The 72,089-nt window shown below is 45.3% G+C and overlaps 1 protein-coding gene across 1 annotated transcript; it reads left to right on the top strand.

Annotated features, from left to right (window-relative positions):
- Nucleotides 1–25,770: 25,770 nt before the first annotated feature.
- On the top strand, nucleotides 25,771–47,742 carry LOC309564170 (C-type lectin domain family 2 member F-like; the record flags this gene model as incomplete). The annotated part of the gene is made up of 4 exons (XM_082268797.1): nucleotides 25,771–25,792; nucleotides 26,565–26,746; nucleotides 45,478–45,584; nucleotides 47,529–47,742. 4 exons carry the CDS (start codon nucleotides 25,771–25,773, stop codon nucleotides 47,740–47,742), a joined length of 525 nt encoding a protein of 174 aa, XP_082124923.1.
- Nucleotides 47,743–72,089: the final 24,347 nt, after the last annotated feature.

The raw sequence follows: 72,089 nt of genomic DNA, 5'->3' as shown, positions 1-72,089 counted from the left end.
AGGTGGACCTTGGCACAGATGGCGTTGCGCAGTGCACACCTGATTTTTTCCCCCACTTGGTTGTGCAGGGAAGGGATGGCTTGCCTGGAAAAGTAGTGGCGGCTGGGCACGACGTACTGTGGGACAGCCACCGACATAAGGTTTTTAAAACTGTGCGTCTCCACCAGACGGAATGACAGCCTTTCAAAGGCCAATAATTTTGAAATGCTGGCATTCAGGGCCAGGGATCGCGGGTGGGTAGGGGGGTACTTCCTCTTCCTCTCAAGTGTTTGGGAGATGGAAAGCTGAACGCTTCCACGGGACATTGTGGAGATGGTTGTTGGTGACCCAGGTGGTGGTGTTGCTGACAGATCGTCTGTTTGTGGGGTGGCAGGTGCCGGTATCACTACAGATGTGGCTGGAGCGGCCAAGACTGCAGCAGAAGAGGAAGCAGGATGAGCCAGAGACGTTTCTTGGTTTTGAAGGTGTGTACTCCACTGCAGCTCGTGCTTTGCACTTAGATGCCTGATCATGCAGGTTGTGCTCAGGTTGAGAAGGTTTATGCCTCGCTTCAGGCTCTGATTGCACAGGGTGCAAACCACTCGTGACCTGTCATCAGCACATTTTCTAAAGAACTTCCACGCTAGAGAACTCCTTTGAGCTGACTTTGGTGCGCTCGTTCCCTTGCTGCGTTGGGCAGTAGCAGGCGTAGTGTCTAGGGCACGGCCGCTCCGCTTCTGCACCCTGCTCCCTCTTCTGCTGTGCTGGTGGCACTGTGCGACCACCGCCTCTTCCTCCAAACCACTCAGGTCACCTGCATGACGTTCATTCCATGTGGGGTCGAGGACCTCATCGTCCTCCACATCATCTTCCACCCAGTCTTCACCCCTGCCCTCCTTGTCGGTCTCCACAATGCTGAACGCCGCAGCAGTTGGCACCTGCATTTCGTCATCATCGGAGACGTGCTGCGATGGTCCTTGCATATACTCATCTTGAGAAATAAGTGGTTGGGCATCGCTGCACTCAATCTCTTCCACTTCTGGGGCAGGGCTAGGTGGATGGCCCTGGGAAACCCTGCTGACAGAGTCCTCAAAAAGAATAAGAGACTGCTGTATGGCTTGGGGCTCAGACTGCTTGCCTGATTTGCAAGGGGGTGAGGTGAAAGACGGTTGGACATCGGCTGCAGGTGCCAACTGTGACCTTTCTGCAGTAGACTGCAGATCGACCACATCCTCTCCTTGCAACAGGAGCTCTACCAGCAGCACCACGACCCAGGCCATGGCCCTTATTTGACGGTCTCCTCATATTTCTGTAATTTAAGATCTTGCCCTAGAAAGGTGTTTATTGAATAGCGGAACAGAACAACAACAGTATCGCACGGGTGTATCTCACAGTCAAATATGCAAACTATGCCGCAATTTAATGTTTTTTACACCAAAAGGGTGTATATTGAATAGCGGAATAGGATAAAAACTGTGTATCTCACACGTACAAACATAGACTAGGCCCGATTAAATTTTTTTCTACCCTAAAGGGAGGATGAGGAAGAGGAGTAGGAGGAGTTGGGAACAGGAGGCAAACTGAAGCGCCCTGCAATCCTTGGCGGGGGAAGGAGATGCGCCAAACTAATTTAAAAGGTGTATCTCACACGTACCGATACAGACTATGCCGTAATTTAATTTTTTACACTCCAAAAGGGTGTATATTGAATAGCGGAATAGGAAAAATTTTATAATACGGTGTATCTCACACGTACAAACACAGACTAGGCCCCGATTACAATTTTTTGTACCCTAAAGGCAGGATGAGGAAGAGGAATAGGAGGAGTTGGGAACAGGAGGCAAACTGAAGCGCCCTGCAATCCTTGGCGGGGGAAGGAGATGCGCCAAACAAATTTAAAAGGTGTATCTCACACGTACCGATACAGACTATGCCGTAATTTAATTTTTTACACTCCAAAAGGGTGTCTATTGAATAGCGGAATAGGAAAAATTTTATAATACGGTGTATCTCACACGTACAAACACAGACTAGGCCCCGCCGATTACAATTTTTTGTACCCTAAAGGCAGGATGAGGAAGAGGAGTAGGAGGAGCAGGCAGGAGGCAGACTGAAGCACCCTCAAAACCTCGGCAGTATGAGATGCGCCCCAAAAATTGGAAAGGTGTATCTCACACATACCGACACAGACTATCACGCAATTTAATTGTTTATACCCAAAGGTTTTGATTAAATAGCAGAATAGAAAATATGATCAAAAAAAAAGTGTATGTATATCACACGTACAGAAGCACACTAGGCCCCAATTACTACTGTTTGTACCCCTAAAGGCAGGATGAGGAGTAGGAGGAGTATGGAACAGGCAGCACCCTCAAATCTTCAGAGGTATGAGATGAACCTCAAAAACTTGGAAAGGTGGATCTCACACGTACCAACACAGATTATCCCGCAATTTAATTGATCCCCAAAGGTTTTTATTGAATAGCGGAATAGGAAATATGATCAAAAAAAAGTGTATGTATCTCACACGTACAGAAGCACACTAGGCCCCAATTACTACTGTTTGTACCCCTAAAGGCAGGATGAGGAGTAGGAGTATGGAACAGGTAGCACCCTCAAATCTTCAGAAGTATGAGATGAACCCCAAAAACTTGGAAAGGTGGATCTCACACGTACCGACACAGACTATCCCGCAATTTAATTGATCCCCAAAGGTTTTTATTGAATAGCGGAATAGGAAATATGATCCAAAAAAGTGTATGTATCTCACACGTACACAACCACACTAGGCCCCAATTACTATTGTTTGTACCCCTAAAAGGATGGATGAGGAGTAGGAGGAGTATGGAACAGGCAGCACCCTCAAATCTTCAGAAGTATGAGATGAACCTCAAAAACTTGGAAAGGTTGATCTCACATGTACCGACACAGACTATCCCGCAATTTAATTGATCCCCAAAGGTTTTTATTGAATAGCGGAATAGGAAATATGATCAAAAAAAGTGTATGTATCTCACACGTACAAAACCACACTAGGCCCCAATTACTATTGTTTGTACCCCTAAAAGGATGGATGAGGAGTAGGAGTATGTAACAGGCAGCACCCTCAAATCTTCAGAAGTATGAGATGAACCTCAAAAACTTAAAAAGGTGGATCTCACACGTAACGGCACAGACTATCCCGCAATTTAATTGATCCCCAAAGGTTTTTATTGAATAGCGGAATAGGAAATATGATCAAAAAAAGTGTATGTATCTCACACGTACACAACCACACTAGGCCCCAATTACTATTGTTTGTACCCCTAAACGGATGGATGAGGAGTAGGAGGAGTATGGAACAGGCAGCACCCTCACATCTTCAGAAGTATGAGATGAACCCCAAAAACTTGGAAAGGTGGATCTCACACGTACCGACACAGACTATCCCGCAATTTAATTGATCCCCAAAGGTTTTTATTGAATAGCGAAATAGGAAATATGCAGTGGTGGGATTCAGCCGGTTCTTACCGGTTCCACCGAACCTGTTACTAACATTTTACAAGTTCGTGGAACCGGTGGAAGCCGAGAGCAGCGGCAGAGACGGCTCTTTAAATAGGCAGTTGCTAATTAAAGAGCCGTCTCTGAGGGTGGACAGCAAAGCTTCCTGCTCACCTCCGCGCTGGCTGCTCCTTGTCTTGAGTCCCCCCCCTCCCCCTTCCTGCTTCACTAAGCACAGTCTCCTCTCCTCCCCAGCCAGAGTCCCGACCTCACTCCCCCTCTCCCTCCCCCCCAGTCGGCTCCCGCGCAATTCAAGTGAATGAACTGAAGCACACAGCCAGGTGCACTAAGAGAGCCGGAGGACACAGCAGGGATGTCTGCAAGGCTAGCCCCCCTCCTCCCCCCTGTCATACACAGGTCACCCTCGGAGCTGATTGCCCATCCATGCTGCTGCTGGAAGAAGCCCAGGTCGGTGACTGTGGATGAGTGTCCTGCAGCTTTGTAAAGGTGAGTGAGATGACCCCATCCCCCACACACCATCCCATACCCCACACTATCTCCCCTAGAGACAGGGACCCCTTCTCCCCTGGAGACAGGGACCCCTTCTCCCCTTGGAGTCAGGGACCCCTTCTCCCCTTGGAGTCAGGGACCCCTTCTCCCCTTGGAGTCAGGGACCCCTTCTCCCCTGGAGACAGGGACCCCTTCTCCCCTTGGAGTCAGGGACCCCTTCTCCCCTTGGAGTCAGGGACCCCTTCTCCCCTGGAGACATGGACCCCTTCTCCCCTTGGAGTCAGGGACCCCTTCTCCCCTTGGAGTCAGGGACCCCTTCTCCCCTGGAGACAGGGACCCCTTCTCCCCTTGGAGTCAGGGACCCCTTCTCCCCTTGGAGTCAGAGACCCCTTCTCCCCTGGAGACAGGGACCCCTTCTCCCCTTGGAGTCAGAGACCCCTTCTCCCCTGGAGACAGGGACCCCTTCTCCCCTTGGAGTCAGGGACCCCTTCTCCCCTGGAGACAGGGACCCCTTCTCCCCTTGGAGACAGGGACCCCTTCTCCCCTGGAGACAGGGACCCCTTCTCCCCTTGGAGACAGGGACCCCTTCTCCCCTTGGAGTCAGGGACCCCTTCTCCCCTGGAGACAGGGACCCCTTCTCCCCTTGGAGACAGGGACCCCTTCTCCCCTTGGAGTCAGGGACCCCTTCTCCCCTGGAGACAGGGCGCTGGACAGGGACCCCTTCTCGCCTTAAGGCTTCTCCGTGGCCATCTCTCACCAGGAGCTCCTTCCCTACAGGGGGTTCTGGGGGACCTACTGCTGCCCGACGGGGATGATGAGACCCCTGAGGTGAAACTCACACAAATCAATTTTTTTTATCATTTTTGGCCAATTTGTTTTCTGCTAAATCTTTTTGGTTAAAAAAAAAAATAGCAATAAGCGTATTTTGATTGGTTTGCGCAAAATTATCATGTCTACTAACTACGGGAAAGATTTATGTCTTTTTTTTTTTTTTTTTACTAGTAATGGCGGCGATCTGCGATTTTTTTTTTTTTTTTTTTAGCGGGACTGCGACATTTTCGGCGGACAGATCAGACCCCTTTACTGAAAGTCGGAACTGGTTACTAAAATTTTTGAATCCCACCACTGGAAATATGATCAAAAAAAGTGTATGTATCTCACACGTACACAACCACACTAGGCCCCAATTACTATTGTTTGTACCCCTAAAAGGATGGATGAGGAGTAGGAGGAGTATGGAACAGGCAGCACCCTCAAATCTTCAGAAGTATGAGATGAACCTCAAAAACTTGGAAAGGTTGATCTCACACGTACCGACACAGACTATCCCGCAATTTAATTGATCCCCAAAGGTTTTTATTGAATAGCGGAATAGGAAATATGATCAAAAAAAGTGTATGTATCTCACACGTACACAACCACACTAGGCCCCAATTACTATTGTTTGTACCCCTAAAAGGATGGATGAGGAGTAGGGGGAGTATGGAACAGGCAGCACCCTCAAATCTTCAGAAGTATGAGATGAACCCCAAAAACTTGGAAAGGTTGATCTCACACGTACCGACACAGACTATCCCGCAATTTAATTGATCCCCAAAGGTTTTAATTGAATAGCGGAATAGGAAATATGATCAAAAAAAGTGTATGTATCTCACACGTACACAACCACACTAGGCCCCAATTACTATTGTTTGTACCCCTAAAGGCAGGATGGGGAGTAGGGGGAGTATGGAACAGGCAGCACCCTCAAATCTTCAGAAGTATGAGATGAACCTCAAAAACTTGGAAAGGTGGATCTCACACGTACCAACACAGACTATCCCGCAATTTAATTGATCCCCAAAGGTTTTTATTGAATAGCGGAATAGGAAATATGATCAAAAAAAGTGTATGTATCTCACACGTACACAACCACAGTAGGCCCCAATTACTATTGTTTGTACCCCTAAAAGGATGGATGAGGAGTAGGAGTATGGAACACGCAGCACCCTCAAATCTTCAGAAGTATGAGATGAACCTCAAAAACTTGGAAAGGTTGATCTCACACGTACCGACACAGACTATCCCGCAATTTAATTGATCCCCAAAGGTTTTTATTGAATAGCGGAATAGGAAATATGATCAAAAAAAGTGTATGTATCTCACACGTACAAAACCACACTAGGCCCCAATTACTATTGTTTGTACCCATAAAAGGATGGATGAGGAGTAGGAGTATGGAACAGGCAGCACCCTCAAATCTTCAGAAGTATGAGATGAACCTCAAAAACTTGGAAAAGTTGATCTCACACGTACCGACACAGACTATCCCGCAATTTAATTGATCCCCAAAGGTTTTTATTGAATAGCGAAATAGGAAATATGATCAAAAAAAGTGTATGTATCTCACACGTACACAATCACACTAGGCCCCAATTACTATTGTTTGTACCCCTAAAAGGATGGATGAGGAGTAGGAGTATGGAACAGGCAGCACCCTCAAATCTTCAGAAGTATGAGATGAACCTCAAAAACTTGGAAAGGTGGATCTCACACGTACCAACACAGACTATCCCGCAATTTAATTGATCCTCAAAGGTTTTTATTGAATAGCGGAATAGGAAATATGATCAAAAAAAGTGTATGTATCTCACACGTACACAACCACACTAGGCCCCAATTACTATTGTTTGTACCCCTAAAAGGATGGATGAGGAGTAGGAGTATGGAACAGGCAGCACCCTCAAATCTTCAGAAGTATGAGATGAACCCCAAAAACTTGGAAAGGTGGATCTCACACGTACCGACACAGACTATCCCGCAATTTAATTGATCCCCAAAGGTTTTTATTGAATAGCGGAATAGGAAATATGATCCAAAAAAGTGTATGTATCTCACACGTACACAACCACACTAGGCCCCAATTACTATTGTTTGTACCCCTAAAAGGATGGATGAGGAGTAGGAGTATGGAACAGGCAGCACCCTCAAATCTTCAGAAGTATGAGATTGTGTTCACTGTACCCCACAAAGATTGTGTTCACTGCACCCCAAAAAGATTGTGTTCACTGCACCCCACAAAGATTGTGTTCACTGCACCCAACAAAGATTGTTTTCACTGTACCCCACAAAGATTGTGTTCACTGCACCCCAAAAAGATTGTGTTCACTGCACCCCACAAAGATTGTGTTCACTGTACCCCACAAAGATTGTGTTCACTGCACCCCAAAAAGATTGTGTTCACTGCACCCCACAAAGATTGTGTTCACTGTACCCCACAAAGATTGTGTTCACTGCACCCCAAAAAGATTGTGTTCACTTCACCCCACAAAGATTGTGTTCACTGCACCCCAAAAAGATTGTGTTCACTGCACCCAAAAGGATTTTGTTCACTGCACCCCAAAAAGATTGTGTTCACTGCACCCCACAAAGATTGTGTTCACTGCACCCCAAAAGGATTTTGTTCACTGCACCCCACAAAGATTGTGTTCACTGCACCCCACAAAGATTGTGTTCACTGCACCCCAAAAGGATTTTGTTCACTGCACCCCACAAAGATTGTGTTCACTGCACCCCACAAAGATTGTGTTCACTGCACCCCATAAGGATTTTGTTCACTGCACCCCAAAAAGATTGTGTTCACTGCACCCCACAAAGATTGTGTTCACTGCACCCCAAAAGGATTTTGTTCACTGCACCCCAAAAAGATTGTGTTCACTGCACCCCACAAAGATTGTGTTCACTGTACCTCAAAAAGATTGTGTTCACTGCACCCCACAAAGATTGTGTTCACTGCACCCCAAAAGGATTGTGTTCACTGCACCCCACAAAGATTGTGTTCACTGCACCCCAAAAAGATTGTGTTCACTGTACCCCAAAAAGATTGTGTTCACTGCACCCCAAAAAGATTGTGTTCACTGCAGCCCACACACAGCGAAATGGATGTGGATCACTGACACCTGCCTATCTCCTATCCCACACCACACAGCAATATCGATTGTAGTTTGTAGCACACACTTTCCCTAAAAATCAGCAGACTCTATCCCTAACAGGATTGATAAGAGATCGTAGATCGGGACCGAGTGCAGACCCCACCCCACACAGCAATATCGATTGTAGTTTGTAGAACACACTTTCCCTAAAAATCAGCAGACTCTATCCCTAACAGGATTGATAAGAGATCGTAGATTGGGACTAAGTGCAGACCCCACCCCACACAGCAATATCGATTGTAGTTTGTAGAACACACTTTCCCTAAAAATCAGCAGACTCTATCCCTAAAATGCCTACAACTCGCCCTGCCTAAAACACTCTGACCTGTCCCTCAATTCTATCCGGACACAAATGTTTTTTTCCTGCCTGTCTGTCCCTAATCAGCAGCCAGCACGTTGATGTGTGCTCTCTCCCTGATCTAAGCAGCAGAATGACGCCGCTGCGGCACTGCCTCGAACTTATAAAGACTTGGTCACATGCTTCAGACGGCCAATCACAGCTACTGATACATTTGCAGGCATGGCTGGGATGGCTTAGGCACACCAGTTAAACGCTTGTTGATTGGCTGTTGAAAGCCCGCCATGAAAAGCGCGCCAAAGCATGCAAAACCCGGAAATAAAACGACCGAACACGGATTTTTACCCGAATATACAGTAAAGTGTTCGTGTCCGTGTTCGGGTAACAAAAATCCAAATATTCGGTACGAACACGAATAATACAGTCCGTGTTCGCTCAACCCTATTCAAGAGTACATACGAAAATCGGGTCTCCCCAGCCTCCCACTGGACGCCTTGGAACAATTGGAGGAACCACTTCAACCTGATGAGCTCTCGAGAGCCTTGGCTGGGTCTCAGAAGGGCAAGGCACCGGGACCTGATGGATATTCTTTGACTTATTATAAATGTTTTGAGAGTATCCTTTCCCCACACTTTCTTGCCGCCTACAATGCGACGGGCTCTGGAGCGGAATTTCCGGTGGATTCGCTCCGCACACACATCACTGTGATAGCAAAGGAGTGCAAAGATCCCCTCATCTGCCAGAGTTACAGACCTATCTCGCTCCTCAATGTGGATTTGAAGCTTTTTACCAAAATCTTGGCCTCTCGCCTTGTCCCTTTGCTCCCGCAGTTGATCCATGATGATCAGGTGGGCTATGTACCTTCCCGAGAAGCGAGAGACAACACCACGAAGGCTCTGGATCTGCTGCATTTGGCATGTGCTCGAAAGACCCCTATGCTGCTTCTCTCGACGGAGGCCAAAAAGGCATTCGATCGGGTGAATTGGAACTTTCTCCTGGGGACTATGGAGCATATTGGCCTGGGCCAGCGCATGATGTCCTGGATCCGTGCGATTTACTCCCACCCGTCAGCTTGCGTCAAGATTAACGGTTTGCTTTCTGGCCCCTTGGAGATCTGCAATGGGACACATCAGGGGGTGCCCCTTGTCCCCCCTGATTTTCGTTCTGACCCTTGAGCCCTTTCTACGATCAATCAGGGCTAATGCCGACATAGCTGGAATGTCAGTATCTCCATCGCTCGCCCCAAAGGTAGCGGCTTACGCCGATGACCTCTTTTTCCTTTCCAAACCACTTGTCTCCTTGCCTAATCTTATGAGGGAATTTCGTACATACGAAACGTTGTCCTCTTATAAAATTAACTGCCTAAAGTCTGAAGCTTTACCTGTGGCGATGCCTTCGACTTTATTGAGTCTTCTCAAGACCGATTTCCCATTTAAATGGAGCTCCTCTCGTATAAAGTACCCAGGCATTTCCCTTCCCAATTGTCCCGACCGCATCTTTGAGTGCAACTTCCCTCCTCTTCTTTCCCGCATTCGGAAGGACTTGGAGGGGTGGCAGCAGGGGATGTTCTCTTGGTTTGGGCGCTGTAACATTATAAAAATGAATGTTATGCCTCGTCTGCTGTGTTGCAAGCCCTTCCAATCTCTGTCCCCCCGATCTTCCTTCGGAGGATAAACAAAACCTTCTGTAGGTTTCTTTGGGTGAGGGGCCCCCACCTCCTAGCGCTGAAAGTTCTCCGTATGCCCAAACTGAGTGGAGGCATGGCCTTTCCGGACGCAACAATGTACTACGCGGCCTGTCACCTTGCTAGGATTCTAGACTGGCATGTTCATGGACCCCTGAAACAGTGGGTATGGATTGAACGGAGTTATGGGGCTTCTCCCCCAGAATCACTCTTGTGGGGCGCCTCCGACTTGCCGAAACGTATGTCCGACCACCCGACCATAGGGGCCACTCTGTGGTTGGGACGTAGGATATGCAGTGAGGGATTGATTGCCTCTTTACCTTCTCCTTTGTTCCCAGTGATTGAGAACCAGGACTTCTCCCCAGGTCGGACGGACCGGGGCTTTCGCACCCTGAAGTCCAGAGGTCTCCATCAGGCCAGACACTTCATCGTTAGGGGACAATGGATCTCTCGGCAGACTCTCTTCTCTAGTAGCTCCTTTGCGGTTTTGTCCTTTTGGCAAAAAATACAGCTGGCTCACTTTCTGCGGTCCTTGCCACCGGCGGCCTCCTTCACTGGACGCCTCACACCCTTTGAAGAACTACGTGTGTCGGACTCTCCGTTATGCCATACCATGTCCTTGCTTTATCGCCTTCTGACGGAGCCTGACCCTTCCTTCCGACCCCTATATTTAACTTGCTGGGAACATGATCTGGACCTTTCCTTATCGGATCACCAGGTTGATCGTATATTCTTCTTCACTTATAAAACCTCCACTTGCTCCAAATATCAAGAGGCGGGATACAAGTTCTTGACTAGGTGGTACTACACCCCGGTTAGGTTGCACAAGATGTTCCCCACCTGCTCCGATCTCTGCTGGAGGAAGTGGGCTCCCTTCACCACATCTTCTGGTCCTGCAGCCGCCTGCAGCCCTTTTGGGCTGAGGTATTGCGCATTGCACAAAAGTTCAGACTATACCCTCACTTTGAGTCCTGCTCTATTCCTCCTCCACCACAACAGTTTTACGCGTTCGTCCTGCCGAAAATTGATACTGCCGCTACTTTTCACGGCGGCCAAAAGCTGTATCCCCCTTCTCTGGAAACAGTCACAACCTCCCACAGTAGCTTTGTGGTTACGGAAAGTGGCCAATATCAACGAAATGGAAGATCTCGTAGCTGCAGAACGGGGCACTAGGGAGAAGTTCCTCAAACGCTGGTACTACTGGCATGAGTTCAGTTTTCCCGCAGAATACAAAGACTTGGTTGCCTAGCCTGTTACAGGTAGATCAGTTGGCCATCTCCCCCCCCCTTTCTCCCCCCCTTCCTTTTTTTTACTTTTTCTCCTCTTCCTCTTACCTTTCCCCTTTCTTGCTCTACTCTCCTTCTTCCCTTTTATCCTGTTGGTTCTTCCCAACCTCTAAAAAACCTCCCGTTCCCCCTGGGCATACACACGCTTGTTACCTCTAGACGACTGCGGGGGGGGGGGGGGTCAGGCCGACCGGACTGCCCCTCTCTTTCTCCGTACCCCGGCCATGTGATAGATGCCGGTGGAGGGTGAGGCCTCTCCGGGGGTCTGACTTACCGTAGAGATCTCCTTTGGTATCTCCTATATTATTTACTACTGTTTGGTCATGTGTCCTATGGTTCGCTATTGTTTTTTGCAGTTGTTATCTGTCTATATCCTGTGTTTGGACCTGTACCGTTATTCTTACCTGTATGGTATGCCTACTCCTCTCTTTTAATAAACATTGAATTTATAAAAAAAAGAAAGTAAAAAAAAAAATATATATATTTTTTTTTTTTCAGAATTGTCGCTCTTTTCTTGTTTATAGCGTAAAAAATAAAAACCGCAGAGGTGATCAAATATCACCTAAAGAAAGCTCTATTTGTGAGGAAAAAAGGACATCAATTTTATTTGGGTACAGCATAACATGACCGTGCAATTTTCAGTTAAAGCAATGCAGCGCTGTATCAAAAAATAATGGCCTGGTCGGGAAGGGGGGTAAACCCTTCTGGGGCTGAAGTGGTTAATGAAAGCAATGAAAATACCTGAATATGACCTGGTATCAGCCTCTTGCAGTCCTGCACAGCAGAGGTCAGACTGTGAGAGTGAGATACAACACAAAAAGCCAATCAGTTGTTCTCATGTGTTGGTAGAAGCATGCTAATAGGAGGAGAGAACAAAGTGAGAGATCGGCTCACCAGTCTGCTGCTTCTCTTTCCATCGCAGACCTTAAAAGTAGGTGGCTCATTGGGTGTCCCCATACCTTAGGCTCTATATATAGCAGCGGCGTGGGTTGATTTTCTCCATGAACATACAAGAAGTGATCTCATTCACTCTGAGCTCTCCTATAAGAACCGTATGATGTGTTCATCTGTGACTCCATTATGTTCTGTCTCTCTGATTTCTACACCAATAATGATAAATAGCAGATTGATGTCCCTCTAATGTCTGATCTCTCTATTGTTTTTAGGAATTTGGCAGAAAATCAGGTCACTCAGAATTCCTTTGCTCTATGTTATAATTGGAGCCGCAATATCACTAACTGTGATCATCATCCTTATTGCTCTTCTGTATATAAGAAGTAAGTCTTGTTATGAACTCTACAGAATTTTCTCCAATAAGAACACAAGGCAGAATCTGACAAAAGAGAAATGAATGTTTCAAAGAACATTTCCAACCCTTACAAATTGCTATTACTAATAGTACCCTGTGTGTGTATCCTTGTATGTTTTATCCACTTCAATACCGGGCACTTTCACCCCTTCCTGCCCAGGCCAATTTTCAGCTTTCAGCTCTGTCACACTTGACAATTGCGCGGTCATGCTACACTGTACCCATAGAAAAGAAATTATAATTTTTTTTCAAACAAATAGAGCTTTCTTTTGGTGGTATTTAATCACCTCTGGGTTTTTTATTTCTTACAAAAAAAGACAGAAAATTTTGAAAAAAAAAAGTTTTTCTTATTTTCTGTGAGTAAATTTTGAAAATAAATATTTTTTCTCCTTCACTGATGTGCGCTGATGAGGCGGCACTGATGGGCACTGATAGACTGCACTGATGGGCACTGATGAGGTGGCACTTAGGGGCACTGATGAGGTGGCACTGATGAGGAGGAACCAATATGCCGCACTGATGGGCACTGATAGGTGGCACTGATGGGCAACGCTGATGGGCACTTACGGGCAGCACTGATAGGCAGCACAGATGAGCAGGCACTGATGGGCACTGACTGGCAGCACTATGGGCACTGATGGACGGCACTGATGGTGGACACTGATTGGCACTGTTTTTCACTTTTCTGTAATCAGGGCACTGATGATCATTAGTGCCCTGATTACCTTTCCTAGTCTCCCCTTTGAGGAGGAGCCGCTGATCGGCTGTCCACACCACACACTCTGACAGTGTGAGGCGAGGAGAGCAGATAAACGGCACTTCCTCATTTACATGTGACCGCCTGTGATTGGACACAGCCGATCACATGTGTAAAGAGCCATGTCATTGGCTCTTTACCAAGATCGGGGTCACGCCATGTCCTAGCAACACGACGCGGCCACGATCGCCACACTGCGCGCCCCCGCAGGCACGTGAGAGAGGCTGTTCTGGTGCGCCGTCATATGACATAGTCCCAGAACGAGAGCCGCATCGCTCTGTCATCATTTGACGGTGGGCGGGCAGTAAGTGGTTAAGAAAGATAAGGATTGTGCATGGAAGCCGGCAGATTGTGCGCCCTTTTATCATTTTTCCTGGCTTAGAGATCTTAGGCTGGCCATACACTAGGAGATTTTTTTGAAGGAATGTTCATAAAAACACTCATATGGAAATTCTCAGAACATTCGATGACTTGATAAATGTTGTTTGAAAGTATTTCAAAATTTTATTTACTTTTAACATTCGATTTTGGAATGAATGGACATTTCCAAACAGAAAGCAGATTCACTGTTAGAAATTTGTTAATTGAAGAAGAATTTTTCCATCTTGCTCCTTCAGATTTTCTTGTCACGCCGATTGAAAGCAAACATTGATTTGGCCCCATTAGCAATTTGAAAATCGTACCAAAATTCTGAAAAAAAAAAAAAAATGTAAACAAATTTATATTAGTGTATGGCTTTAGCTTGGTCCTTTTGTAGATCCTAAGATCCCAAAAACAAGAAAATGTGGCTGCATTAGTTTTCTTCTTCTTAATTTTCACCTGGTGAACCTGCAATTAAAGTGTTTGTAAATACTCAAGGCTTTTTACCTTCATACATTCTATGCATGAAGGTAAAAAAATTTCTGTGTGCAGCACCCCCAATACTTACCTGAGCCGCATCAAGATCCAGCGATGTGCATCAGTACTCCGGGGACTCTCCCTCCTCATTGGCTGAGACAGCAGTGGGAGCCATTGGCTCCTGCCAATCACAGCCAGTGAGCCAATAAAAAGAGAAACATAGAAACATAGAATCATAGAATGTGTCGGCAGATAAGAACCATTTGGCCCATCTAGTCTGCCCAATATATCTGAATCCTATGAATAGTCCCTGGCCCTATCTTGTATGAAGGATAGCCTTATGCCTATCCCATGCATGCTTAAACTCCTTCACTGTATTTGCAGCTACCACTTCTGCAGGAAGGTTATTCCATGCATCCACTACTCTCTCAGTAAAGTAATACTTCCTCATATTACTTTTAAACCTTTGCCCCTCTAATTTAAAACTGTGTCCTCTTGTGGTAGTTTTTCTTCTTTTAAATATGCTCTCCTCCTTTACCGAGTTGATTCCCTTTATGTATTTAAAAGTTTCTATCATATGTCGGGGCTCTATGTGTGAATGGACCAGGAATGAGCCTGCTTGGGTGGTCCCACAGCAAGCTGCTTGCTCTCAGAGGTGTCAAACTCAATTTCATTGCGGGCCGCATCAGCATTATGGTTGCCCTCAGAGGGCCGGTTCTATCTGTAGCCCACCACTATTAGAAGTCAAGAGCCCCCACTCTCCCTTACATCACAGTGCATCCCCTTAACATGTACTGCTGCTGGGAAGAAGCTGGAGGAAGAAGCTGGAGGCAGAGCTGGGAAGCAGCAACTGCAGGGTCTGGAGGAGGGCTGGAGTCAGCTGCTGGAGTCTGCTGAATGCCGAGACCAGTGGAGGCGGAGAGGAGGGGGTGCTACGGCTGCACAGAGAGATGCAGGATCTGCAGGAGGAGTTTTGTCCTCCTCTCTGCTGCCAACTGCTGAGTTGGGGGGGGTAGGTCCTCTCTGCAGCTTCAGAGGGAAGCACAGGATCTGGCAGAGGAGTTCTGTCCTCTCTGCTGCCGTCTGCTGAGACAAGGTGGGAGCAGAGATGAGGGAGATGCAGCAGCTGCAGGAGAGGTGCAAGGGCCACATGAAATGGCCTGGAGGGCCGGATTCGGCCCACGGGCCTTGTGTTTGACACCTGTGCTCTAGTGGGAACTTGGCAGAAGGGGCCAGGAGCACCAGCGGGGGACCCGAGAAGACGAGGATTGGGGCTGCTCTGTGCAAAATCATTACACAGAGCAGGTAAGTATAACATGTTTGTTATTTAAAAGAAAACAAAACTTGTCTTTAATATAACTTTAACACATTTTCTGTCTCTTCCTGTATACACTCATTTCTCCATTGTATCTATGGAAGGAGTCATGTTTGCAATCCAGCCTGTTTGACAACCACGTCTGCCTTTATTCATCTCCAATACATGGGGGTTGATGGGACTAGTAGTTTACAAAATAGAGATAAGACTCTTTGTCCTTTTTTAACAGATTGCCCAGGAAATGCGGTACGCCCTGCATGTCCGGAAACATTACCAGGTATTTTCACAGTTCAAACCACTGGAGACCATAACAGATACACAATGACCCTGATTTACTAAAGGAGTGGGGCGTGCTCACTTTTAAAGTGAATTTTCACTTATCTTAGTCAATGAGGTGGAACACAGTGAAGATTTACTTTGAGAACAAAACTCAATCATGTGCAAGGACAATATAAGGAAGAATGGATTGATGATTATAATACTATGAGACTATAATGACTCCCCAAGGGGTGATGGGACAAGTCTGCACCCACTGTCAGCTTAAATATTGGTTTTAGGTGAGCTGACAATTGAACATGTCACCTTAAAAATTCTGAAAAACAATGGAACATATTTGAGGAATTAACCACTTTAGCCCCGGAAGATTTTGCTGCTCAATGACCAGGACACTTTTTTCAACTTGGCACTGTGCGACTTTAACTGACAATTGCGCAGTTATGCAACGCTGTACCCAAACTAAATTGATGTCCTTTATTTCCCACAAACAGAGCTTTCTTTTGGTGGTATTTTATCACCTCTGCGCTTTTTATTTTTTGCGATATTAATAAAAAAAGTGCAAAAATTTTGCGAAAAATTGACATATCCTACTTCGACAGTTAAAAAATATCCAATATATTAAATTTTCTCATAAATTTATGAAGTATAAGTAATGAACTTTCTGAGGTAATCTGTACTGCTGAACAACTTCAGGGCCCTTCCTGGCACCCCCTTTGTTCCTAATCTTCAGGGTCAACTACACAGCACCCCATTTGCTGATTCACATCCCGTGTGAGCTATCTCCTTGATCCCCTGACTTCTCTGGAGTGGTCTCCTCTCTCAGGCAGACCCTTAGGCAAATCCTCTGGTGCTCACTATACTGTTTTACCCACAAGACTCTGCCAGCAGCTCCACTTGTCAGCGCTCTGGATCCTTCTTCAGCTCAGCTCCACACACCTGGTTCACTAGGCCGACTGCCTAAACCACCTTCCTCACACCTGCAGGAGGAGAGACAGCCGTCCACCTCCTCCTGGGACTCTGCTTCCCGTCAAAAACACCCTGTCACATGCTCCCTCTGGATTTATAGCCAATCCCAGGATGCATTGCAGCAATGCCCACCCACTGAGACAGCCATAAACCCCCGGTATGCTACTGGCTAGGTTTCCTCCAGTGTCCAACAAGCTCCCTCATTGGATACCAGTGGGGACACCCCTTAGACCCAGTAAATCAAACCTGGAAACATATGGCAGGAAAAACTAACAGATCAAACTCCCCTGATAAGCAGCAGGAGCCAAAAAGATGCTTTTACCTAGCACCTATCTAGGAGGGTGCTACATCCACCCCCCACCAAAAAATGAGCCACGTCCCGTTGGCCTCTGGGGCAGTCACCCCCCTAGACAAATTCCTATCGGAAAATATCCAAAGAGTATCCCACAAACCTGGAAAGGGGGAAAAGGGAAGAAAATGAATTTACATGAATAAGTTATGTAGCAAAAATATAAATATTTTTCTGTACATTATGATTTAAGGCAATGCACCCCCCACCAAGCAAAACTTTGCTCCGGTGGGTAAACACATGACCCTAACTATCTATTTCTACATTTCTAACCAATCCTGGAAAGAAAAGGAAAAAGGGTTAGACATTAATGCAATTTACATATTCAAAGTATTATGACCTAACTCAGGTTTAATGAGAAAACCCCTTCCTGCAGGGGCGACCTTCTCACCCAGCATCCCTAGCTAGAGAACTCAGTTTCACGCATAGTCTTGACTCGGCACCCAGCTCGCTCCTCAGACGATCCTGAACCCTGCCACTGACTATCTATAGCAGTCCAGTGAGATGGCTGTGGTGTCCTTCTTCTAGGCACACCCAGCATAAATTTTCTTCCCCTCACAAGAACTTGGTTGCTGGAGCCTGGGAAACCCATCAGTCCCGAGGAGGCAAGATTTCTTCAGGGCCCCCTGGTCCCAGATCACCCTCCACCAAAAGAACCCCGGAGCTTTGCCCACTTCTTCCAGGCATTCGTTCCCATAGTTCCAGTGCTGGCCCGTTGGCCCAAAGTATTCCACCTGGAACCTAGTGATTTGTAATCCCAGATCCCGGTCCGATGGCCCAAAGGATCTCCTGAGTAATATAAGAAAAATATTTTTTTTTCTTGAATCCAGGACACTGACTCAGTGGCCCAAAGGGTCTGCGGAACAGCAATAAGAATCTGTCCTAAATTCTGGAGAGGGATGGCCCTCTCGTTTAAGTCCAATGGACATGACTTGGTATTCCCCAACCTCTTCCGTAAGGATGGAAGGGAAAGGGGTGGTGGAAAGGGGACATACACCCCATCAACAGAAATTTGAACTCCTTTTAACGCAGTTCCAAGTATAGACTAGCCAGCCATTTTGAAGTGTTATCTTCTTTCTGAGAATCCATTTTAGATATAGTAATCTGGGTGGGGAATACAGACAAGTTTCCCCTGTTCATCGCGGACACAGACTGACCAAGCCTGGCCCCATCCGTCTGGGCGGCTGACCTCCACTTGGTCCAGATAGATGGACCGCCCATAGTTCCATTGTGCTTTAACTGCAAGGAATTTCTTCCATAGATCTGTCCTGGTGGGATTCCTGTGAGGCTTGGGAATGTACCAGAAGTCCCAAATGGCCTCATCGCACCAAGACTCTCTCTTTTCCTAAATTTCAGTCATAACCTCCCGTGGAGCATAGGGGTAATCATACCCGTATTCCATTGCGTCCTTTCAATGCAGCCACTGCTGCATCCTTAAGAACCTGGCAAGGGTTTTCCGGGTTCCCTCACCCAGCAGGAGAAAATGGGGTATCTTCATGCCTGATCAGGGAGATGTAGGCCACATTTTGATCCCGGGCCTAGACATAGTTCATAGGTGGAGTTAAATCCCAGACCCGACTGGCATAGGCCTCACAGAACCCCAGACTCTGGGCGAGCTCCCCTCTTACCACAGAGTCCCTTGTTTCCCCATCAGGCGCCTCTACTGTGTCAGGACATGTCATACTGCTCCGGGGTTCAGATCCCCAGTCCCACTCAGTCTCATCCTCTGATTTCCAGTGGTCAACCCCCTCTTCTAGGGACCCAAATCGGTTTTGGAAACTTGGAGACCCCACATCGATGACCCCGGCATCCTCCTCACTGCTCACACTTGTTTTAGCAGCCCTGGTCGCCTCTGGCATTTTTTCTCCTTGATTTGTAGAGTAGCAGAACTAGTTTCTGCTGTGGTAGCCTTCAGCGCATCAACTAGTGGCCACTTCCCGGCCCGCACTTCCCGGCCCGCACTTCCTGCATGCACTCCTTTTCTGGCAATCGGGTTTCTTGTGATGCATAAACTGGACCACTGCCAGGTTGCATGGCCTCCAGTTGCATCAGCACCCTAAAAACCCCTCTCCCTCCTCCACGGAGAGGTCCTGATTCCAAGACTGACAAGGCCCGAGTGACTCCGGTCTCCCATGACACACAGATCTTCCTGGGATGACCTTCACTCCTCTCCACCCGCAGCAACAGCTGACCATAGTGCCCACACTGGCTCCATGCTTGCATTCTCACTGTCACACTCAAACACTAGGAACATACCAGGCCTAAGCTTTCCATGCCTCCACACACCTGGTTCACTAGGCCGACTGCCTGAACCACCTTCCTCACACCTGCAGGAGGAGTGACAGCCGCCTGCCTCCTCCTGGGACTCTGCTTCCCACCAAAGACACCCTGTCACATGCTCCCTCCGGATTTATAGCCAATCCCAGGATGCATTGCAGCAATGCCCTCCCACTGAGACAGCCATAAACCCCGGTATGCTACTGGCTAGGTTTCCTCCAGTGTCCAACAAGCTCCCTCATTGGATACCAGTGGGGACACTCCCTTAGACCCAGTAAATCACACCTGGAAACATGTGACAGGAAAAACTAACAGATCAAACTTCCCTGATAAGCAGCAGGAGCCAAAAAGATGAAAATAAATTAGGGTTTACCCAGCACCTATCTAGGAGGGTGCTACGTTTAACTTTTTTCTACCTGCGACCCATTTGGGAGATTTCCTTTCACTTTCTGTCAACAAAGACATATGAGGAAATGAGAGGAAACTCTCCAAAGTGAGGGGGGTTAACCTGGTAGACAGTTGTTACCTGAGCAGGCGTCCCATTGTGAGATTTTCCCTCACCTACTGCTCTGGTGACAACTCAACAATTATGCATTTCCCAAAACTTTCTATCAGACGTAATATAAGGTCACCAGAACTGATAGAGAGGGTGAATCTCCCCACCAGGGTTACAGATTTGTTCTAAAGATGTTCCAACCCCTCACCACTCTAATCATAACTAAAAGAAATGAGATATAAATACTTTACCCTTTACTGGAAGTGACACAGCCCTTCATCAGTATTGCCATTACTACTTTCTGATTGGGCTTTTCACCTCTACACACTAAACATGCCCAGCTTTGCTATCATTTCATTATATGATGATTATTTGCTGTTTGATATTTCTGTTTGTATTTTTGTAATATCCTGTTTTCTTGTAAGGCCTCAAGCACACATGATGTTTTTTCAGCGGCTGTTTTTGGCGTCAGACATTTTTTTCTACAGCCAATAAATGCCCCAGCATGTTCTATGTCTCCCCAGCATGTTCTCCTATGTCTCCCCGGCATGTTCTATGTCTCCCCAGCATGTTCTCCCATGTCTCCCCGGCATGTTCTCCTATGTCTCCCCCAGCATGTTCTCCTATGTCCCCCCAGCATGTTCTCCTATGTCTCCCCAGCATGTTCTCCTATGTCTCCCCAGCATGTTCTCCTATGTCTCCCCGGCATGTTCTCCTATGTCTCCCCAGCATGTTCTCCTATGTCTCCCCAGCATGTTCTCCTATGTCTCCCCAGCATGTTCTCCTATGTCTCCCCGGCATGTTCTATGTCTCCCCAGCATGTTCTCCTATGTCTCCCCAGCATGTTCTCCTATGTCTCCCCAGGATGTTCTCCTATGTCTCCCCGGCATGTTCTCCTATGTCTCCCCGGCATGTTCTCCTATGTCTCCCCAGCATGTCCTCCTATGTCTCCCCAGCATGTTCTCCTATGTCTCCTAAGCATGTTCTCCTATGTCTCCCCAGCATGTTCTCCTATGTCTCCCCGGCATGTTCTATGTCTCCCCAGCATGTTCTCCTATGTCTCCCCAGCATGTTCTCCTATGTCTCCCCGGCATGTTCTATGTCTCCCCAGCATGTTCTCCTATGTCTCCCCAGCATGTTCTCCTATGTCTCCCCAGGATGTTCTCCTATTTCTCCCCCGCATGTTCTCCTATGTCTCCCCGGCATGTTCTCCTATGTCTCCCCAGCATGTCCTCCTATGTCTCCCCAGCATGTTCTCCTATGTCTCCTAAGCATGTTCTCCTATGTCTCCCCAGCATGTTCTCCTATGTCTCCCCAGCATGTTCTCCTATGTTTTCCCGGGATGTTCTCCTATGTCTCCCCAGCATGTTCTCCTATGTCTCCCCAGCATGTTCTCCTATGTCTCCCCAGCATGTTCTCCTATGTCTCCCCAGCATGTTCTCCTATGTCTCCCCAGCATGTTCTCCTATGTCTCCCCCGGCATGTTCTCCTATGTCTCCCCAGCATATTCTCCTATGTCTCCCCAGCATGTTCTCCTATGTCTCCCCAGCATGTTCTCCTATGTCTCCCCGGCATGTTCTCCTATGTCTCCCCAGCATGTTCTCCTATGTCTCCCCAGCATGTTCTCCTATGTCTCCCCAGCATGTTCTCCTATGTCTCCCCAGCATGTTCTCCTATGTCTCCCCAGCATGTTCTCCTATGTCTCCCCAGGATGTTCTCCTATGTCTCCCCGGCATGTTCTCCTATGTCTCCCCGGCATGTTCTCCTATGTCTCCCCAGCATGTCCTCCTATGTCTCCCCAGCATGTTCTCCTATGTCTCCCCAGCATGTTCTCCTATGTCTCCCCGGCATGTTCTATGTCTCCCCAGCATGTTCTCCTATGTCTCCCCAGCATGTTCTCCTATGTCTCCCCAGGATGTTCTCCTATTTCTCCCCCGCATGTTCTCCTATGTCTCCCCGGCATGTTCTCCTATGTCTCCCCAGCATGTCCTCCTATGTCTCCCCAGCATGTTCTCCTATGTTTTCCCGGGATGTTCTCCTATGTCTCCCCAGCATGTTCTCCTATGTCTCCCCAGCATGTTCTCCTATGTCTCCCCAGCATGTTCTCCTATGTCTCCCCAGCATGTTCTCCTATGTCTCCCCCGGCATGTTCTCCTATGTCTCCCCCAGCATATTCTCCTATGTCTCCCCAGCATGTTCTCCTATGTCTCCCCAGCATGTTCTCCTATGTCTCCCCAGCATGTTCTCCTATGTCTCCCCAGCATGTTCTCCTATGTCTCCCCAGCATGTTCTCCTATGTCTCCCCAGCATGTTCTCCTATGTCTCCCCAGCATGTTCTCCTATGTCTCCGTGCACACATAGGCTGTTATCAGCAGTTTTCACTAGGGGCGTTTTACTGGCTGTAAAAAAAAAAAAGTGTTTTTTAGTGACGTTTTTCAGCTGTAAAAACGCTCTGATGTCGATAAACACCAATTAGCAGCATTTGTGATTCCATTGCTTTCTTTAATTAGTTCTGGACCGGAAGGTTTCGCCCCCCTAATGACCAGGCCATTTTTTTGCGATTCAGCACTGCGTTACTTTAACGGAAAATTGCGCGGTCGTGCAACGCTGTACCCAAATAAAATTGATGTCCTTTTTTCCCACAAATAGAGCTTTCTTTTGGTGGTATCACCTCTGCGATTTTTTTTTTTTACTATAAACAAAAAAAGATCGAGAATTCTGAAAAAAAAAAAAAAAAAAAAAACAATATTTTTCACTTTCTGCTATATAACATTCCTAAAAAAATTTTAAATATCAAATTTTTTCATTTTTTTAGGACAATTTGTATTCTGCTACATATTTTTGGTAAAAAAAAAATATCAATAAGCGTATTTTGATTGGTTTGCGCAAAAGTTATCGCCTCTACAAACTAGGAGAAAGATTTATGTCATTTTTATTTATTTATTTTTTTAACTAGCAATGGCAGCGATATGCATTTTTTTGTGGGACTGCGACATTGCGGCGGACAGATTGGACCCCTTACTGACATTTTTGACACTTTTGGGGGGACCAGTGACATTACTACAGTAATCAGTGCTAAAGATATGCACTGTTACTGTAATAATGACACTGGCAGGGAAGGGGTTAACCTAGGGATGATCAAAGGGTTAAATGTAAGCCTTGGGGGTGGTTACTAACTGTGGGGGGAGGGACTTGTGAAATGATCATAGAGACATGTGTTCCTATATAGAAGGATCTCAGGCAGTGGCGTACCTAGAGCATTTGGCACCCGGGGCGGATCCTATATCTGGCACCCCCCCCCCCCACCCCGACTTTAAAATGTAAAAAACACCCACAAAAAAATGTAATGTTTTCAAGAATATTTTTTGCACAAATTTCAAAGCCCCCCATCACAGTGCCCCTTGCAGTCTGCCCTCCGTCTCTCTAATCACAGTTCCCCCTTTTGCACTCTCTGCCTCCCCTGCACAGTCCTACCTTCAGCATAGATAGATAGCTAATATTAGCAATGTGTTTAAGTTTGAGTAAGAGATTGGAGACTTGCTAAAGGAGATATTCAGAGACTACAGACATGATACAGGAGATGGTCAGAGACTACAGTCATGATACAGGAGATGGTCAGAGACTGCAGACGTGATACAGGAGACGGTCAGAGACTGCGGACATGATACAGGAGATGGTCAGAGACTGCAGACGTGATACAGGAGATGGTCAGAGACTGCAGACATGATACAGTAGATGGTCAGAGACTGCAGACAGGATACAGTAGATGGTCAGAGACTGCAGACATGATACAGGAGATGCTCAGAGACTGCAGACATGATACAGTAGATGGTCAGAGACTGAGGACATGATACAGTAGATGGTCAGAGACTGCAGACGTGATACAGGAGATGGTCAGAGACTGCAGACATGATACAGGAGATGGTCAGAGACTGCAGACATGATACAGGAGATGGTCAGAGACTGCAGACATGATACAGTAGATGATCAGAGACTGAAGACATGATACAGTAGATGGTCAGAGACTACAGACATGATACAGGAGATGGTCAGAGACTGCAGACATGATACAGGAGATGGTCAGAGACTACAGACATGATACAGGAGATGCTCAGAGACTGAGGACATGATAGAAGATAGAAGAACACTAGGGGGGCCGGAGAGCACAGACGAAGCAGAGAGCACTGGAGGTGCTGAAGGGCACGGTGGGGGGGGGGGCTGGAGAGAATTAAGAGAGGGTTTGGAAAGCATTGTAGGGGGGTTGGAAGGTGCAGGGGGTGGATTGCACTGGGGGAGACAGGGAGCACTAGGGGGGCGAGCAGGGAAAACCAGGGGGGTGGAGAGCACTGGGGGGACGGGACAGGGAGCTCTTAGGGGGGTGGGCAAAGAAAATCAGGGGGGTGGAGAGCACTGGGGGGGACAGGGAGCACTTTGGGGGCGGGCAGGGAAAACCAGGGGGATGGAGAGCACTGGGGGGGGGCAGGGAGCACTTGGGGGGTGGGTAGGGAAAATCAGGGGGGTGGAGAGCACTGGGGGGGACAGGGAGCACTTGGGGGGCGGGCAGGGAAAATCAGGGGGGTGGAGAGCACTGGGGGGGGGGCAGGGAGCACTTGGGGGACGGGCAGGGAAAACCAGGGGGGTGGAGAGCACTAGGGGGGCGGGCAAGGAAAACCAGGGGGGTGGAGAGCACTGGGGGGGACAGGGAGCACTTGGGGGGCGGGCAGGGAAAACCAGGGGGTGGAGAGCACAGGGGGGGACAGGGTGCACTTGGGGGCGGGCAGGGAAAACCAGGGGGTGGAGAGCACTGGGGAGGGACAGGGAGCACTTGGGGGGAGGGAGAAAGCACTGTGGGGAGTTGAAGAGCATGGGGGGGCTAAAGAACAGGGGGGGGTCTAGTGCACTGGGGGGGGCTAAAGCACTGAGGGAGGGATTAGGAGCACTGGAGGAGGTTAAGAACTTTGGGGGCCAGCAAAAGAAGTTGTATAGAAGGGAGATGGGGCAGCTGAATATAGATGAATTGATCTTTCCCTATTCTTCCTGCAGGAGGGAGAGGAGGAGAATCAGTTATTCAGCAGGAAGCTGCAGGAAGAATAGAGAAAGATGAATTCCTCTATATGCAGCAGCCCCATCCCCCTCCTATCCAGCACACACTTTTGCAATGGGCACTCACCTTCTTCCCGCTGAGGCTCCGCCCCTTCTTCCAGTCGAGGCTCCGCCCCTTATTCCCGCTGTGGCTCCGCCCCCTACTTCCCGCCGCGGCTCCGCCCCCCACTAGCAGCACGGACTGAAGGAGCTGCCACTGCAGCTGCCTTCACACTGCGGGATCTTTCTGACTCTGAACACACCGGGCAGGACACCGGCTGACACCCCCCAGTGAGTGGCAAACGGGGCAGGCCGCACCCCCGCCCCCCCCCCCCCCCATTGATACGCCACTGATCTCAGGCGCTCTGTGATCATTCCAGAGAGAAGAACGGTCAGCTGTGTTTACAAAAGCTGACCTCCCTTTTCTCTCAGTGGGGAGCGATCGCGGGTGTCTGGCCCTGCGCATTGGCATCCCCTTGCCGATTGGGGGTGGGAGTGTGCCGCCCGCTTGCACACCTTTCCCCCCCAGCACTACGCGCGCGACCGACATACCCCTACGTTGGTTTGCGCAGCCGAGCCAGCCTGCCGCAGTATATCTGCAGCGGGCGGTTGGCAAGTGGGTAAGCCTGGGTTCTGTTTGGAGTTGTCGTTGATGGAACATAGCCTGGGTTTACACTGGTGTGTGCTGAACACCGCATGTGATTTGGACCAAAAACGCACCGCATTCCCGTGCACATCACATATATTTTGTATGGCTAAAATAGCATCACATTTGCACCAAAATATTGTAGGACCCTTTTTTTCTCCACACCAAATCGCATTGCATGGGTGTGATCACCCATGCGACGCAATTCTGGCAAGCGCACTGCATTTTGCAATCTGTTTCGGGGTATCGTTCATGGAACATGAAGCCCCTGTTGGTATTGTGACAATTTGACATGCGATTTGTCATGTAGAATTGCATGTCAAATCGGAGCCTATTGCCGGCAACGGCACCGGTTCACACTGAGGGTGGGTTTGAAATCATTCAGGTGAACGCACACAATTTCAAACTTGCATGTCAGTACGAGTTTGAGGGCAATTTACAGACATTTGTACGGGTTCATGCACAGATGTTTGTTGAAATCGCTCTGAGGTCGCCAAAAATAGTGCAAAGTCAGGGTTGCACCAGTTCGGACAGTGACGTTACCGGCAATAGGCTCTGATATGGCATCGGCCGGATGTGAACGGGGGCTTAATGTTCCATGAACAACACCCCAAAACAGATTGCAGAATGTAGTGAGCTTGACAGAATCGCATTGCATGAGTGTTCACACCCATGCAATGCAGTTTTGATGTGGGGGAAAAAGGGTCCACATTTGCACCAAAATGTTGAGTCTTTTTCCCTGCACCTAAATCTTATCACATGGGTGTGAACATGCGATGCAATTCTGGCAAGCATTGCATTGTGGAAAAGTGGGAGTTACTGAAATAGCAGAGAGGTGATTTTACGCTAAAAATGCCAAAAAATGCTAAAAAAAAACGCTGAAAAACGCAAAGCAAAAAAGCTGAAAAACGCTGAAAAACTCACTACAAAGCTACTGGCGTTTTAATAACATCCAGTGTGCACGAGGCCTAAAAGTTTTATCATTTTCTAATAATTTTTGTCTAATACATAAATTTACTAAAATAAACTATTTCATCTATTTGTAGGAGAGAAACCTGAAACAGAAGAGGTGAAGTGTTCAACAGTTGCAGACTGTTTGGATGATTGGGTCTCATACAGAGGAAAATGTTACTATTTCTCAAACCAGAATGGTTCATGGATGAACAGCGAGAACTTCTGCAAATCACACAATTCATCCCTGGCAATTATTGATAATGAGAATGAAATTGTGAGTAATAATAAACCCATTTCCACCAATCAACTGACACTCAGCATGATCATAATATAATTCTGTTATCCATTATACCAGACTACAACTGACCACTGGGCATGATCATAATACAATTCTATTACACTCTATACATAGAACACTACATCCCCAACATGACCCACCACTGGACATGATCATAATACAATTCTATTACACTCTATACATAGAACACTACACCCCCAACATGACCCCCCACTAGACACAATCATAATACAATTCTATTACACTCTATACATAGAACACTACACCCCCAACATGACCCACCACTGGACATGGTCATAATACAATTCTATTACACTCTATACATAGAACACTACACCTGTGAAGGACGAGGCCCATATGGAGTAGGAGGGAGGTTGAGGTGGTGGTGGATGTGGCGGTGTCATAGGCGTGCGCACAGGGTGTGCCGGGTGTGCCTGGGCACACCCTAATCACCTAGGGCACATTAGCATTATCGCTCTGCCATAAGAGAAGTGCCACACACTTCTATTTCACTTTGCCAGCAGGGAGAGTAATGTACCGGGGCCATATACATGTAGGCAAACACATGCATGTTTATTTAAACTTTGGGGTGCACACCCTAATGCAATAGGCTGCGCACACCTATGGGCGGTGTAGGTGGACGAGGTAGCCAACACTGCTTTTTTTCAGTCATTTTAAATGAGGGTACACCCCAAAAGAGTGAGAAAGATCAAAAATATAACAATGGCTGGGTAAGGTCGGTATCCATCTCTATTCTGCACAAGGTACGGAAAAGTCCCGTGGGATCCATGCCTGGTTCATTTTAATGAACGTGAGCTTGTCCACATTGTCTCTGGACAGGCGGCTGCGCTTGTCTGTGATAACGCCCCCAGCCGTGCTAAATACACGTTCAGATAATACACTGGCTGCAGGGCACGCCAACACCTCCAAGGCGTAAAGGGCAAGCTCAGGCCATGTGCCCAATTTGGAGACCCAGAAGTTGAAGGGGGCAGACCCATCATTTACTACATGTAGGCGTGTGCACACATACTGCTCCACCATGTTGGTGAAATGCTGCCTCCTGCTAAGATGTTCCATATGAGCTGCTGGTGCTGCTGTTTGTTGTGGCGTGCTGACAAAGCTTTTCCACATTTCGGCCATGCTAACCCTGCCTTCTGAGGTGCTGGCGGTGCCCTGGTTGCGTTGGCGACCTCTTCCTCCTCCTCCTCTGCCTTGGCCTTGTGCTTCCACTGTGGCCCCGCTGTCAGGTGGGAATGCCAGCAGCATGGCGTCTACCAGCGTGTGAATTAAGGACGATACGTTAAATTCAAAAGGTGTATCTCACACGTACCGATACAGACTATGCCGTAATCTAATTTTTTACACTCCAAAAGGGTATATTGAATAGCGGAATAGAAAAAAAACTATAAAACGGTGTATCTCACACGTACAAACACAGACTAGGCCCCGATTACAATTTTTTGTACCCTAAAGGCAGGATGAGGATGAGGAGTAGGAGGAGTTCGGAACAGGAGGCAAACTGAAGCACCCTGCAATCCTCGGCGGTGGAAGATGCGCCCCAAAAGATTGGAAGGTGTATCTCACACGTACCGATACAGACTATGCCGCAATTTAATTCTTTTTACCCCAAAGGGTGTAGATTGAATAGCGGAATAGAAAGAATTTTATAAAATGGTGTATCTCACACGTACAAACACAGACTAGGCCCCGATTACAATTTTTTGTACCCTAAAGGCAGGATGAGGAGTAGGAGAAGGTCAGAACAGGAGGCAAACTGAAGCACCCTGCAATCCTCGGCGGTGGAAGATGCGCCCCAAAAGACTGGAAGGTGTATCTCACACGTACCGATACAGACTATGCCGCAATTTAATTATTTTTACCCCAAAGGGTGTAGATTGAACAGCGGAATAGAAAATATGATATCAAAAGGTGTATGTATCTCACACGTACAGACCCAGACTAGGCCCCGATTACTATTTTTTGTACCCCAAAGGCAGAATGAGGAGTAGGAGGAGTTCGGAACAGGCAGGAGGCAAACTGAAGGACCCTGCAATGCTCGGCGGTATGAGATGCGAACCAAAAATTGGAAAGGTGTATCCCACACGTACCGATACAGACTATCCCGCAATTTAATTGTTTTTACCCCAAGGGTGTAGATTGAATAGCGGAATAGAAAATATGATATCAAAAGGTGTATGTATCTCACACGTACAGACCCAGACTAGGCCCCGATTACTATTTTTTGTACCCCAAAGGCAGGATGAGGAGTAGGAGGAGTTCGGAACAGGCAGGAGGCAAACTGAAGCACCCTGCAATCCTCGGCGGTAAGAGATGCGCCCCAAAAATTGGAAAGGTGTAGCTCACACGTACCGATACAGACTAATCCGCAATTTAATTGTTTTTTTTTTTCAAATATTTTATTTATACAAAATCCCACATACAGGTTATTGCCAAATCAATACATCACTTTCCTTACTTATCCATCACTTTAATGAAATATATCAACAAAACCGAACCAAAAAAAAAGGGGACAAAGAAAGAAAAAGAAAAAAACCAAAGTAGGGGGGAAAAGGGTAGGAAAAAAGGAGAGAAAAAAAAAAGAGGGGGGGAAAGAAGGGGAGGCCGCCCTGGATTCACCTATAATAATACTATATAAACTAGGGGACTTATTCTCTGACCTTCCGACTCAGTACTGGCTGTTGATCTCACGGAGCACAGGAAATTCCTCCCCCGTTCTGGTAGAGCAAATCTATTCCATGCGCCCCATGTTTTATTATAAAGTTGCTTTTTGAATTGTGCAGAAAGACGTAAGTCTTCCATTTTATTAATATCTTCAATTTTACGGGCACAGTCACTAATTGTTGGAGGAAGAGGTGTCTTCCAGCATAGGGGTATACATGATTTAGCTGCGTTCAAGATATGAAACTGGATCGACTTCTTGTAACTCTCAAGGGGCAGGGTGGAAACATGTATTAAAAAAAAGCTGCATTATTCGGGATCTCCCTCTCCGAAAATTCTTGGGCTAACGCATACACTTCTCCCCAGAAATGAGCTAGCCGAGGGCATTCCCAAAAAATATGTAAGATGGTTCCCAATTGCTCCTGGCATCGCCAGCACTGATCTGAGACATTTGCAGAAAACTTGTGCAGTAAAGAAGGCACCCTATACCATCTCGTAAGTAATTTATAGTTTGTTTCCTTCACCTTGGTACAAACGGGGGTTTCCAGTGCCAATGTAATTATTTAATTTTCCTGTTTTGCCGTAAACCTACAGTTAAGGTCTCTTTCCCATTTTTCCAGACAGGGCAATCGTTTGCCCTCTGGGGGTAAAGCCAATAGATGGTAAACTTTAGATAGTAAATTCGGTAGTACGTCGTTACCCACAAACGTCAAACGACGTTAAGTCCCTAGTTAATAACTTAGGAGCAGGAAGAGATTGTAAGAAATGATGCAACTGGATGGCGTTCCAGAATGGAAGACGGTAGGGGCCGGATAAGTCAGTAAGGCCTGCAATAGTGGGCCACTTATTGTCCTGAATAAAGTTTGAGGCCTGTAAAAAACCTTTTCCTTCAAGTCTCGTAGAGATTGAACCGTAATCCCCGGGGCAAAAGCTGGATTACTCAGTACTGGAATCAGGGGTGAATCGACTGAGGTTAGCACTGATCGTTTTATTAATAAACTAGAGACCTTCAAGGTTGAACCGATTGTAGGGTGCTGCACAATATCTTGAGGTAGGTTTTTATAACACCATATGGCCCCTCCTAGATCTGCCTCTGATTGTAGTTGTTCAATCTGTGCCCATTGTTTAAAACTGGAGTGTCGTCTCCAGTCAATAATTCTTCCCAAGTGCGTTGCCTGATAATATTTAAAAACGTCTGGGAGAGCTAAACCACCTTTTGACTTAGGCCAGGAAAGCTGGGTACGGGAGATACAAGGTTTTTTATTGGCCCAAATGAAGCGGGTAAATAGCGAGTGAACTCTTTAAAAAAAAGAGGGGGGAATGATAATAGGTAATGTCTGAAATAAATAGAGCAACTTAGGGAGTATGCACATCTTTAAGAGATTGCATCTCCCAAACCACGAATGTAAACCCTGTTGCCAGCCTTCCAATAGTGCACTTATACTGGTCATTTGAGCAGGGAAGTTGACCTTATAAATTGCAGATAAGTCCGAGGGGATGTTTACGCCCAGGTACTGAAGAGCTGTATCAGTCCATCGAAACGAAATAGTGGATTTAAGATGGGAGAGTACACTTGACGTTATGCCTAACCCCATGGCTTCCGATTTATTGTAGTTTATTTTCAAATTGGATAGCCTTCCGTAAGTATCGAATTCGCGTAAGAGGTTTGGTATAGAAATCATTGGTTTTGTTAGTGAAAATAATAGGTCATCGGCATATGCCGAGACCTTGTGCTCCGTCTTCTCTACCAATATCCCTGAGATATCTGAGTTTAAACGTACCCTACGTAGAAAGGGCTCTAAGGACAGTACAAAAAGTAAGGGAGACAGCGGGCATCCCTGACGCGTGCCATTAACTATATGGAACGAGTCAGAGAGAAGCCCGTTGGCCTTCACTTGCGCTGAGGGGTCAGAGTAAACTTGGGAAATCCAGGATATCATGTTTGCCCCCACGCCAATCTGACGTAGAACTGCGAACATGAACCGCCAATTGACCCGATCGAAAGCTTTTTCGGCATCGGTACTCAAAAAAATGCTGGGTGTATTAAATTTCAAAGCTATATGGACCAGGTTCAATACTTTAATAGTATTATCTCTTGCCTCCCTCTTTGGGATAAATCCCACTTGGTCCAGATGGATCAATGATTCCAGATGGGGCGAGAGTCGTAGTGCCAGGAGTTTCATGAAAATTTTCAAATCAGAATTTAAAAGAGATATTGGGCGATAACTGCCACATGCTGATAAATCCTTCCCTTCTTTTGGGATAAGGGAAATATGAGCCCTCAAGGTATCATGATGAAGAGAGGAACTCAGTCCTAAGTCATTCAAAAGGGAAACCATATGAGGACCAAGTATCGAGAAGAATTTACAATAATAAGATACTGAAAGACCATCAGGTCCAGGAGCCGAATCCAGCTTCATAGAGTTTAATGCGCACCTTAGTTCCTCTAGTGATATTTTCCTCTCAAGTTCTCGTTGAACTTCCAGCGAAAAAGCTGGAAGCTCAACAGACGCGATATATTCGTCTATTTGGGATATTGGTGCATTACTATCTGATAGATCATATAAAGATGCGAAAAAGTCGCGGAAGGTCTGAGTTATCTGTTGTGGGAGGGACATCTTCTGTCCTGATGGGGTAAGAATGTGGGGGATGTACGCTACCCATCTCTGTTCCCGTACTGATCGTGCCAATAGTTTTCCACATTTATCTCCCTAAGTGTAGGTATACTGACGGCATTTCTGCAGATCTGCCTTCACTTTAAAATATAGAAGATCGGTAACTTGTTTGCGTAACGAAAATAATTCCTGTTCTACCTCTGAACTTTGACGTTTTTTATGTATTAATTCTAAGTCGTGGATCCTAATATAGAGAGAATTCAGGATTTCGTTTCTCGTTTTCTTAATATGCGCGCCGTTTTTAATTAAGATCCCCCTGATTACTGCTTTGTGTGCTTCCCACACCACGCCTTCATCGCAGTCCGACGTTTCGTTAGAAGAAAAATAGAAATTAATTTCTTTAGATACCTCCTCAACTACAGTCGGATTTTGTAAGGGCTTTCATTAAGTTTCCAGAATCGCATACCTTTCGAAGTCATCTCCGACAGGGCATAACTTAACGTGATCGCTGCGTGGTCTGAGTACGTGATAGACTCTATACCCGTCTTTTTAACTGCATGTAGGTCTCGGTGTGGAATTAGAAAAAAATCGATCCTAGAGTAGGATCTATGAGGGTGTGAAAAAAAAGTGTAATCCCTTTCTCCTGAATGTTGCATGCGCCATATATCTACAAGTTGGTTATTATGTATCGTCTGCAAGATCCGTTTATGTATGCCAGGAGAGACCGAGGAACGCCCTGTTGACGTATCTACTGCGGGGATCAGTGAGATGTTGAAGTCACCTCCGGCGATCAATCGCCCTTCTGAAAACTTTGATAATTTAGAGAGAGTACGTATAATAAAATGATCTTGATTGTCCTTGGGTGCATAAAACGTCGCCAGGGTGACCACAACATCTCCCACCCTGCCCTTGAGGAACAAGAAACGACCCTGGTCATCCTTGTAAGTCTGGATTAGTGTCCATGGAACCCTTCCTGAGATTAATATTGATACGCCCCTGGATTTTGCCGATGCACTGGTCGAGTTGTAAGTCAGTGGGTAGTCCCGATTTCTCAAGACCGGTAGTCTATCCTCCCTAAAATGGGTCTCCTGGATAAAAGCTATATCCACTTTACGGTGTCTAAGGTCATTGAGTAACAACTTTCGTTTTTCTGGGATATTAAGTCCCTTTGCATTTAATGAGAGAATCTTCAGTGAATCCAAGAGGCCAAGGAAAAAAGAAAAAAAAAAAAAAAACCTAAATACGCAGAAATCCTGCGAGAAGCGCATTAAGGTGAATCTCACCTAAAAAAAAATGCGCAGGGCCTAAGAAGGGAAGTGAGTGGAAAAGAGAACAGGTAAATTTAGGAGCCCGATCCCACTCGTCCGGACCAGCTAATTTTCAAAAACATTCATATGCAATACATATTCGTATACAGAATGAGATAAATCATGATTCATGGAAGAAGCACTTTCCAAAAAAGAGAAAAAAAAAAAAAAACGACACATCACCATGGGAGAACCACGCAATTTCATAATCATCATTCCTACATAAAGAATTCGGGTGCTCCAACCCCATAGAGAGGAAAGGAAAGAGCAAGAAAAAAAAGGAAAAAAATTAAAAAGAAGGGGGGGGGGGGGACAGAGACAGGGGCAGGTATATACGAACTTCGTTGCACACTAACTTTTACCCCCTTGTAACCACAGGAGGAATTCGCTAGTCTAGATTTAGGAGTACGGCATTGCGTCCAGTGTTTATTACTCTGTGCATAGCCTCCCCAAACCGGTGTCTTCCGCCCTGTCCAATTTCTATCGCCTAGGCTAGACTACCGATGAAGTGTAACGGTCTTAGCATCCCTCGTTAATCTAATCAGAGTGTCTTCCATAGGCATGCGCAGCCTATTGCATTAGGGTGTGCACCCCAAAGCTCAAACACGCATGCGTGTATATATTATATATATATATATATATATATATATACACACACACACACTTTGTACACACACACACTATATATATATATATATATACATACACACACTTGTCAAAAGTATTGGGACACCTGCCTTTACACACACATGAACTTTAATGGCATCCCAGTCTTAGTCCGTAGGGTTCAATATTGAGTTGACCCACCCTTTGCAATTATGCCAGCATCAATTCTTCTGGGAAGGCTGTCCACAAGGTTTAGGAGTGTGTCTATGGTAATGTTTGACCATTCTTCCAGAAGCAAATTAGTGACGTCAGGCACAGATGTTGGATGAGAAGGTCTGGCTCGCAGTCTTTGCTCTAATTCATCCCAAAGGTTTTCTATCGGGTTGAGGTCAGGACTCTGTGCAGGCCAGTCAAGTTCCTCCACCTCAAACTCGCTCATCCATGTCTTTATGGACCTTGCTTTGTGCACTGGTCCACATCATTTGGTTGCGGGGGGATTATAGTGTGGGGTGTTTTTCAGGGGTTGGGCTTGGCCCCTTAGACTCTTAGGGAGTCAGCATACCAAGACATTTTGGACAATTTCATGCTCCCAAATTTGAGGGATGGCCCCTCCCTGTTCTAACGTGACTGCGCACCAGTGCACAAAGCAAGGTCCATAAAGACATGGACTTAGCATGGGTGGTGGAAAATTAACTTCAAGTGCAATCATTTACATTATAATAGTAACTAAAACATATAAAATTAAGTGTAACAATCTAAAAAATAAAAATTCCGAAGTGCTCTACTGGTGTGAACCTTCCAACTAAAAAGTTTTTGCACTTAAGTTAAATTGTATGGCAAATATCTGTAGAGGGGTTCCACCATCACTGCTAAGTTTTGAAAAATATGTATGCCTTATTTTCCTTTTGATGTGTATTACAGGTGAAATTACATGTGAGGCACTGATATGGACTGATAGGCAGCACTAATAGGCACTTGTTCTCAGCACTGACTGGCACTGATGAGGCTGCACTGATGGGCACTGATTGGCAGCACTGAGAGGTGGCACTGATTGGCAGCACTGATGGGTACTGATAGGTGGCACTGACAGGCAGCACTTCTGGGCACTAATAGGCATCACTGATGGCTACTGATAGGCCGCTTTGGTGGGCACTGATTGGTGGCACTGATAGAAAGCACTGATAGGCACTGTTAGATTTCACTGGTGGGCACTGATAGGTGGCACTAATAGGTGGCACTGATAGGTGGCACTGATGAGGCGGCACTGCTGGGCACTGATAGGTGGCACTGATAGGCACTGATGAGGCGGCACTGCTGGGCACTGATAGGCACTATTAGGTGACACTGATGGGCACTGATGAGGCGGCACTGATAGGTGGCACTGATGAGGCGGCACTGCTGGGCACTGATAGGCACTATTAGGTGACACTGATGAGGCGGCACTGGTGGGCACTGATAGGTGGCACTACTGGGCACCACTTATGGACACTAACAGGGGAGAGGGGGAGTTTCACATTCAGCAGACAGTGAGACTTGCAAGAAGCGCTCAGTCTGCCTGCAGAAAGAATAGGGAAATATGAATTCCTCTATATGCAGCTTCCCCATCCCCCTCCTATCCAGCACACACACTTGGGCAATGGGCACTCACCTTCTTACCGCCGAGGCTCCGCCCCCTTCTTCCAGCCGAGGCTCCGCCCCCTTCTTCCCGCTGAGGCTCCGCCCCCTTCTTCCCATCGTGGCTCCGGCCCCCGCTAGCAGCACAGACTGATGGAGCTGCCACTGCAGCTGCCTTCACGCTGCGATGCGGGATCTCAGAGCACGCCGGCTGACACCCCACAGGGCTTGTCCCCCCCCATTGATACCCCACTGTGTGTGTGACACTTTCATGTATGTGCTGCTTTCAGGGAGAAAGACCAGCTGGGGTGGGCGGGATGAGCAGCTGTCAAACACCAGCCAATGATTGGGCTGCTTAAGAAAGGGGCGGAACCACATAAACAAAGCGGCCGCCCAGACCCCATCCCATTGGCTGGTGTTCGATAGCTGTTCGGTCCCGCCCACCCCCGACATCAACCCTGAGTTTTGACAGCTCGTCTTTCCCCCTGCAAGCAGTAACATTACCTGACAGTGTCGCACACACTCAGCGGCTCTGACAAGCCTCACTATCTGCTGGAGCCAACAGCACAGCCGCCTCTCCACCAAGTATCTCACTACCCTCAGTGCCAGAGATGAAGATCTGGCCCTACACTAACAGACACAGGGTAATTAGAGTGTGCCCAGGCACACCCGGCACACCCCGTGCGCACGCCTATGGTGTCTTCCCCGTGTATTCCTACCTTTTAAGGGTAGGATGATCAAGATCCGCCCTAACCGGTACCTGGGTATATCTATTCCCCTGCAAACTATGTAACCCCACCACTCAATGTTTATATCACTTTCCTCTTTTCCCTTCTTTTTTTCCCCCTTTTCCCTTTCCCTTTATTTCTTTTTAAAATCACCTTAAGTGAGAGAGAGAAAAAAAATAAATAAATTATGACCAAATAGGTAAGGGTCCTGTAAGTGTCCTGAAAAACGCGTACCGAGGTAGATCCCACCTCCGAAATATGCACAGGCCTGAAAGTGAGAGAAAAAAAAAAAAACAGGTAGATTTAGAAGCCCGATCCTGCCCGTCCGGCCAGTTAATTTTTCAAGAATGCAGTACATATTTATATGAAAAAGAAAGCAAAAATGCAGTATCTCCTAATTCATGCAATAAGCCTAAAAATAAAAAAAATAAAAAAATAAGAAAAAGAGGGAAGGGGATAGGCGGTTTAGCAGATTCCTCTCAGGGGGTCTAGCGCCACTTTTTCCTTTACCCAAACTTATTCTTCTCTTCCCTTTCTCTTCCCCTTCTCCTTTCCCCTTCTCCCTCCTCTCTTCCCTCCCTCCCTCCTCCTCCTTCCCCTCCCTTCCTCTTCCCCTATCTCAGCCCTCTACCTTTCACCTTTATAACATTGATTCCTCACAGGAGAAAAAACTACCCACACATAATATCAACTTTAAAAAAAAATGTGAAAGCCTCTATAGCTGTAAAACAGGTGAACATACAGGTGTACAGTCCTTTGAGGGAGGATGATCTGTTCCGTGCATGGTGTGGTTTATAAGAAATTGTTTTCTCCCGGGGTGCTTCAATTTAATTCCCCACCAAAACAGTAAACCAGTAAGAAAGGAGCTTAGGAATGGGATGGGATGGTTGGGCACATCAAAGGGTTCTCTGAAACTTAATTCATTCTCTATTGTCCTAAGGATATGCTTCCAAAGTATATTCCTCAGGAGCAAATCATAGTAGGAACAATCTTATAGTCGACACAAAAAGGGGGCTAGAATCGGTTATTGATCGGTTATTGATCTTGATCTTCCCTCTATTATGCTTTAGCACAGTACCCCGGCGATCTCCCAAGCCGCAGGGAATAGATAAATGTCCATGCTTTATGGTAAGTGTTCTCTCGTGTGTGAAGGTTGCTGTATACTCCTAAAATTGTGGTTTATGCAAACTAAATTGTGTCTGTTAAAGATTGTTGCAAGTGCGCCCTAGAGCGTGGAGGGAGCTGAAGCCAGTCCGGTATCTCGATGGGGGCAGTATCCAAAAATAAAAAACAGGCCTTCAGATCATCTCTAGATCGGAGGGTAAAAGAGGCGGATGCTTTCCGAAACGAGACAGAGAATGGAAAGCCCCATCGATATGTAAACCCCCGTTGTTTTTCGCTAGATCTAATAGGGGCGCAAGAGTGCTCTGCGGGAAATAGTAGCTTTAGAGATGTCTGGCAAGATTTTAATCTGCTGATCACTAGTTTCCAGCATATGTAGGTCCCATGCTTTCCGTATAACCAATTCTCTATGCTGGAACCTATGGAACCTGATAAGTACATCTCTGGGTCTTTTTGGGTCCTCAGATCTGTGGCCTGTAGCTCGGTGAACCCTATCAAGTTCCAGATTTGGTGGTAGCGCCTCTCCTAAAAGTTTTGCCAGGATATCAGACACAGTGGTCCTTAAGTCCTAGTGCACTTATCCGCTGCTCCATAGCACATGTGGCAGATTCTTCTGCTTGAACCCTCTCATCTAAAGCTCCAAGTTCGTTTTTAATTACTACAATGTCCCTTTTATGAGCCTCCTCAATACGACTCACCATCTGCTCAAGATCCGCCTTACGTGGCAAAGAGCTGAGAAGTAAACGTAACTCCTCATCCATTCTCAGTGTAACAGGGCTGTAAGTATGTTGACTTATGCCTTCTGTTGCTAAAGTAACAGTGGAGCCAGATGGGATGGAGGGCTGTGGAGGGTCATTCGAGGAAGACATAGAGGGCATAGGGTCCTTATCTAACATAAATTGAGTACCTCCATCAGCACGGGACATAGCTGGATTCCTTGCTTGGTTCGCCGCACACAGTTCCACAAGCAGATCCTTCGGTGCTGCCGCGATCTGCATGAATGCTGTCTGAGTCTGCGGTGTCTGTGGGATCTCTGGAATTCCTGGTATCTCCGGTATCTCCGGAGTCACTCCGGTGTGGTGACTGCTGAATCAGTGGAGTCGGCGGCGTCAGCGTCTTGGCAAAGAAGCGTTTGATCTCTGCCCGAGTCACTGGTCTGTTAGCAGCGCTGCGGGCACTCTTACTCCCCCGCTTTTTGGCCGCTTGCATTCCTCCTGTACGGCACTGTAAGCGTGCTGGGCCGGGTGAGCTAGAGGACAGAGCTCATGGAGAGCATAGCTCACACGTCCATTTCCGGTCACGCCCCTTCAGAAAAAAAAAAAAAAAAAGAACCGTTCTAACACGTACCATTTAATTGTTTTTAACCCAAGGGTGTAGATTGAATAGCGGAATAGAAAATATGATATCAAAAGGTGTATCTATCTCACACGTACAGACCCAGACTAAGCCCTGATTACTATTTTTTGTACCCTAAAGGCAGGATGAGGAGTAGGAGGAGTTCGGAACAGGCAGGAGGCAAACTGAAGCACCCTGCAATCCTCGGCGGTATGAGATGTGCCCCAAAAATTGGAAAGGTGTATCTCACACGTACCGATACAGACTATCCCGCAATTTAATTGTTTTTACCCCAAGGGTGTAAATTGAATAGCGGAATAGAAAATATGATATCAAAAGGTGTATGTATCTCACACGTACAGACCCAGACTAGGCCCCGATTACTATTTTTTGTACCCCAAAGGCAGGATGAGGAGTAGGAGGAGTTCGGAACAGGCAGGAGGCAAACTGAAGCACCCTGCAATCCTCGGCGGTATGAGATGCGCCCCAAAAATTGGAAAGGTGTATCTCACACGTACCGATACAGAATATCCCGCAATTTAATTGTTTTTACCCCAAGGGTGTAGATTGAATAGCGGAATAGAAAATATGATATCAAAAGATGTATGTATCTCACACGTACAGACCCAGACTAGGCCCCGATTACTATTTTTTGTACCCTAAAGGCAGGATGAGGAGTAGGCGGAGTTCGGAACAGGCAGGAGGCAAACTGAAGCACCCTGCAATCCTCAGCGGTATGAGATGCGTTCCAAAAATTGGAAAGGTGTATCTCACACGTACCGATACAGACTATCCCGCAATTTAATTGTTTTTACCCCAAGGGTGTAGATTGAATAGCGGAATAGAAAATATGATATCAAAAGTTGTATGTATCTCACACGTACAGACCCAGACTAAGCCCTGATTACTATTTTTTGTACCCTAAAGGCAGGATGAGGAGTAGGAGGAGTTCGGAACAGGCAGGAGGCAAACTGAAGCACCCTGCAATCCTCGGCGGTATGAGATGTGTCCCAAAAATTGGAAAGGTGTATCTCACACGTACCGATACAGACTATCCCGCAATTTAATTGTTTTTACCCCAAGGGTGTAAATTGAATAGCGGAATAGAAAATATGATATCAAAAGGTGTATGTATCTCACACGTACAGACCCAGACTAGGCCCCGATTACTATTTTTTGTACCCCAAAGGCAGGATGAGGAGTAGGAGGAGTTCGGAACAGGCAGGAGGCAAACTGAAGGACCCTGCAATCCTCGGCGGTATGAGATGCGCCACAAAAATTGGAAAGATGTATCTCACACGTACCGATACAGAATAGCCCGCAATTTAATTGTTTTTACCCCAAGGGTGTAGATTGAATAGCGGAATAGAAAATATGATATCAAAAGGTGTATGTATCTCACACGTACAGACCCAGACTAGGCCCCGATTACTATTTTTTGTACCCCAAAGGCAGGATGAGGAGTAGGAGGAGTTTCGGAACAGGCAGGAGGCAAACTGAAGCACCCTGCAATCCTCGGCGGTATGAGATGCGCCCCAAAAATTGGAAAGGTGTATCTCACACGTACCGATACAGACTATCCCACAATTTAATTGTTTTTACCCCAAGGGTGTAGATTGAATAGCGGAATAGAAAATATGATATAAAATTGGTGATTTTTCAATAGCACATGTGAACACAGCAGTGTCTTATATCAGTCAGCTCTGCTTCAGGCTATGAAGGGGAAAAAAAAGAAAATTTCCCTTTAAGTATTGTAATTTTTAAATAGATTAGTACAGACTATGCCACAATTTAATTTTTTTAACCCAAAAGGGTGTATATTGAATAGTGGAATAGAAAAAAGTGTATACATTTTAAAATCACTAGCACATGTGAACAAAGCAGTGTCTTATATCAGTCAGCTCTGCTGCAGGCTATGAAGGAAAAAAAAAAAAATTCCCCTTTAAGTATTGTAATTTTTAAATAGATTAGTACAGACTATGCCACAATTTAATTTTTTTAACCCAAAAGGGTGTATATTGAATAGTGGAATAGAAAAAAGTGTATAAATTTTAAAATCACTCAATAATAGCACATGTGAACACAGCAGTGTATTATCACAGTCAGCAGCACTGAAGGAAAAACGCTGCACACAACTGACTGATAAAAAATATTTTTTTCTCCCTCCTCCTCAGCGGGCAAAAAGATTGTGTGTTCACTGCACCACCCCACACACAGCAAAATCGATGTAGAACACTGACCCTGCCTATTCTCCAGCCTTGCCCTAAAATGATCGATAAGATCGGTCACTGGCACTGAAAACCCCCCACACAGCAAAATCGATGTAGAACACTGACCCTGCCTATTCTCCAGCCTCGCCCTAAAATGCCCTAATAACTCGCCCTGCCTGCACTCCGACCTGACCCTGAATTCTTTTCGGACAAAATATAATTTTTCACTGTCTGTCCCTAATCAGCAGCCAGCACGTATGATGTGTGCTCTCTCCCTAAACTACAGCAGAATTACGCAGCGCGCTGGGGCTCGAACTTATAAAGACATGGTCACATGCTTCAGATGGCCAATCACAGCTACTAATACATTAGTAGGCATGGCTGGGATGGCTTAAGGCACACCAGTTAAACGCTTGTTGATTGGCTGTTGAAAGCCCGCCATTAAAAGCGCGCCATTACATACAAACCCGGAAATAAAATGACCGAACACGGATTTTAAACGGGTAACAAAAATCCAATTATTCGGTACGAACACGAATAATACAGTCCGTGTTCGCTCAACACTACCCAGGAGAGCAGCACTGCCACAGTAGGATTACTGTGAGCAGTCGGAAAGTGGTTAAACAAACATTTAATGCTGCATTTAGCCAAAATAAGGGCTTTTATTCACATCTAAAGTAAGAAAAGAGCTTTCTCTGTCTTTTTGTGTATGTGATCCAGCAGCTAATAGATACCTCTGTGCTGAGAATTATTTAATTATAAAGATCTACTCAATAAAGAGAGAATTGCAGGGAATCGTGATGAGAATTTTAATCTTTAGGCAGAAGTAGTGCAGCTGAATGGGGAATTATTCCAACTCTGCTACTTTGGCCTTAAGTTTGAAATTCCCTTTTCAATTACCTGTAATTCTCTCTGTAGCACCCTCCAATGTAGGTGCTAGGTAAAGATTTTCAGCTGGACTGTCATGTCTCTCAGGTGTGGCTGTTGAGACTGGGGAGTCTCCCCACTGTACCTAATGAGAGGGTTCTCATTGGGCAATGGAGGAAACCCAGCCAATGGTTCACTCAGGCCTGTATCTACCCCAGAAAGGCAGATTCTGCTGCACAGCATTCTGGGAGTGGGAATACGTTTGAGGGGAGAACATGACGCAGCGTCTTTGGTGGAAAGTAGAGTCCCGCAAGGGAGAGTACGGCTGTCTCTCCTCCTGTCAGAGGAATCGGGTGTTCCAGGTGGCTTGTCTGAGGGGACAAAAGGGCTGAGCTGACCGGCAGAGAGGATCCGGTGTGCCAAGGAGTAGCGGAGCTGAGAGGGGTTGAGTTTCAGGAAAGCATTCCCAGTTCGTGAGTACTGCAAACTGCCCCTGGGGGGTCTGCCAAGTGAGAGGGGACCACTCCGGAGAAGGTCAGAGGGATCCGGGTGCTAGCTAGCCGATGCAGGAAGCAAGTGTGCAAGGTGCCAGTGTGTGGACCCTGAAGTGTACAAGTGGGTGCCAGTGTGTGGACCCTGAAGAGTAAAGGGGGTGCCAGTGTGTGGACCCTGAAGTGTAGAGGGGGTGCCAGCAGTTGGGCCCTTAAGTGTACAGTGTGCAGTGTACAGTGTTGAGAGTTGCAGCAGCAGAAGTAGTTTACAGAAGCTACCTCAGGCAGGGAGGACTGGAGGGAGCAGTGTTTAGGACTTTTGAGCTAACCAGAGTGTCAGAAGTCAGGTTTCAAGTACAGTACAGCAAGTCAGTGTTTTTGAAGCGCCAGCAAGCGTTGGTCGGCCCCCAGCCAGCATCAAGACAGCGCTGAAAGGCATTTTCCTTCAAGTGTCCCATTTTGTACCTAGTTGAGCCAGAGGAGTATCCCACTCATTCCCTTCTCCCATCCGTAATATAAATAAACAAAACAAACCAAAGACGCCGGACTGGTCTTTGACTCAAATCTCACACTTGGGTATTCAGCTTAATTGGGCTGAAGGTGTTACCGGTGACCATGGCAGACCCACATCAGGTCCAATGCCTAAAAAATCTGCTACATTTGGGGGCTCGTCCGGGATTTTTGCCATTAGTTACTGGGTCGGTTGCCCCTGGCAACAGCAGAAGAAAAAGACGTAAAAGTCGATTTTTGTGCCCAGAACTGTTGTTTTTTTTAGTTGCGGCAAGTGCATCATATGCACAACATCTAAACACCGTAAAAGGAAAACAATAGATTTTAGGTCACATGTTCATGGCAGACAATACACTATCAACAAGTTCATCACTTGTGCGTCTACACACGTTACATATCTACTTTCATGTCCATGCGAACTTCAATATGTAGGTAGGACCACTAGGGAGGCAACCACATGACGTCACTGCGTCGGCTGCGTTCCGGAAAGGGGTTTGTGATCGGCTTTTGATGTGGATTTCCAAGTTTTCTACATGCTTGTGTCTTTTAACAGTATTGTGAGTATTCTTATCCCATAATTTTAATAAAGATATCTTACTTGCTTCACTATATTACTTCATTCCTTCCTTTGAGTGACACCCGAGGGGTTACAAGTTTTGAGATCCATTGGTTCATATTTGAGGTCCATTTGTCCCTTGGCTAACCCCCAGAAGGGGACCTACTGCGTTGAGGAATCATTGGTCCAACTATTTCTACAGGCCCACTAACCTTTTGGTTCTGGTAAGTGGATCCCCAAAAGGGTTTTTTTGAGGCACCTTCCACTGTGTGGAGCATCATAGCACTTTTTGGCTTCAGCACCTTGCCGAGTATGGCTGCACCTGATGTGGGACTGTTCACATAATTGGAATTATATACATATATATTTTTCAAGATTTGCTTCTAGCACATGAGCACTTTATGATTACCATTTTATTAATTGATGCTATTTATTTTTGAACTATTTAGTTTTAGCACGATTGCACCTTATAGAGATTATTTCTTAATAATTTATGTGGTTTACACGTATTTAATTCAATTTGGATATTTGCACATTGCAAGCGCTGTTTTTTGGCATATTCTATTTTCTCTGGTTTTTGCCTAGTGAACAGCAGCTGCAAACACATTTATTAACATTCATAGTTTTAATTCTAAAGTGCGGGTTATAATCTTTGCACACTATAAAATATAATATAGCTGTCTTTCGAAATTCAAAAAAAATAAATAAAATAGACTGAAACAATAGGATAAAAAACAAAGCAATAAAATAGAATAGAAAAAAAAAAAAAGAATAGATAACAACAGAATATAATAGATTAGAATAGTATCGATTAGAAAGAATATAGCAGTCTTCCGAAAATTAGAATTTTGAGAAAAATAGAATAGACTGAAACAGAATAGAAAGCAAAGGAATAGAAAATTATAGAATATAACTGAATATAGATTAGAATAAAAAAGAAATAGAAAAATATAGTCGTGTTCCGTAGTTCAAATTTCAACATTTGAATTTAGAAATTAGAATACAACAAACTAAAATATAATATAGCCGTCTTTCAAAAAAAAAAAAAAAATAGAATAGACTCAAACAGAATAAAATAGAATAGAAAGCAATAGAATACAATAAAAAATAATTAAAAAAATAATAGATTAAATAGAATATAATAGATCAGAATAGAATAGATTAGAATAGAGTAAAAAGAATATAGCCGTCTTCTGAAATTTGAATTCAAAATTAGAATTTTCAAATTTGAATAGAACAGAATAAAATAGAATATAGCCGTCTTCTGAAATTCGAAAATAATAGAATAGAAAATTCTAAAGACACTGATCACATGGATCTACTATGTAGATCCGTTGATCAGTGTCCTTACAGCTCAAGCCACAGCCAATCACAGTAGAAAGCACGCCCCTAGGGACACACACAGCCCCCCCCCTCCCAAATAAAGTTGACCCCTTCACTACCAGTGTATTTTTACAGTAACAGTGCATATGTATAGCACTGATTACTGTAGAAATGTCACTGGTAACCCCAAAAGTGTCAAAAATGTCAATCAAGGGTCCGATCTGTCCGCCACAATGTCGCAGTACCGCAAAAAAAAATCGCAGATCGCCGCCATTACGCGTTAAAAAAAAAACAACAAAAATGACAAAAATCTTTCCCTTTGTTAGTAAACGCGATAACTTTTGCGCAAACCAATAAAAATACGCTTTTTGCGATTTTTTTTACCAAACATAGGTAGGATAAAACAAATTGGCCAAAAATGTTAAAAAATTTTGATTTTTACATTTTTTTTGGGGGAATTTCATATAAAAAAATGTGAAAAATATTGCTATTTTTGCAAAATTGTCGCTCTTTTTTTGTTTATAGCGCATGATCAAAAAATTGCACTGGTGATCAAATACCACCAAAAGAAAGCTCTTTTTGTGGGAAAAAAAGGACGTCAAATTAGTTTAGGTACAGCGTCGCACGACCGCGCAATTGTCCGTTAAAGTCACGCAGTGCCGAATCGCAAAATACCCCCTGGTCTTTTAGCAGGAAAATCCTCCGGGGCTTAAGTGGTTAATAGATTGTCTTTATGTGTTGCAGAACTTTTTAAATCTCCTGAAACATAACAAATACTGGATTGGACTGAGCAGGACACAAGATAACTCAAGCTGGGTCTGGACTAATGGAACATTCTACTCAGAAACATTGTAAGTTTAACTCCTAAAATGTAAAGGTCAGCTTCACCTCAAACCGATATTTCAATTTTGGTTCTACATTGTTCTATTGACTTACCCTCCCCCCTCCTTTTTATTTCATAAAGACCCCAGTGGAAACTTTCTTGGCAGTAGTTTGAAATGTGTGCCAAGACTTTACTTAAAGCGTAACTCCACTTTTGTTGAGAAAAAAACCTTCCCCTCTGGGTGATCTCTATACATTACATGGTTTTACCAAACTTTGTTGCAGATTCCTATCTTTTGTTATTCTCAAGAAATCATTGTTTGTTCCTCTGTGCTGAGTGGGTCTAATGGGAGTGGTTTCATAAGTATCTATCAGCTGTGGCAGCTGCAGGGCTCTAATGAGGAAAGCTGCTGGGCCTGCATCCCTTTAGACATGTTCCTTTTGGCAGTATCTCACCAAAATGACATTTATGTTGCAGGGGATACCAGAAATCTGACTTGTATCTTAGTGCAGACTTCTGGAAAAATTGGTGAGCCAATCACAAATTATGTTTCTGGGGGTGTGGTCAATAGGGAATCGACCAATTATTGGCAAAGCCGATATATCGGGGGCCAATATGCACTTTCCCCGATATATATCAGAATCGGCCCCGGAGGTTACCGATATTGCCGATATTTCAGGAAAGTGCTTGTACCGGAGTGATACCTGCAGCTAGAGTCATCACCCTGGTACCGGCGTCCATAGCCTACGGTCGACTGTCTTGTACTGACAACCGATGCGGCTGAGAAGCCGCTCAGCTGTCATTACAAGGAGTGGGAGGGGACGCACCCCCCCCCCCTCCCGCTGCCTTCCGAGGCTCGCCCGGGTCTCCCATCCCACCAGGAGTCCCAGGAAACAAGCCTGCACGGCCGCCGAAGAGGAGACCAGATCAAAGCCGCATTCGGCTCTGATCGGGTCTCCATGTAAAAACCCGGAAGTGATGTCATGACCTCACTTCCGGGTACTCGGCGCCAAATTTAAAAAAATGACAGCATTCAAAACAGCCAAACTTGGCGTTTTAAATGCTTTTAAGTGCAGAGGAGGGGTTTGGGGTCTTTTAGACCCCCCAGATCCCTCCACCAGAGTACCTGTCAAAAAAAAATGTACGAAAATATCTGCCAATATCGGCCGATACCGATATGCGATGACCAAAATATCGGTATCGGCAATAAAAAAACAATATCATTCGATCACTAGTGGTCAGTATACATTCTGTGTACAGAACACCACCAGGCGGCCATATTGCATTGCATTTGCAGAAAATTACAGCGGCTGCAGATTGAAAAGGAAAGGTCATTTTTAATAACATTCAATTACAATACGATTTGTGTCGCAATTGTATGCGCTATATTGTTTTTTTCTGTATTTGCTATTCTTTTTCCCCACGAAAGTGGAGTTACCCTTTAACTTCTCCAGTGCATTACTAAGTGATCAGGGGGTCCAGTACAAAGTCATTATTATCAGACCTACTGGTCCCAGTTTGGCTCTGCTAAATGGAGCAGCTTTGTATGCCTTCCAATCACAGGGCTACTATTATGATTGTTTGGAGATCATACAATTAGGATTGCACATGGATTATCCAAAATCTGTTGTTGTCATGAACATTTATTAGCTCTACATTATCAGAGTTAGATCTATATTCTTTGCTGATCTCTGAGCTCTATAAAAAGACTTCCTTCAGCAAAGCAGATAACAATGAACAGTAAACGTGTGAAAAAGACACCACACCTGCTGGTTTTATATGAACATGCAAAATATTCATACGCTACGTTTCACCTGACAAAAAAAAACTTTTTAAATTTGTATTTATTAGTCCTGACTATAAAAGGTATAGAAAGAAAATATATATGGAAAACCATTATATACAGTATGTGATCATTATCTAATAACGGCAAACTTTTTACTTATTATTATGTTTTGTTCTTTGTTTTCAGATTTAATATTTCTAGAAAGCCACTAGTCCCTGGTGAATCAGAGCATGTTTATCTGAATGTCAAAGGTTTTAAAAGTGAGAGTGGAAAATATAAAAATAAATGGATTTGCAGCAAGGATTTTTCTAGATCATCCTCCCTAACACACAGAGACAACAATAATAATTTTATTAAAAAAATATTAATAATATTAAGAATAATTAAGAATTATACATAATATTATACATTTTCCTCCTAATAATTTTTAATTCTTAATAATTCTTACTGATACATTATATTATAATTAGTCTTAATAATAAATTAATAATAAGTATATTAACAATGACATACAGTAAAAGAAAGGATCACATGCTCTCTGTTTTGAATCTAATGGGTTATTGCAACATATATGGGGAGTATTCGGATTGGGTGGGTGTGGAAAGTGGGGTCCACCAAGGTTCTGTCCTGGGACCAATCCTGTTTAACTTATTCATAAATGATCTAGAGGAGGGGATATCTAGCACAATCTCGGTATTTGCGGATGATATTAAACTAAGCATGCCAATATCTTCTATGCAGGATGTGGAAACCTTACAAGCGGACCTGAACAAAATTGTGGGGTGGGCAACTACATGGCAGATGAGGTTTAATGTTGAAAAATATAAAGTAATGCACTTGGGTGCCAGAAACACGAAAGCAAGCTACTCACTAGGGGGGAAACCTCTGGGTGAGTCTAGGATGGAAAAGGACTTGGGGGTACTGGTAGACAACAGGTTTGGCAGTGGCATGCAATGCCAAGCTGCTGCAAGCAAAGCCAACAGAATACTGGCATGTATAAAAAAGGGGATTCACTCCAGAAATAAAGAGATTATTCTCCCACTCTACAAGACTCTGGTCCGGCCACATCTGGAGTATGCTGTCCAGTTCTGGGCACCGGTCCTCAGGAAGGATGTGCTGGAACTGGAGAAAGTCCAGAGAAGGGCAACAAAAATAATTAGGGGAATGGAGGGCATCAGCTATGAGGAAAGACTACAAGCACTGAACTTATTCTCTCTGGAGAAGAGACGATTGAGGGGGGATATGATATCAATGTACAAATACTGTACTGGCGACCCTAGCATAAGGAACAAACTTTTCAGAGAAAGGGAATACAATAAGACACGTGGCCACTCACTAAAACTAGAGGAAAAACGGTTTAACCTTAAAATACGTAAGGGGTTCTTCACTGTCAGAGCAGTAAGGATGTGGAATTCTCTTCCACAAGCAGTCGTATCAGCAGGGAGCATCGATAGTTTCAAAAAACTATTAGATGGGCACCTTAAAGACCACAACATACAGGGGTATACAATGTACAACATACAGGGGTAAACAATGTACGGTTAACAGCAAACACACACACACATCATAGGTTGAACTGGATGGACTGTTGTTTTTTTATCGACTTAACAAACTATGTAACTATGTATATAATCGCATACACACAAACGATACACTGTCAGTCAGTGCAAGATGAAAGCAGCATGAAAATCAGCAATACAGCGTGGTGGCTGCAGGTGACGTCATAACTCCTCCCCCCGTATGCGTTACGTCCGTAGGCGGGACTTCATCAGCGGGGTCAGCGAGGCCACTTGGTGGATGGGATGCACGGGTCTTCACGGGACTCCAGTTCATGAAGATTACTTTCATCTCTTTCCACACAAGGCTCCTCTTCCTCTGTTAAGTTGCCCTATACTGTTTTATATGGACTATTTCTTATGATTATTGTACTCTCTGGATATTATTTACTTATGTTATACATTATTCATGCGCTGCACTATTTTTCAAGATCTAAATTTAGAGGTTTTGGTTTGACCTTCAGTGTTCAGCAGCAGTTGATTTAGTAGTCATTTTAATATCTTTTATTGTGTTATAGATTGTGTGCTGAATATTATTTTGTAGTTGAATAATAATAATAAACTGTATTTTATATCGCTCCTTTAACCACTTACTGCAAATCGACGTAGCTCTACGCCGGCTGCAAGAAGTGGTTGTATCGGGGCGATACCTGCAGCTAGAGGAATTATTCCTAAACCATTTTTAAAGCCGGCAGTTGGCTTTCAGGCGGTAATAACCAATGCGGCTCAAGAGCCGCTCAATCGTTATCCCCAGCGAGCAGGGGGGGATGCCCCCCCCCCTCCCACTGCCTTCCACGTCTCTGCCCGGGTCTCCCATCCTACCATCTGCCGGCTGGTTGGAGTCCCGATTAAAGTCGGATGCGGCTTCGATTGGGTCTCCGATGATGTAACCCGGAATCGGTTACTCGGCTGCTAAAGGTGCCGAATTTAAAAAGTGACAGTATTCAAAAAAAGGCAGTTTTCGGCATTTTGAATACATATGAAGTGCAGTGGAGGGGTTAGAGTCTTATAGATCTCTGATCCCTCCATAAAGAGTACCTGTCACTTCCTATTGCTGTCACAAGGGATGTTTACACTGATTGTGACAGCAATAAAAAGTGATCAGATTTTTATTTATTTTTTTTTCAAACCTGTGCTAAAATGTAAAAAAAAAAAAATAAATAAAAAGGAAAAAAATAAATAAAAATGTTTTAACCGCCCCCATCGCCGTGAGCTTGCACACGGAAGAAAATGTAAAAAGAAAGTTGCGCCCGCAAATGAAAGCGCTGTTCAAAACACACATGTGAGGTATCGCCGCAATCGCCAGAGCGGGAGCAATCATTTAAAAAAAGAGCTACTCTGTAACTCTAAAATGGAAACCGTTAAAAATGTTTAAAGCGTCGCCTATGGAGATTTTTATTGACCGTAGTTTGTCGCCATTCCGCGGGTGTGTGCAATTCTAAACCATAACATGTTGGGTCTATATTTACTCAGCATGACATCATCTTTCACAATATACAAAATAAAATGGGCATTTAAAAATTTACTGTTTCTTTTTTTTTTTTAATGCAGTGAAATGTAATTTTTCCCAAAAAAATGGCATTTGAAAGACCGCTGCGCAAATACCGCATGACAAAAAATATTGCAACGACTGCCATTTTATTCTCCAGAGCCTTTGATAAAAAAATAAAATAAAAATAATATTTAAAAAATAAAAAATAAAATATATATATAATGTTTGGGGGTGCTAAGTCATTTTCCAGCAAAAAATAATAATTTTAACTTGTAAACAACGAGTGTCAGAAATGGGCTACTTAAGTGGCTCCTGCGCGAACCGAAGTGGGTATATGTCAGTCGCGCGCATGCAGCTAGGGGGCGAGTGCGCGCTGCCAGCAACACGCTTTCACCCGCTGACTCCGATGCATGGGGCAGGTGGCTCAGATTGCCTCCTGAAACCTGCGATCGCTCCCCGCTGAGAGAGAAGAACGGTCAGCTGTTGTAAACACAGCTGACCGTCCTTCTCCTTGGAATGATCACAGAGCTCCTGTGACCCTGCTATATAGGATCACAGGTCTCTGTGATCATTTCACAAGCCACGCCCCCCACAGTTAGAAACACTCCCCTAGGTACATATTTAAACCATTGATCACCCACAGGGTTAACCCCCTCCCTACCAATGTCATTATTACAGTAACAGTGCATATTTTTAGCACTGATTACTGTAGTAATGTCACAGGTCCCCCAAAAGTGTCAAAAATGTCAGTGAGTGGTCCGATCTGTCCGCCACAATGTCGCAGTCCCGCAAAAAATCACAGATCGCCGCCATTACTAGTAAAAAAAAAAAAAAACAACAAAAATGACATAAATCTTTCCCGTAGTTAATAGACATGATAACTTTTGAGCAAACCAATCAAAATATGCTTATTGCGATTTTTTTTTTTTTTTTACCAAAAATATGTAGCAGAGAACGAATTGGCCTAAAATGTTAAAAAAAAATTGATTTTTAAATATTTCTTTTTGAGAATGTCATATAGCAGAATGTAAAAAATATTGATTTTCTTTTTTTTTCAGAATTGTCGCACTTTTTTTGTTTATAGTGCAAAAAAAAAAAAATTGCACAGGTGATCAAATACCACCAAAAGAAAGCTCTATTTGCGGGGAAAAAAAAGTATTTAGGTACAACGTCACACAACCGAGCAATTGTCTGTTAAAGTAACGCAGTGCCGAATCGCAAAAAATGGCCGGTCATTAAGGGGGCAAATCCTTCCTGTCCAGAAGTGGTTAAGAAAGGAGTTACTAATCACAGTGTCCCCAAACACTATCGTGAATTTCATAACAGAGACCCGCGGAGTACTGAATTTATCATAATTGACCGATATAGTCCCCATGGATAGGAGGAGCCTTAGAGAAGGGTGTATCACGTCTCAAATCCTTCTGGATATATGAGTTGCGTTCCTACTCCCCATTGGGGAGTGGGACATCAACGCATTTATCAACAACACATAATGACAAAAGTTTAAGATACATTTTTACGTTTAATTTTTATTTTATTTTTTCATAATCAGTTTTTATCTGCATTTCCGTGCATCATTTGAACATGTTTATATTGTGTCATATGTATAATTTGATTCAATGTAAGGTACCTTTCAAGTGTTCCCTTTTTAATCAACACTATTCAGTATATTAAATTTATAATCCTCAATTTTCTTTTGATCATACAATTTTAAATTTTGCCCTCTTTCTTTTTTACCCCCTCTTAAAGTTTTTAAAGCTTTTTTTTTTAAATTTCAGTCTAATATTTTCAAGGGACGAGTTGTTCTGCGTTTTATCCTTCACTTCCTGGTTAGTTTGCGTTCCATAGGCATTGGCGTCATTTCCGTTCCTGCCGCCGGCTTGTAAGTTGGTTTTGTTTGTGGTTCACAGGGACGGAAGTTGACGTCATTTCCGCCTCCGGCTCCCGTGTTTCCGGTCGCGGCTTTTTCGTGCCTAGGACCCCTTCACATTGCCTGGGTTTTCCCAGGATGTTTCCTAATGGCAGATATCCCTTTCCCACCACCTATGATTGGTGGAGAACACGTGTTCCACATGTCTACTCAGAACGAGGCTTGGACAGCACGCCCTGCCTCCTTTTTTTTAAACCAGGAAGTAATCACTCTTCCGGGCATTGACAAGCCTGAAGGTAATTTTCAAATTTTTCGTTACACTTGAAAGGTATTTAAACACAGCCACACTGACAGCATGACCCCCCAGAGGACGTCTTATTAGACGAAACATCGCGTCCGGTCTGCTACAAGTGTTGTTGTAATTCTGGATGTTCTATGTGCTATTTCCTTTGGGTATATGTAACTGCTTCTATTTTAAAATTAAATTCCTTTTACATGGGTACCCAGTATGTTGAGTCTTCTCTTTCCTTGAGCTCATGAGGATGATATATTCGATCTATGTGGTAATATACGATGACATACTTGCTGGGAATAGCGATGTCCAGTAGAGATCGTCCGATTATCAGCAAGGCCGACCCTGAGATTACCGATATTGCCGATATTGTGAAATGTAATGCTTTCTGCACTATAATATTGTTCTACTTAACTGGGAGTATTGCAAGTGTAGTAGTATAGTACTAGTGTTCAATCCACTCCAATCCATTCCACTGTCTAGCTTTTGTCTAGCTTTTTTTCTAGCAGTTTTGCACTGACTGTGCTGCAGTCAGTGCAAAACTGCTAGGAAAAAAAGGCTAGACAGTAGAGTGGAATCAGTGGACTACTGCTGCAGTAGCGCGCCACTCACTGCTGCAATAATTTTAAATCACTACTGCAGTAGTGATTTAAAATGATTGCAGTGAGTGAGTGTACTACTGCAGCAGTAGTCCACTGACTCCAATCCACTGTCTAGCTTTTTTTCTAGCAGTTTTGCACTGACTGCAGTTAGTGATTTAAAATCATTGCAGTGAGTGCACTACTGCAGCAGTAGTCCACTAACTCCTACAATAAACTGTCTAGCTGTTTTTTCTAGCAGTTTAATTTGCACTGACTGCAGAAGTGACTTAAACTCATTGTAATGAGTGCACTACTGCAGCAGTTGTTGTTGTCTAGATTTTTTTCTAGCAGTTTAATTTGCACTGACTATGGCAGTGATTTAAAATCATTGCAGTTGAGTGCACTACTGCAGCAGTAGTCCACTGACTCTAATCCACTGTCTAGCTTTTTTTCTAGCAGTTTTGCACTGACTGCACTGCAGTAGTGATTTAAAATGATTGCAGTGAGTAAATGTACTACTGCAGCAGTTTATGCATCATACACAATCAGATGATGTGAAACTGATGTCCCTGCAAGTGCGGTTTTCCTATCAGTTTTCATGCAGTTAAGCTGTGAAGAATGAGCCCTTAATGTTAAAAATGTTAATAAACAAACATTAACATGTTCAGTAACAGATTTGTGTCGAAAATTGTGTTTATTTCGTAAAACTTTAAATGTTCAAAATATCGGCCAATACCGATATGCAATGGCCAAAATATCGGTATTGGCAACGAAAAACCAATATCGGTCGATCCCTAATTTGTCCAGTGGATGCTAAATACATCGGATCCATCTTGGGATTGCTAACACCGTGATTGTTGATTAAATCAATCTGCCTTTGAGACCTGGAGAGTAAACGTTCTATCAGGTCCTATCTGTCTGGTAAACCCCCTCCTGTTTCATCCATGGGTGGAGGTGCACATATTGATTAATGTGGAGACATTTTATACAAGAAGAATTTCCTGCACTCTTTCTGACCACCACTTGATGGATGAGATCACCTCTTTATTGGGGATCAAGCATGTTTACACCCATCACAGGTCTACATGACAGGTATGGGTCCATCTTATATGCACATTGTGGTGGAGCATCGGATGAGATCTTTTACTTGCAGAACGGGGATTGGGTGCTCAATCACCAACAGGATCTCTATTATATGCAATCACCAGCGGCAAAGGATCACATCATTGGTGGAGTTTATTCACTCTAAGGCCCCTTTCGCACAGTGGAGTCCGTCGGCGGACTCAGTTTTTCTCAGCGTGGGATCGATCCGCCGATTCCCCGCTGAGCAGGCGGAAGGCAGCTCTGTCTCCGTGCTGTAGGTCCCCATTCTTTTCTATGGGGGAATCGGATGAGAACGGACCGTCTGTCTGTTCTCATCCGATCCGCCAGACGGATGGAAAATAGGGTTTCCATCCATCCGGATTTGACGAATCGGATGTCCGCGGACATGTCTCCGCTGACATCCGATGCCCCATAGAGATGCATGGGATGTACATTCAGATCTGCCTGAAAAACTGACAGGCGGATCTGAACGGTCTGCATGTGTGAAAAGGGCCTTAGAGATTTTGCTGATTGAATTGATCACTAACAGAATATTGGAAGAAATTTATTGTGTTTTTAACACTGATTGTTTTCACATCACCTGACTTTGTGGTATATTAGTATTGAGGGAGTTTTTGTCACTTTTAAAGAGGACTGCATCATTTACAATATTTCTGTTGAGCGTTATACATTTGAGAATAATTTCCAGAGCGATAATTATAACGAGTTATTTTCGTCAATCAAATATTTTTTTTTTTTTTTTTAAATTGTAAACACTATTGAACTATTCACAAATACTAAAAATGTTCACACAATCAAATTTCTTTTTAACAGCATACACCAAGCGCTATGAATACAGGCTAAATATGGAATATATATTTATTCACAATAAATAGTTCGATACGGGTGACATAAAAACAAAACAAATTCTTACAGAAAATTATTTGCAACACTCGTTAATGGGTTTTGCTCAGCAATATGAATGAAATAAAAAGGTTTAATTTCTCGCAGTCTATGTAAAAAACATATAATATAGAATTAATTATCAGATAAAAACGTCTGCGACTTGCGTAGCCAACAGTTACTCCTCTGCAGTTGGAGTGAGACTACATAAAACGTAAACCTGATTCGATAATATAGCGACAAACAAGAAGGTAAAATGATAAAAAACATAAATAAAGTTAAGGAAAAATCTACGATGGTTGTTTCATCTGGGGAAGAATCATAATCACAAAAGGAATCCTCTTACCCTGGTTACATGACCGACTCACTCAAATCAGTATCTGGCCCCAGCACTTTCATCCTTTCATGGGTTAACCTAAACCGGTGTCTGCAAGTTTCCTTTTTCACTTCCAGTAATCGCTCCAATGATTTCTAAAAAACAAATCTTCTATTAATTTCTTACAGTCTGATTTGACAGTTGCTAAACATTTCAACCACTTCAATACCGAGCACTTTCACCCCCTTCCTGCCCAGGCCAATTTTCAGCTTTCAACACTGTTGTACATTGAATGACAAATGCACGGTCATGCAACGCTGTACCCAAATTACATTTTCATAATTTTTTTGGGACAGAGCTTTCTTTTAGTGGTATTTAACTGGTTGGCGACTGCTCGCCGAAGATGTACTGCGTCAGGCAGCCGCTCCCAGGCAAATCCCCGTACATGTGCGCCGCTCCCTCTGGGGAGTCTAGGGGGTGAGTGCATCAGCGGGGAAGCCGATGCCTGTTTTAAGTGGCTCCGATTGCCGCCTGACACCCGCGATCGTTCCCCGCTGAGAGAGAAGGACGGTCAGCTGTTGTAAACACATCCAACCGTCCTTCTCCCTGGGATGATCATAGAGATCATGTGATCCTTCTATATAGGATCACATGTCTCTATGATCATTTTAGAAGCCCCCCCCCCCACAGTTAGAATCACTCCCCTAGGTACACATTTAACCCCTTGATCACCCACAGGGTTAACCCCTTCCTTGCCAATGGTATTATTACAGTAACAGTGCATATTTTTAGCACTGATTATTGTACTAGTGTCACTGGTCCCCCCAAAAGTGTCAACAATGTCAGATAGGGGTCCAAACTGTCCGCCGCAATGTCGCAGTCCCGCAAAAAAAAAAAAATTGCAGATCGCCGCTATTACTAGTAAAAAAAAAACAATAAAAATGACATAAATCTTTCCAGTAGTTAGTAGACGCGATAACTTTTTCGCAGACCAATCAAAATGTGCTTATTGCAATTTTATTTACCAAAAATATGTAGCATAAAATAAACCGGCCTAAAATGTTAAAAAATTTTGATTTTTACATTTATTTTTTTTTGGGAATGTCATATAGCAGAATGTGAAAAATATTGTTTTTTTTTCATCAAAATTGTCGTTATTTTTTTGTTTATATTGCAAAAAATAAAAATCGCACAGCTGATCAAATACCATCAAAAGAAAACTGTATTTGTGGGAAAAAAAAGGACATAAATTTTGTTTGGGTACAGCGTTGCACGACCGCGCAATTGTCCGTTAACCACTTAAGCCCCGGAGGATTTGGCTGCTCAAAGACCAGGGCCTATTTTTCGATTCGGCACTGTGTGATTTAATGGACAATTGCACGGTCGTGCGACGCTGTACCCAAATGAAATTGATGTCCATTTTTTTCCCACAAACAGAGCTTTCTTTTGGTGGTATTTGATTACCTGTGTGATTTTTATTTTTTGCGCTATAAACAAAAAAATAGCGTAAATTTTAATAAAAATAATATTTTTCAAATTTTTATATGAAATTCCCCCCAAATAAATGTAAAAATGAAAATTTTTTAACATTTTCTGCCAATTTGTTTTCTGCTACATATTTTTGGTAAAAAAAAATCACAATAAGCGTATTTTGATTGGCTTGCGCAAAAGTTATCGCGTTTACTAACTAAGGGAAAGATTTATATCATTTTTATTGTTTTTTTTAACTAGTAATGGCGGCGATCTGCGATTTTTTTTGCGGGACTGCGACATTGCGATCGGACCCCTGACTAACATTTTTGACACTTTTTGGGGTACCAGTGACATTACTACAGTAATCAGTGCTATACATATGCACTGTTACTGTAAAAATGACACTGGCAGGGAAGGGGTTAACTTTATTAGAGATCCAGGGGTTAAGTGTGTCCCTAGGGGCGTGCTTCTAACTGTAAATGGGCGTGGCTTGTGATGTAACCACAGAGACATACGATCCTACATAGCAGGATCGTATAGTCTCTGCAGTTACACCAGGGAGAATGACAAACGGCTTTGTTTACATCAGCCGCCTGCCTTTCTCCCTCTCCACTGGGAGATCGCGAGTGACCAGCGGACATCAGAGCCGCTGGTCACTCGCGTGGGGATGGCCGTGAAGGGGTGGGAGCGCGCCTCCGGCGGCACGCGCTTGCCCCCTACAGGCTCCTGGGCGAGCGACGTAGTACTGCGTCGCTTTGCCCAGGAGGGGCTGACTGCCGCAGTAAATGTACTTGCGGCGGTCGGCAAGTAGTTAAAGTAAAGCAGTGCCGAATCGCAAAATAGGGCCTGGTCAGGAAGGGGGTAAAATCTTCTGGGGCTTAAGTGGTTAATCACCACTGGGGTTTTTTTATTTTTTGCTAAAAAAAGACTGAACATTTTGAAAAAAAAAAACGTTTTCTTTGTTTCTGTTGTAAAAATTGGCAAAGAAGCGGCACTGATGGACACTAATGAGGCTGCACTGATGGGCACTGATGAGGCTGCCCTGATGGGCACTGATGAGGCTGCCCTGATGGGCACTGATGAGGCTGCCCTGATGGGCACTGATGAGGCTGCACTGATGGGCATTGATGAGGCCGTACTGATGGTCACTAATAAGGCTGCATGGATGGACACTGATGAAGAGACACTGATAAGGCTGCACTGATAATGCGGCACTGATAGGGGTCAATAATGTGCTTCACTGATGGGCACTGATGGGACTGCACTGATTATCAGGGCACTAATGATCAGTGCCCTGATTATCAGTGTAAATATCCTTGTCACCACAGGAAAGTCGGTTATCAGCTTTCCTTTCCTCAAACACTGACAGTGCTGAGGACGGTGATGCATCGGTGACGCGCTGTGTTTCTCGGATGCGCGGCAAGAATGGGAAGACAACATATGACATCCTCCCAGAACAAGAGCGGTCCTGCCTGGCCATCACTCTACAATATGGCGGGTGGGAAGCAGTTAAACAATGTTGTCACACTGTAGCCCTGGTAAGATTCATGGTGACTCACCATTTGCCCCACCTGAGGAGAGAGCCGAGGACAACAGGGAGTTCAAATCAAAGCAAGGAAAGTGAGATGGATTTCACAACTGGACACTATTGTATTAAATGGAATGAAAAAAAGCTTTGATTTACATCAGTTTCTAGAATTTTACGGTTGTGTTAAATAGTTTTTTTTCTTTTCTATTTCACAGGTGTAGCGCTAATCCCGAAGGGGCTGCTGGTAATAATTCCTTTTCCCAAATAGTACATAGACTGCCCATCCCCCACAAGCACCACTCCATGCATATTTCCAAAATCAATCTAGTGGAAGTGTTTATTTGCAGGTAAACTTCAACAAGAGAGGGTCAGGACATGGGATACTCCAAACAGTACAGTAATAGAAGGACACTCTTCTCAAAGGTTCCCATTCCAGGATTCTGCTGAGAACAGAGGAATAGCCGGTACTCTGAGACCCTTTGAGAGCTGTCTCAGTCCAATCTACCCCTGGCACTTATTTCCCAACAAGCACACATTCACCAGAAATCAATTCTAGGTCATTATTCACAAGTCTTCAGGACAGCTGTCACCTTCCACCTACCTCTGGACATGCACCATTGAGAGAGAAAATCCATCTCCAGATCAGATCCCTTATGGTGAAGTCCTACAGCCAGCTCCTCAAAATGTCAATTCGGATCTTTAGCTTTAGAGACATCAAGAACAGTTCACGGTCCAAAGGCTGCTTCAGGGCAGCAGCTCCCGAGGCTTTGGAACTTTACCTCCAGGGCTTCAGACTATCACCTCTCCAGCCACCTTCTGGACACTCCTTTCCAGGGATTGGCTAGAGCAGTATTTTTATTCATGCGGGTCATTTAAATCTCCCTCCCTCTAGAAGCTTCTTTCAGAGGCTACAGGAAGCAATCAAAGTCTCAACTTTTGAAAACCTCAGCAGACCAGAACCAACAACCACTACTCTTATGACTACAAAAGGAACCAAACTGAAATTTTCCTAGCAGCCTACGCTGGGAGGGTGCTACACAGGTATCACTGTGAAGTGGTCATGAACGCTGCTATGTTGTGAGCCTCTATAATTAGCTGAATAGCTGGAGTTTATTATAAAAGGATTGGATTGGGTTAGATAAGAGGATTCAGGGGTTGATGATTTCAGGTCTATGAGAGGTGTACTATTTAATGAATGTGTTTCATTCTTGTCATATCTGAAGGTTTCTAATGGGTCCAAAGCTATTGTTTTGATGGTGCGGGAAACAAGACTTCCTTTTGTTCTATATATTGTATAATGATTGGGCAGTCTACACTGTCTGCTTTGCACCCAAAAGAGTCATACCTGGTGTGTGCTCTCCTGAGCAGCTTGCATTTATATACACAATATGCAGTATCTCACAAAAGTTAGTACATCCCTCACATTTTTGTAAATATTTTATTATATATTTTCATGAGCCAAATCTGAAGAAATGACACTTTGCTACAATGTAAAGTAGTGAGTGTACAGCTTGTATAACAGTGCACATTTGCAGTCCCCTCAAAAATAACTCAACACACAGCCATTCATGTCTAAACCACTGGCAACAAAAGTGAGTACACCTCTAAGGGAAAATGTCCAAATTGGGCCCAATTAGCCATTTTGCCTCCCGGTGTTATGTGACTCTTTAGTGTTGCAAGGTCTCAGGTGGGAATGGGGAGCAGGTGTGTTAAATTTGGTGTTATCATTCTCACTCTCTCATACTGGTCACTGGAAGTTTAACAAGGCACCTCATGGCAAATAACTCTCTGAGGATCTGAAAAAAGAATTGGTGCTCTACTTAAAGATGGCCTAGGCTATAAGAAGATTGCCAAGACCCTGAAACAAGCAGCACGGTGGCCAAGACCATACAGCAATTTAACAGGACAGGTTCCACTCAGAACAGGTTTCGCCATGGTTGACCAAAGAAGTTGAGTGCACGTGCTCAGCGTCATATCCAGAGGTTGTCTTTGGGAAATAGACGTATGAGTGCTGACAACATTGCTGCAGAGGTTGAAGGGGTGGGGGTCAGCCTGTCAGTGCTCAGAACATACGCCGCACACTGCATCATATTGGTATGCATGGCTGTTGTCCCAGAAGGAAGCCTCTTCTAAAGATGATGCACAAGAAAGCCCGCAAAGACAAGCAGACTAAGGACATGGATTACTGGAACCATGTCATGTGGTCTGATGAGACCAAGAGAAACTTATTTGGTTCAGATGGTGTCAAGCGTGTGTGGCAGCAACCAGGTGAGGAGTAGAAAGACAAGTGTGTCTTGCCTACAGTCAAGCATGGTGGTGGGAGTATCATGGTCTGGGGCTGCATGAGTGCTGCCTGTTCTGGGGGCTACAGTTCATTGAGGGAACCATTAATGCCAACATGTACTGCAGGGCTCGAGTCCTGCAGGAACGCATGGGAACGGCGTTCCTGTACTATTTCCACAGCAGGAACACCGTTGCCGTTAGCAGCCGAATCCTGCAAGACTGGCCTTTGTCCTCCCCTCCCTCGGTCCTCCTCCAGCGGGCTGCTGTAACAAAGTCCAGCCTCCTAGACCGGCTCCAGTGATAGGCAGAACACTGATCCAATGCCGGAAAATTGAATCAGTGTGACGTGTAATATAGGAGCCAGTCTAGGATACGGGACTTTGTTACAGTGGCCGCTGGAGGAGGAGGAGGAGGACCAAGGGAGGGGGGGGGGCGGACGCGCTGGGACATTCAAATCCAAAATCTGTGACACAGCGGGAAATCACCGCTGTGTTCTGTCTATCCAGACAATAATGAGGCTGCATTACTGGTCACTGGTAAGGCTGCATTGCTGGGCACTGGTATGGCTACATTTTTGGGCACTGGTAAGGCTGCATTGCTGGGCACTGGTAAGGCTGCATTGCTGGGCACTGGTATGGCCGCATATTTGGGCACTGGTAAGGCCGCATTGATAGTCACTGCCACTGGTAAGAACACATTGATGGGCCCTGGTCAGGCTATATTAATGGGCACTGGTAAAGCTGCATTCTTGTGCACTGGTAAGGCTGCTTTCCTGGGCACTGGTAAGGTCGCATTTCTGAGCACTGGTAAGGCCCCATTGATGGTCACTGGTAAGGTCACATTGATGGTCACTGGTCAGGCTGTATTAATCAGCACTGGTAAGGCTGCATTGCTGGGCACTGGTATGGCTGCATTGCTGGGCTCTGGTAAGGCTGCATTGATGGGCACTGGTAAGGCTGCATTGATGGGCACTGGTAAGGCTGCATTGATGGGCACTGGTAAGGCTGCATTGATGGGCACTGGTAAGGCTGCATTGCTGGGCACTGGTAAGGTCACACTTATGGGCACTGGTCAGGCTGCATTGATGGGCACTGGTCAGGCAGTATTGATGGGCACTGGTCAGGCAGTATTGATGGGCACTGGTCAGGCTGTATTGATGGGCACTGGTCAGGCTGTATTGATGGGCACTGGTCAGGCAGTATTGATGGGCACTGATCAGGCTGTATTGATGGGCACTGATCAGGCTGTATTGATGGGCACTGGTAAAGCCGCATTTGATAGGCACTGGTAAGGCCGCATTTTATGAGCACTGGTAAGGTTGCATTTGATGGGCACTGGCAAGGCCGCATTTAATGGGGACTAACCAGGCTGCATTTGATGGGCACTGGTAATGCTGTATTTGATGTAAAGTAGTGCATGTACAGCTTGTATAAAAGTGTAAATTTGCTGTTCCCTCAAAATAACTCAATACACAGCCATTAATGTCTAAACTGCTGGCAACAAATGTGAGTACACCCCTAGGTGAAAATGTCCAAATTGGGCCCAATTAGCCATTTTCCCAACCCCGGTGTCATGTGACTCGTTAGTGTTACAAGGTCTCAGGCGTGAATGGGGAGCAGGTGTGCTAAATTTGGTGTTATTGCTATAACTCTCTTATACTGGTCACTGGAAGATCACCATGACACCTCACGGCAAAGAACTCTCTAAGGATCTGAAAAAAAGAATTGTTGCTCTCCATAAAGATGACCTAGGCTATAAGAAGATTGTCTAGACCCTGAAACTGAGTTGCAGTACGGTGGCCAAGACCATACAGCGATTTAACAGGACAGGTTCCACTCTGAACAGGTTTCGCAATGGTTGACCAAAGAAGTTGAGTGCACGTGCTCAGCGTCATATCCAGAGGTTGTCTTTGGGAAATAGAAGTATGAGTGCTGCCAGCTGCTGCAGAGGTTGAAGGGGTGGGGGGTCAGCCTGTCAGTGCTTAGACCATACGCCGCACACTGCATCAAATTAGTCTGCATGGCTGTCGTCCCAGAAGGAAGTCTCTTCTAAAGATGATGTGCAAGAAAGCCTGCAAAAAGTTTTCTGAAGACAAGCAGACTAAGGACATGGATTACTGGAATCATGTCCTGTGGTCTGATGAAACCAAGATAAACTTATTTGGTTCAGATGGTGTCAAGCATGTGTGGCGGCAACCAGGTGGGGAGTACAAAGACAAGTGTGTCTTGCCTACAGTCAAGCATGGGGGTGGGAGTGTCATGGTCTGGGGCTGCATGAGTGCTGCTGGTTCTGGGGAGCTACAGTCAGGGCTGCCATCAGGGGGGTACAGCCCATACACCTGTAAGGGGCTCGAGCATCTCAATGGGCCCGGCTACCTGGCGAGAATGAGAGAAGGCAGGGGCGGGTACAAAGGTGCTCCGTGGCTTCTATGGATTTCTGAATGTGAGTCGGCAGCTACTGCAGCTCTGTGTCATTGAGTTCACACATAGAGCTCAAGTGAAGGGGGGGGTGGGGGGTTGTGTACAGGTGTGTGTGTGTGTTTGTGTGTATGTGTGGACATGTCTGTGTATGTACATGTGTGTGTCATATATACACACGTGGGGGGGACTGAGTGCATACAGGTGCGAGTGGGGGCTGAGTGCATACAGGTGTGAGCGGGAGCTGAGTGCGTACAGGTATGAGTGGGGGCTGAGTGCGTACAGGTGTGAGTGGAAGCTGAGTGCGTACAAGTGTGAGTGGGGGCTGAGTGCGTACAGGTGTGAGTGGGGGCTGAGTGCGTACAGGTGTGAGCGGGACTGAGTGCGTACAAGTGTGAGTGGGGGCTGAGTGCGTACAGGTGTGAGTGGAAGCTGAGTGCGCACAGGTGTGAGCGGGACTGAGTGCGTACAGGTGTGAGTGGGGGCTGAGTGTGTTCAGGTAATAGTGGAAGCTGAGTGCGTACAGGTGTGAGTGGAAGCTGAGTGCGTACAGGTGTGAGTGGGGGCTGAGTGCGTACAGGTGTGAGTGGGGGCTGAGTGCGTACAAGTGTGAGTGGGGGCTGAGTGCGTACAGGTGTAAGTAGAAGCTGAATGCGTACAGGTGTGAGTGGAAGCTGAGTGCGTACATGTGTAAGTGGGGGCTGAGTGCGTACAGGTGTAAGTGGGGGCTGAGTGCGTACAGGTGTGAGTGGGGGCTGAGTGCGTACAGGTGTGAGTGGGGGCTGAGTGCGTACAGGTGTAAGTAGAAGCTGAGTGCGTTCAGGTGTGAGTGGAAGCTGAGTGCGTACAGGTGTGAGTGGAAGCTGAATGCGTACAGGTGTGAGTGGAAGCTGAGTGCGTACATGTGTAAGTGGGGGCTGAGTGCGTACAGGTGTAAGTGGGGGCTGAGTGCGTACAGGTGTGAGTGGAAGCTGAATGTGTACAGGTGTGAGTGGAAGCTGAGTGCGTACATGTGTAAGTGGGGGCTGAGTGCGTACAGGTGTGAGTGGAAGCTGAGTGCGTACAGGTGTGAGTGGAAGCTGAGTGCGTACAGGTGTGAGTGGAAGCTGAGTGCGTACAGGTGTAAGTGGGGGCTGAGTGCGTACAGGTGTAAGTGGGGGCTGAGTGCGTACAGGTGTGAGTGGAAGCTGAGTGCGTACAGGTGTAAGTGGGGGCTGAGTGCGTACAGGTGTAAGTGGGGGCTGAGTGCGTACAGGTGTGAGTGGGGGCTTAGTGCGTATAGGTGTGAGTGGGGGCTTAGGGCGTACAGGTGTGAGTGGGGGCTTAGTGCGTACAGGTGTGAGGGGGGCTGACCTCATATTATATGTTTTTTGGTAAATCTAAAAGAAAATTTTACAAGTTAAAATTGAACATGTATGGCTAGCCTTATGCCTCGTACACACAATTAAATAATCATACAAAAATGTTTTTACATTTCGTAATTGGATGTTTCATAGCAGAAAGTAAAAAATATTGTTTGTTTTGTTTTTTAAAGTATCGATCTTTTTTGTTTATAGCACAAAAAAAAATAAAAACCACACAGGTGATCAAATAACACCAAAAGAAAACTCTGTTTGTGGGGGGAAAAAAATGACATCAATTATATTTGGGTATAGCGTCGCACGACCGCGAAATTATCCGGTAAAGTAACGCAGTGCCGAATCGCAAAAAATGGCCTGGTCATTAAGGGGGTAAAACCTTCCGGTCCAGAATGGGTTATATAAAGGGAAAAAATATATATTTTTATTTTTAAGCAAATCTGCGAAGGAAATTGAATGTTCGTGCTTCAGCTAAATACTTAACCCAGGTTTCACCCATTCTCTCAGTTGAATTCAATGTTTGATCCTTGGATGAAAGTTGCGTGAAAAAAAAAAATGATAAAAAGAGTTTTTTGTTACTTTTTTAATTTGGCTTCCCTTCCCACACCCTGCAGTGTCACATTTCTTCACCTCTGTCACTACCTCTATGGGGGTGGAGGGGCAGAGCTCTTGAGAAATTGTCTCCTGTCCTCTGTACAGAGTTTGTACATTGTAGTCAGACACCCCGAGGCCATACACCGAGCTCAGGATGGGGATCGAAGAACACAAGGAAAAGTCAGAGGACAAGGCAGCAGAGAAAGGTAAGAGTCGCCTATTCCCTGCATTCAGAGCAGCAACTGACCCAAATGAAATTGACGTCCTTTTTTTCCCACAAATAGAGCTTTCTTTTGGTGGTATTTAATCACCTCTGCGTTTTTTATTTTTTGCGCTATAAACAAAACAAAGGCCGACATTTTGAAAAAAATATATATATTTTTTACTTTCTGCTATGAAACATCCAATAAAAATTTTTTAAATCAGTTTTTTTCAAATCTAATTTTTTTATCAGTTTTTAGGCCAACTTGTGTTCTGCAATTTGTATTCTGTTTTCTGCTAACAAATCCCCAAAAAAGCCTATATTAATTGGTTTGCGCAAAAGTTATAGCGCCTACAAACTATGGGATAGATTTATGGACTTTTTTTTTGTTATTGTTTTTTTTCTTAAAATGGAGGCGATCAGCGATTTTTAGCAGGACTGGGACATTGCGGTGGACAAATCTGACACTCACGTGACACTTTTTGGAGACCAGTGACACCAATACAGTGATCAGTGCTAAATCATATGCACTGTTACTGTATAAATGACACTGGCAGGGAAGGGGTTAACATCAGGGGTGTTTAAGGGGTTAAGTGTGCTCCTAGGGAGTGCTTTCTAACTGTGTGGGGAATGGACTGACTGCAGGAAGAGAGAGATCTGTGCTCCTGTCATGCGAATTAGATGTGGGAAAACCCATCCAATTCACATAAGTGTGAACCCAGGCTTAATTAGCACTACTGAAGTCGCTCTTAGGACCCAGGCATAAAAATGAGCTGCAAAGCCAATTCTGGCGCCAGGAAAAAGTGCCTTTAGAAGCGTTTTGTATTGGCATTAATGCGCGTTTTAGCCATGTTTAGCAGCGTTAGTGTTTTGCAGCCTTTCTCTGCCCTCTTCTATTTTCCAACCTCAAATGCAACTACTACAGCTTAATCTCTTGCCGACCGCCCGCCGCAGATCTACATAAATATTTCCCAAAGTTTCTAGACACGATAAGTTTGGGCAAACCAATCAAAATACACTTTTTGGGATTTTTTTTATCAAAAATATGTAGCAGAATACAAATTGGCCTAAAATTATGAAAAAATATTGATTTTTAAATTTTTTTTTATTGGGAATGTTATATAGTTTTTTTTTTTGTTTTTTTCAGAATTGACGCTCTATTTTTGCTCGTAGCACAAAAAAAAAAAAAAATTCGCAAGGTGATCAAATACCACCAAAAGAAAGCTCTATTTGTGGGAAAAAAAGGACATCAATTATATTTAGGTACAGCGTCGAACGACCGCGCAATTGTCCGTTAAAGTAACGCAGTGCCGAATCGCAAAAAATGGACCTGGTCATTAAGGGGGGAAATCCTTCCGATCCTTAAGTGCTTAAAAATGTCTGACGTTGGCCTAACGTTGTATGCAGCCTTTCGCAGCGTCAAGCGTTTTTACTAGTGATCGACCGATATCGTTTTTTCAAATGCCGAAACCGATAGTTTGGTTATCGGATACCGGTATCGGCCGATATTTTCGGACATATAAAAAAATATATATGTTTTTTATTTTTTATTTTTTTCAGGTACTCCTTGTGGAGGGATCTGGGGTCTAAAAGACCCCAAACCCCTCCTCAGGCACTGGAAAGCATTCAAAAAGCGGGTTGGCAAGTTTGGCTGTTTTGAATGCTGTCAGTTTTTTTAATTCGGTGCCGAGTACCCGGAAGTGATCATCACATCTGGGTTTTTTACATGGAGACCCGGGTTTTCTCTTCGGCAGCGGTGGCGGTGGAGGTAGGATGCCCGGGTCTCCTGGTGGGACAGGAGACCCGGGCGAGCTGCAGAAGGCGGTGGGAGGGGGGGGACGTTTCTTGCAACGAGACAAGCGGCTTCTCAGCCGCATCGGTTGTCTTTACAAGACAGCCGACCGTCGGCTATGGACGCCGGTACCCACTGCTGTATTTAGGCCTAGGCCGACAAGGCCTAGGCCTAGGGCGGCACTTTGTGGGGGGGCGGCAAAAAAGCCGACCCCCTGCATGAAAACCCCCCCGATTCCGCCGCTGAACCTGAAAGAAAAAAAATGGCCGCGGCGGCCCGACATGCGCACTGCGCATGTGCCGCCGCCGCCGCTCGGGAAAACCCGAACATGATGTTCGGCTATTCCCGGGCAGGCGGCGCCTGCGCGGTGACGCAATGGCGCCGGGCGGCGCCATTTTTAAATGGAAGGCGCCTCAAGGTAAGTGACTCGGACTCCTCCGCAGCAGATGCTGGTGCTGCGGGCATGGTACAGGATATTCTCCTGTACCATGCCCGCAGCACCTGCATCGGCTGTACTATGCTGCCTATGCTGCCCACAGCCCTGCATCTTTTATATTATGCTGCTCAGTCACAGTGCCCACAGCCCTGCTGCATCTCTTGTACCATGCTGCCAGTGCCCAGTGCCTACAGCCCTGCTGCATCTCCTGTGCCATGCTGTCAGTGCCCACAGCCTTGCTGCATCTCCTGTGCCATGCTGCCAGTGCCCACAGCCTTGCTGCATCTCCTGTGCCATGCTGCTAGTGCCCACAGCCTTGCTGCATCTCCTGTATCATGATGCCAGTGCCCACAGCCCTGCATCTCATGTACCATGCTGCCAGTGCCCACAGCCCTGCATCTCCTGTACCATGCTGCCAGTGCCCACAGCCCGGCATCTCCTGTACCATGCTGCCAGTGACCAGTGACCACAGCCCTGCATCTCCTGTACCATGCTGCCAGTGCCCACAGCCCTGCATCTCCTGTAACATGCTGCCCAGTGCCCACAGCCCTGCATGTCCTGTACCATGCCTGTACCATGCCCGCAGCACCACATCTCCATGTCTGCAGCCCCTGCACTATGCCTGCAACTACTGCATCTCCTGTACCATGTCCGCAGCCCCTGAACCATGCCAGCAACCCATGCATCTCCTGTACCATGTCTGCAGCCCCTGCACCATGCCAACAACCCCTGCATCTCATGTACCAGGTCCGCAGCCCCTGCAAATTCCAGCAACCCCTGCATCTCCTGTACCATGTCTGCAGCCCCTGCACTATGCCCGCAGCCCTGGCAGATTTTCCCCCTTAATGACCAGGCCATTTTTGCGATTCAGGACTGCGTTACTTTAAAGGACAATTGCGCGGTCGTGCAAAACTGTACCCTAAAAAAATGAATGTCCTTTCTTTCCCACAAATAGAGCTTTCTTTTGGTGGTATTTGATCACCTGTGTGATTTTTATTTATTGCGTTATAAACCAAAAAAGAGCGACAATTCGGAAAAATATTGTTTTTCACATTCTGCGATATAACATTCCCCCATAAAAATGTAAAAATCTAATTTTGTCATCCTTTTAGGCCAATTTGTATTCTGCTATATATTTTTGGTCAAAAAAATCCCAATAAGTGTATATTGATTGGTTTGTGCAAAAGTTATCGTGTCTACAAACTAGGGGAAAGATTTATGTCATTTTTATTATTTTATTGTTTTTTTACTAGTAATAGCGTCAATCTGCAATTTTTAGTGGGACTGCGACATTGTGGCGCACAGATCGGACCCCGAACTGACATTTTTGACACTTTTGGGGAGACCAGTGACATTACTACAGTAATCAGTGCTAAAAATATGCCCTGTTACTGTAATAATGACACTGGGAGGGAAGGGGGTTAACCCGGGGGTGATCAAAGGGTTAAGTGTGAGCCTAGGTGGTGTTTTCTAACTGTATGGGGGAGGGGCTTGTGAAATGACCATAGAGACCTGTGTTCCTATATAGAAGCATCACAGGCGCTCTGTCATCATTTCAGGGAGAACAACGGTCAGCTGTATTTACAACAGCAGGCCGTCGTTCTCTCTCAGCAGGGAACGATCGCAGGTGCCCGGCGGCAATTGCGGCCGCTGGTCCCGTGGATTGGCATCCTTGCTGCCTAGTGGGGGCCCCCCAGGAGCGCTCCCACGAGCCAACGTACCCATACAAAACAACGAAATATACAAGTAGGCACTTTGTACCCACTTTTAATGTACAGAGAGGAAGAGGTGGAGCCTAAATAGGAAGGGGTGTGGTTTACAGATGATAGGGCGGGTCTGAAACAGGAAGGGGTGGGTTGTAGGTAAATTAGGGGGTGCACAAGTTTAGTCCGGCCTAGGGCAGCACAAAACCTAAATACACCACTGCCGGTACCGGGGTGATGCCTCTATCTGCAGGCATCACTCCGGTACAAGCACTTTCCCGAAATATCGGCAATATCGGTAACCTCAGGGGCCAATTACTATATATCGGGGAAAGTGCATATCGGCCCTCGAAATATCAGTGTTGCCCATAATCGGTCGATCCCTAGCTTTTACAGCCTAACACTGCTGCTCCAGAACACACTGGCCCTGGGTTTTTTTACAGCTTAAAAATGCCAATGTCACTTACAGCTCCTAGAAGCCTGTGTGTGCATGAGGCCATAAAATAACATGGAGAGGCGTTTTTAAGCTGCAAAAAAAAAAACCGCCTGACACTCCTAAAAGCAGCTATAAAAACGCTGTGTGTGCATGAGGCCTAAAAGCTGAAATTAGAAGATGCTTGGTTGATGATTGGCACAGCTGAACCAGATCTCCTCCATTGCACCCAAATGAAGCTGTTTCTACTGAATGATATCACAAATGGGTCCAATATCATAAATTATACAATTTTCTTGTTCACCTTAATTTATAAAATAAGGTCTGCAGGTATCGACAGCAGGGTTTGCTCTTGGATACGGAATTGGCTTAAAGGCCGCGTCCAAAGGGTGGTAATAAACAGCGCATACTCAGACTGGTCTGAGGTAGTAAGCGGGGTGCCCCAGGGCTCAGTCCTGGGACCAACCTTGTTCAATTTATTCATAAACAGCATTGAGGAAGGGATCAGTAGTTCGTTATCAGTTTTTGCAGATGACACAAAATTGGCCAGGGCAATAACTGCACAGCATGAAGCAGATATCCTACAGAATGACCTGGACAAAATTACGGAGTGGGCAACGACATGGCAAATGAGGTTTAACGTGGAGAAGTGTAAGGTTTTGCACTTGGGGACCAAAAACATAAAAGCACAATACACGTTAGGAGGGGAACCCTTGGGGGAATCAAAAATGGAGAAAGATTTGGGAGTCTTGGTAGAGGATAGATTAGGCAACAGCATGCAATGCCAAGCGGCAGCTTCCAAAGCCAACAGAATATTAGCATGCATAAAGAAAGGGATGTATTCCAGAGATAAGACTATAATCCTTCCACTTTATAAAACTCTGGTCCGACCGCATCTGGAGTATTCTGTCCAGTTCTGGTCGCCAGTCCTCAGGAGGGATGTGTTGGAGCTGGAGAAAGTCCAGAGAAGGGCAACTAAACTGATTAGGGGGTTGGAGGACCTTACCTATGAAGAGCGGCTGCAATCGCTCGATTTATTTTCCCTGGAGAAAAGACGTCTGAGAGGGGACATGATAGCAATTTATAAATATCTTAATGGGGATCTCAGCTTAGAAGAAAAGCTGTTCATTCGAAGGAATTGCATGAGGACTCGAGGACATACAATGCGATTAGAGGAGAAGCGTTTTAACCTCAGGCAACGTGGGGGGTTCTTTACTGTTAGGGCTACAAGATTGTGGAATTGTCTACCACAAGAGGTGGTTTCTGCGGGTAGTATGGTGACTTTCAAAAGACTCTTAGACTTACATCTCAAGGATCAGGAGATTGAGGGCTATGTTAGATGATTACAGTCACACACACCTACACAGGTTGAACTGGATGGACTATTGTCTTTATTCAACCTCGCCTACTATGTAACTATGTAACTATGTAACCTTCCTTTAGATTTACCTTCAACTATGTATTACAAGGGCCTGCCTGATTGCTTACAAAATTGAAAGTGTTGAGGTGTGACCCCATATTATATGGTTTTGGTAAATCTAAAGCCCCGTACACACGCGTCGAAAATCGGCAGGGAATTTTCGTCCGACGACCGATCTGCCGATTTTCGGCTTGTTAGTATGATGCTTCCGACAACCAGCTCCGAATTTTCGGGCGAAAAAATCCTGGTATGCAGGCTATAAAATTTTTGTCCACCGTCAAAACACGTCCGATTTTCGTGCAGTCAGTACAGATTTCAACAGGGAAAAATCTAATGAGAAAGTCTGGGCATGCTCAGAGAAGAAAGAACACAAAGAAGACAAACCAACACATGACATCACTTCTGAAGTAGAATTTTGGCGGGCGAGAAAATTTGTGTACAGTCTAGGCACATTCCAACCAACAAAACACAACTCTGGACAAAAGACGGACGATCGTTCGGCCGATAATCGTTGCGTGTGTACGGAGCTTAAGGCTGGGTTCACACCTGATTGGGATGCAGCTCACAGCAGGGGTCTGGTGCGTCCCTGTTCCCTGTTTCAGGCTAAGTTCAGATGTAGGCGTTTTTGGGGTGTTTTTCTGCTCTAGGATCAGCTCAAAAAACGCCCAACAAGACAAATCCTATTCATTTCAATGGCCCCTGTTCACATCTGAGCGTTCTGACGTTTTAAGCAAAATGCCCAACGCTCAGAAAAGTACATGAGCTTCTTTTTGGGCAGATTACAGGCATTTTTATTTTTTTCCATTAGTCACTAGTCAACCTAAAAACGCCTGCACAAAAACGCCTGTAAAAACACCTGTAAAACGCCTGTAAAAACACCTGTAAAACGCCTGAAAAAACGTCTAAAAAATGCCTGTAAATAGCAACGCCAAGATGGGAACGTAGCCTCAGGGACGAATCAGGCCCGAATGTTTGCCTGAATTTAGACCTGAAACAAAGCCAAAGATGCACAGAA

The sequence above is a fragment of the Pelophylax lessonae genome, assembly GCF_965119305.1.
Source record: "Pelophylax lessonae genome assembly, chromosome: 9".
NCBI classification, from domain to species: domain Eukaryota; kingdom Metazoa; phylum Chordata; class Amphibia; order Anura; family Ranidae; genus Pelophylax; species Pelophylax lessonae.
The sequence above is the reverse complement of the archived record's forward strand: the minus strand, read 5'-3'. Positions and strand labels throughout refer to the sequence as shown.